At 46.7% G+C, this 72,089-nt stretch overlaps 1 protein-coding gene and 1 long non-coding RNA gene across 2 annotated transcripts; one reads left to right on the forward strand and one right to left on the reverse strand.

Annotated features, from left to right (window-relative positions):
- The first annotated feature begins 42,633 nt into the window (after positions 1-42,633).
- LOC139835166 (uncharacterized) lies at positions 42,634-43,437 on the forward strand. Its single transcript, XR_011750898.1, has 3 exons — positions 42,634-42,728; positions 42,808-42,942; positions 43,016-43,437. It is a non-coding gene; the product is annotated as an uncharacterized lncRNA (long non-coding RNA).
- A 2,766-nt stretch (positions 43,438-46,203) lies between these two features.
- On the reverse strand, positions 46,204-48,499 carry LOC127332887 (polyol transporter 5). Its single transcript, XM_051359217.1, has 2 exons — positions 48,277-48,499; positions 46,204-48,188 (listed from the first exon to the last, which is right to left on the reverse strand). Exons 1-2 carry the CDS (start codon positions 48,389-48,391, stop codon positions 46,756-46,758), a joined length of 1,548 nt encoding a protein of 515 aa, XP_051215177.1. The 5' UTR covers positions 48,392-48,499; the 3' UTR covers positions 46,204-46,755.
- Between the last annotated feature and the right edge of the window lie 23,590 nt (positions 48,500-72,089).

A 72,089-nucleotide genomic window follows, 5' to 3' on the forward strand; every position in this document is an offset into this window, starting at 1 on the left:
GGAGCGTCGGTTTGTTTTTTTTTGTTTTGTTTGAATAAAATGGATCCTAGCATTCACTTTATTGGAGAGAGACACGCTCCGCTGTAGCATATGGACAAGTATGTCCTTAGTTTCTACTCATAGTATTCATGGCGAAGTTTCTCCTTCGTTAAATTGTTATATGGTTGGAATTGGAAAATGATACATGTAGTAATTGCTATTAATGTCTTGGGTAATGTGATACTTGGCAATTGTTGTGCTCATAATTAAGCTCTTGCATCATATGCTTTGCACCCATTAATGAAGAAATACATAGAGCATGCTAAAATTTGGTTTGCATATTTTGTTTCTCTAAGGTCTAGATAATTTCTAGTATTGAGTTTGAACAACAAGGAAGACGGTGTAGAGTCTTATAATGTTTTCAATATGTCTTTTATGTGAGTTTTGCTGCACCGGTTCATCCTTGTGTTTGTTTCAAATAAGCCTTGCTAGCCTAAACCTTGCATCGAGAGGGAATACTTCTCATGCATCCAAAATACTTGAGCCAACCACTATGCCATTTGTGTCCACCATACCTACCTACTACATGGTATTTTCCGCCATTCCAAAGTAAATTGCTTGAGTGCTACCTTTAAAATTCCATCATTCACCTTTGCAATATATAGCTCATGGGACAAATTGCTTAAAAACTATTGTGGTATTGAATATGTAATTATGCACTTTATCTCTTATTAAGTTGCTTGTTGTGCGATAACCATGTTCACTGGGGACGCCATCAACTACTCTTTGTTGAATTTCATGTGAGTTGCTATGCATGTCCGTCTTGTCTGAAGTAAGAGAGATATACCACCTTATGGTTAAGCATGCATATTGTTAGAGAAGAGCATTGGGCCGCTAACTAAAGCCATGATCCATGGTGGAAGTTTCAGTTTTGGACATACATCCTCAATCTCATATGAGAAAATTATTAATTGTTGTTACATGCTTATGCATAAAAGAGGAGTCCATTATCTGTTGTCTATGTTGTCCCGGTATGGATGTCTAAGTTGAGAATAATCAATAGCGAGAAATCCAATGCGAGCTTTCTCCTTAGACCTTTGTACAGGCGGCATAGAGGTACCCCTTTGTGACACTTGGTTAAAACATGTGCATTGTGATGATCCGGTAGTCCAAGCTAATTAGGACAAGGTGCGGGCACTATTAGTACACTATGCATGAGGCTTGCAACTTATAAGATATAATTTACATGATACATATGCTTTATTACTACCGTTGACAAAATTGTTTCATGTTTTCAAAATCAAAGCTCTAGCACAAATATAGCAATCGATGCTTTTCCTCTATGGAGGACCATTCTTTTACTTTCAATGTTGAGTCAGTTCACCTATTTCTCTCCACCTCAAGAAGCAAACACTTGTGTGAACTGTGCATTGATTCCTACATATTTGCTTATTGCACTTATTATATTACTCTATGTTGACAATATCCATGAGATATACATGTTACAAGTTGAAAGCAACCGCTGAAACTTAATCTTCCTTTGTGTTGCTTCAATGCTTTTACTATGAATTATTGCATTATGAGTTAACTCTTATGCAAGACTTATTGATGCTTATCTTGAAGTGCTATTCATGAAAAGTCTTTGCTTTATGATTCACTTGTTTACTCATGTCATATACATTGTTTTGATCGCTGCATTCACTACATATGCTTTACAAATAGTATGATCAAGGTTATGATGGGATGTCACTCCGTAAATTATCCGTGTTATCGTTTTACTCGCTCGGGACGAGCAGAACTAAGCTTGGGGATGCTGATACGTCTCCGACGTATCGATAATTTCTTATGTTCCATGCCACATTATTGATGTTATCTACATGTTTTATGCACACTTTATGTCATATTCGTGCATTTTCTGGAACTAACCTATTAACAAGATGCCGAAGTGCCGATTCTTTGTTTTCTGCTGTTTTTGGTTTCAGAAATCCTAGTAACGAAATATTCTCGAATTGGACGAAATCAACGCCCAGGGTCCTATTTTGCCACGAAGCTTCCGTAAGTCCGAAGAAGAGACGAAGAGGGGCCACGAGGGGGCCACACCCTAGGGCGGCGCGGCCCCCCCCTTGGCCGCGCGGCCCTGTGGTGTGGGGCCCTCGTGCCGCCTCTTGACCTGCCCTTCCGCCTACTTAAAGCCTCCGTTGCGAAAACCCCAGTACCGAGAGCCACGATACGGAAAACCTTCCAGAGACGCCGCCGCCGCCGATCCCATCTCGGGGGATCCAGGAGATCGCCTCCGGCACCCTGCCGGAGAGGGGAATCATCTCCCGGAGGACTCTACGCCGCCATGGTCGCCTCTGGAGTGATGTGTGAGTAGTCTACCCCTGGACTATGGGTCCATAGCAGTAGCTAGATGGTTGTCTTCTCCCCATTGTGCTATCATTGTCGGATCTTGTGAGCTGCCTAACATGATCAAGATCATCTATCTGTAATTCTATATGTTGCGTTTGTTGGGATCCGATGAATAGAGAATACTTGTTATGTTGATTATCAAAGTTATATCTATGTGTTGTTTATGATCTTGCATGCTCTCCGTTACTAGTAGATGCTCTGGCCAAGTAGATGCTTGTAACTCCAAGAGGGAGTATTTATGCTCGATAGTGGGTTCATGCCTGCATTGACACCTGGGACAAAGGATGAAAAGTTCTAAGGTTGTGTTGTCTTTGTTGCCACTAGGGATAAAACATTGATGCTATGTCTAAGGATGTAGTTGTTGATTACATTACGCACCATACTTAATGCAATTGTCTGTTGCTTTGCAACTTAATACTGGAGGGGGTTCGGATGATAACCTGAAGGTGGACTTTTTAGGCATAGATGCAGTTGGATGGCGGTCTATGTACTTTGTCGTAATGCCCAATTAAATCTCACTATACTCATCATGATATGTATGTGCATGGTCATGCCCTCTTTATTTGTCAATTGCCCAACTGTAATTTGTTCACCCAACATGCTGTTTGTCTTATGGGAGAGACACCTCTAGTGAACTGTGGACCCCGGTCCAATTCTCTATACTGAAATACAATCTACTGCAATACTTGTTCTACTGTTTTCTGCAAACAATCATCTTCCACACAATACGGTTAATCCTTTGTTATAGCAAGCCGGTGAGATTGACAACCTCACTGTTTCGTTGGGGCAAAGTACTTTGGTTGTGTTGTGCAGGTTCCACGTTGGCGCCGGAATCTCTGGTGTTGCGCCGCACTACATCCCGCCGCCATCAACCTTCAACGTGCTTCTTGACTCCTACTGGTTCGATTAAACCTTGGTTTCTTACTGAGGGAAACTTGCCGCTGTGCGCATCACAGCTTCCTCTTGGGGTTCCCAACGGACGTATCAACCACACGCATCAGCCTCAAATACATATTCACCCAGAAAGAGCTGAACATGAGACAACGCCGATGGATCGAATTGATCAAGGATTACGACATGGAGATTCACTACCACCCCGGCAAGGCCAATGTGGTAGCGGATGCTTTGAGTCGACTGCCGTGCCAGTTGAATTCCATGCTCGCAACCGAACAGCCCAGCTTGCATCAAGAGTTTGAACAGTTCAGACTCGAACTTGTTAGTGAAGGTTTCCTAGCCAGCATAGAACTGCAACCCACCTTGGTTGGTCAGATCAAGGAAGCCCAGAAGGACAACGCTAGCATTGACGGAATCAAGAAACAGATAGCCGCAGGAAAAGCCCCCGGATTCACCGTAGACGAAGCCGAAGTGCTTTGGTACAAAGAACGTCTCTGCGTACCATCGGACTCTGACTTGAAACAAGTCATCCTGCAAGAAGCCCATGACACCCTTTACTCAATCCACCCCGGAGGTACCAAGATGTACCAAGACCTGAAAGAACAATTTTGGTGGCATGGAATGAAGAGAGAGAGATCGGTAGCTATATCGCCAAGTGTGACATCTGTCAAAGAGTCAAGGCAGAACATCAACGACCCGCCGGACTGTTACAACCCCTCCAGATTCCGGAATGGAAATGGGACTCCGTAGGAATGGACTTTATCACCGGACTGCCCAAATCCAGCAAAGGCAATGATTCAATATGGGTAGTGGTCGATAGATTGACCAAAGTCGCCCATTTCATTGCAGTCAAAACCACCTATCAAGGCCCCAAGTTAGCTGAACTTTACATCTCCAGAATAGTCGCGCTGCACGGAACCCCCAAATCGATAGTGTCCGATAGAGGATCACAGTTCACCTCAAGGTTCTGGCAGAAAGTGCATGAAGGACTAGGCACTCGCCTAAATTTCAGCACCGCCTATCACCCTCAGACCGACGGACAGACTGAGAGAGTAAACCAGATACTGGAAGACATGCTTAGAGCATGCGTACTGGAATACGGATCCAAGTGGGAAGACTGCCTACCTTACGCAGAATTCTCTTACAACAATAGTTATCAAGCTAGCCTACAGATGGCCCCCTTTGAAGCCTTGTACGGAAGGAAGTGCCGTACCCCCCTGAACTGGTCAGAAGTCGGAGAGAGCCAAGTTTTCGGCCTAGACGTTCTTCGTGAAGCAGAAGAGAAAGTCCACAAAATCCGAGAGTATCTCAAAACGGCGCAATCCAGATAGAAGAGCTACGCCGACAAGAGACGTCGGGAGATGACCTTTGAGATCGGAGACTTCGTCTATCTCAAGGTATCCCCCTTGAAAGGAATGCAAAGGTTCCAACTGAAAGGAAAGCTTGCACCCCGCTATGTAGGACCTTTCCAAGTCCTTAGCCGCCGAGGTGAAGTATCTTATCAACTGGAGTTGCCTGAAGAAATGTCGGCTGTGCACGACGTGTTTCACATCTCACTTCTCCGGAAATGCCTGGAAGTCCCGGAGAAGACCGAAGTGTTCAAGAACATCGATCACCGGGATCTGACTTACCGCGAAGTGCCGATTCGCATCCTGGAGGAAGCTTACCGAACCACCCGCACCCGAAGCATCAAGTTTTTAAAGATCCAATGGAGCAATCATACCGAGGATGAAGCCACATGGGAACGCGAAGACTTCATGAAGAAGGAGTACCCAGATCTCTTTAGTACCTAACTTTCTTTTCGATCTCGGGACGAGATCTTTTGTAAGGGGGAAGGGTTTGTAACACCCCAAATTTCAATAAAAAGAAAGTTAGAGAATTCCAGAAAGCAAATTTTCAAACCAACAAAAACTTTTCTATTTGCATATAGTACCATGCATAGGACTTGTGCATTTGAGTGATATGCCATGATGATTGTTATTACTTGTATTTGATATGCTCTAAAACCCTAGTGTGATCATATGAAGATCACCAACCCAAATAAATCAAAGAGGAAGAAATTCCATAAAATGCAAAACCCTAAAAACCCTCACATATGCCCTATGGCATTTTTATAAATTTTGACCCTAGACCTATTTGGTCTTCACCATTAGTTGAGTAATGTTATTCAACACTTACTACAACTTTTGGAATCAAAGATTCATAATTCAAATGGATTTCAAACACAAATCCCACTCACATATGATAATGGTCAATTTTGACAATTCTAGTCTGATCACCACTTTGAGCCCTTGCCATTCATTTTTCCCAAACCAACTCTTGCTAACTCTTTGCACCATTTCAAACTCAACATCAAGGTGAACAACTTTGATGAAGATCACCATGCCAAAATCATCTTGGATCAAGAGCCATGCTCATCCAAAGTCCCAACTTTTTAACATATGGAACAATCTACACTTAGCCATTTTGGCCAACTTTTGAATTCTAATTTTTCCACCACCACCTCAAAACTTCTCTGGTCATTTACAACTAATATCAACACTCACTTTTCAAACACATTCACCATTTGAATTATTTCAAATTTGGACAATTTGGCAAATTCCAAATTCGGGCACTATTTGCAACTATTGCAAATAGTGATCTACCTCACCTAATCTAACCCAAAGCTATTCTACATTGTCCCCTGGTCCCCTTAAACCATCAAGGCAACATAGCAAACCTAGGGAGAGGAGGAGCAAGGCTAGGACATGGCCATGCCGGCCATGTCACCAACCCGACCACCTCAACCTCTCTCCCTTCCTTCCCCAACCTGGCCACCATGCCGTTGCTCGCCACCTCACTCTACTGGAGCACCTCGAGCAAGCCACGGTCGAGGAGGAGCTCGACAGCCACCGGAATGCGTGCGCCCAGTGGTGGCCACGCCATGCCGACGACGTCGCGCGTGGACACCCGCAGACGCCGCTGGACACGCGACGCCTCGCCACCCTGTGCCTTGCCTGGACCCCCTGCGAGCACGTTGAGTATCACCGTGACACCGCGACGCCGTTGGACACGCCCTCGACCACGACCCGCACCCGCCGTCGCCGGAGAAGCCAACCCTGGTCCGCCGCGGGCGCGACAGACGCGGAAGCGAGGCGACCAAACCAGCCACCCCCTACCCTAGCTGTCGCCGCCAAACGACTCGCCAGGAACCGCAGAACAGCGCCACGCCCTCGCCTAGCTCGATAGACCACCGGAGCAGCCGCGCCATGGTCGACCTTGCCACTGCCCCGCAGCACCCTTGCTCGCCTATAAAAGGAGACCTCTCCTTGTCGATCTGAGCACACCATCACCTTCCCCTCTTCTCACTCGGCCGCCAGAACCACTCCACCGTCGACATTAGCCACTGACGCCGCCCAATTTCTACCTCACTGCCGCCAGACACCGCGGAAGCTCGCCGTCGATTGGAGCCGTTCCAGGAGCCGCCGCTGGTACAAGAAGCTTCGCCGTCGACTACACCTTCCCCGAGCATACTGCCATCCCTCGCTGGAGCCCTGGTTAGCCCGCCGACCCCCTACTGCCGCCGCCGCATCATCGGGTTCTCGTCGGAGACGACGATGAACCACGGCCGTTCGATTGGATTCTAATCCGACGCTCCCCTTTAAAACATACCGATTCGGGTTATAATAGTCGCTGACAGGTGGACCCCACCCTGTCAGGCAGCCCGCGCATCTGTGGACCGTGGCTGGGCTGGACTGGGTTGGTTTGGGCCATTTTTAAATCTGGCAGCCCGTTTAGTTTTCCCGCCGGCCTGTTAATTCAAATCCCGTTTAAATAATATCAAATGAATTTCAATACTGCCCCTACTTTGAAATTCAATAGATTCAAATTGGCTAAACCAAATTTAGTGAACTTTATATGGTTGGAAAGCTATTGAAATTATCTAGCCAATGCCACTAGCCTCATGGCCAGATTCTTTGTAGAATAAATGTGATAAAAATAACAAGACAGGGACTTTTCCCTATTCAAATAATTCTTAAAAATCAACCAAAATAGATATTAAGTTAATTCCAACTCTAATAGCTCACATTTGACTTAAACTAATTGTTTATGCAATAAAATGGTGTGGTCACTTTGTATGATCATGCCATAGTTTAATGAATGGATATTATGGCTAATTTAACTAGTTGATATTGTCCAAAACTATTAAAGTAAATTATGTGGAGTCTTACACTTCATTTAAACTTGTCTCACATGAATTCATGGGATGTTTGGACCCCTGGTCCCAAACTCTCTTATATGAATTACTTGAGATTTAAATCAAATGTAGTGTTATTTAAATTGTATGAGGTGATATACCTCATTTAAATCCTTTTCACAAATGATGATGATGAACATTTGACTTAGGTCAATATGAGTTCATACATGATGGTTTGAGAAATTAAATCTTAAGAAGATTTCAATGAGAGGAAATTATTTCTCAAGAACCCTATGGAAACTATCATTTACATATGAAATACAAAGAAGTGAATTCTATTTAAACCCCACAACCCATGCACCCTAGTTAATTTATTTGTGTGCATAGACTAGTTTGTGTGTTATATGTGATATATGGAATAGCCATTGAATTAGTGAGTAATTATACTCGTATTCAAATTTAGACGGTAGCACCGGAGAGTACGCCGAAGAAGAAGGTTGCTACCAGGAGGAGGAGGAGGAACAGTTTGAGAACTACCAAGGCAAGCTATTATTCTTGCAAAGTGCAAAGCCCCTTGGGGAAAGGCACCATGATTCTTATCTATACCTAATAATAAAGAAAATAAGGTTTCTTGTCGGTCCGTCTATTTTTACCCCTGTTTTTTGATCTAAATTACATCAAATGCCACCACTTTAATTGAAAAAACGATTCGCTTCCGTCGCACAAACAAACTCGCGCAACCCGGTCAGCCCCCGTCGCCTGGTTGGTTGGCCTGGTCCAGCAACGCTGGTTCCTGCGTCGGTTCTTTTGTGAGTTTCCTACTATTATACGTCTATTTCCATACCGTATTAGGCATGATCACCGGGGCTTGCTCCAAAAAAGAATCCCACACAGGGTCAATGTAAACTCGCATATCTACAGCGCTGAATCGGGTATCCATCGACCAACACGATCAATGAAAGGGGGACTCATCGATCAACACGGTCAGCAAAATTTTGCCTGGATCAGGTATCCATCGACCTGCACGAGCCGGGGACGACGGTGGAGCGCGCGGCGAACAGCCTCGGCACGAACTTTCGGCTAGATGGCCGCGGCTGCCGACGCCGGTGTGAAGCAGGAAACGAAGACCGGGCTCTAACACGTGAGCATACACGAAGGCATCACTAGGCGGCGGAGGCCTCCACGCGCGCTGGTTGCCGGAGGGGTGCACGACGAACTCCCTCGGCGTGGAGAGCGGCGGGCTGCCGGCTAGATGACCGTGTGGAGACGCTCGGCTACGAGGAACACACATCGGCGGCCGCGACTTCCTCACCAAAATCCACGTTCCGCCACTACATCTATGCCGTCACTCGACTCCAGACTCAAGCAGCACCTTGCCCGCAGGTCAGCCTCACGCCTCTTGGCCATGTCCGGAAGGAATCTACATGGATCATAGATGCTACACGCTCCTGGCCGCATCTCCTCTGAACCTATTCTCTGAAATCTGGATTTTTAAGGAGAGAAAGAGGTGGGTGGATAAAAGCACAGCGCGAGCTCCGTGGTCGTCTGCTAGCACCCATCCAGCCGAGATCCGTCTTTCCTCCATTGGCACCCACAGGGTCTAAGTGTATTGAAAATTAACTGGACTTCCTGAAGTTCCGCTAATCAAAGTGCTGGCTTGGCAGGTCAAACATGAGCAGGGAAAAGCAGATTTCCGCCCAGTGGTGATCTCTAGCCCTCTAGGTATTTGGATTTCCCAAAAGTTCTGCTAAGCATTGTGCTGGCCTGGTATGTTAGAGCACGAGCATGCAAGTTCTACAGGTTTTACTCTGAATCTTACTTCAGTATGATGGATTTCCTGGCGCCTTTTCTTGATATGCCGAGAGAGTTTCAGTAAATTCAGTCTTATATATCACCTACTGTGCCAATTCAATTTTAGATCCTTCAGCGAGCAGGAAAAATAAGGAAACTACCAAGCTGCCAAGGTATATTCGTTAGCCGCTCATAAATGCTGATCAAGTTCATGGTTTAAGTTTGAGCTAGAGAGATTACTTGATAGTTTCAGCAAGGATCATCCTGTATGAGCTCACTTTTGAGAAGATGTTGTCTCCATCGATTACCAACATCTTGGCTTTGCTACTGAAGTGCACAATCCCCAAGCTCATCTCAGCGTTGAAGGTCTTGAGATTGCACATGCAGGAGGCCAGTGCGTGTGCGCATTTTTTTGCTTAGCTGGAACCTACTGTTTGCAAGCAAAAATGCTGAATTCCTTGAGATGGATGTATGCTAGGTGCTACTGTGCGGTGCATGCTGTATCAATTCATAAAAATTCAGAAGCTACCGCCATTTGTTGGTATGCTAATTCATTCCGACCTGCATCATATCTTTATGGTAATCTCTAAATCAAATAGAGGTACCGCACAAAGTCTTATATGCACGAGTGGTATAAGAGCTTTAGTTGCACAATATTATCATTTCCTGATGGGAGTCACGTCGAACATGTCGATCCTTTGGATCCTGTATGATCGAAAATTGTATCTACAAATATACCTCAATCCAGTCCAGGACAAGAAAAGAATTTCGGAGTGGCTGAATTGGTGAAGTGAAGCTGGCCACAAAAAGCTGGCAGATCGGTTACATCTAGCTATGTTATTTTTACTGAATAGTTCCACCTCGCTATGTTACTAGCTTGTTTATATATATCCGTGAGTTGCCTGAAAAGTATCCTCAGCAACCTCCAAAATCAAGAAGCAATAGCATCATTGTTTGGTCCAAAACCTAATGACCAGGAAGGAAGCAACTTTTGATGTGGCTTCATGGACAACCTTGGACTTCAACTTGAACCGACTTTCGAACAAATATATGTTGATGTGTTAAATTAGTCCATCTATTGGCACTTAGTTCAGAGTGGATCTCGAGCAGCGGACTTCAATTGGCATTCACTTTTTTAATTTGTTTTATGCAAATTTTAAAAATAATTTATTATTCGTGTATCTAGGTCTATTTTTATCGGCCGTAGCAACGCACGGGAAATTTTCCTAGTCTTATCTTACATAAGCCTATCCCAAGTTTACTTTACAAGCTTTACTTGTTTCTAAATGAGTTACTTTTATAGTTAACTTTGGTCAAAGTACAAGTTGGATACTAGAGTAGTGAGTTAGTCTCTTCCAAGCAAAGCAAGGTAGCACCCCCTCATGAATTAGAGCTAGTGCTAATGAATTAAAACTTGACTACTCTAGATGGGAACAATGTGAATTTGAAATGATTTTTGAAACCTTGGAATGATGATGCATTCCATTGAATGATTTTTGAAGGTGAATATGAACAAGAGAAGATGGTGATTTTTGATAAACAATGATGTTGGTTTGAATGCGATACCTTTCCAATTATTAAGTACCCCCACAATACCTGATTATGGGTAGGGCTTAACTGGAAGTTTATGCGTCTTAGTATGGGTTCCCTCTAAACAAGCGTCATCGGGGTTACGCCGAAAGCTGCCTCTACAACAAAAGAAATGATATGATATGATGCGAAATGAGGTGAATGTCCGGCCCAAGCCCTGTGCAGTTCCCAGGTTGACAGTTGGTCTTCACTGGGAGGCCAAGCTCATGGGGAGAGGTGCTCATACTAGGATTTGTAAGTGAAAGGTTATGGTTGATGATCCGCGTACTGTGTTACGATGATTCGGGGTAATCCCGACGGATGAAATCAAATGTTGTGGCACAAGTGTGCAACCTCTGCAGAGTGTAAACCTATTCGAATAGCCGCGTCCACGGTCACGGACGGTTGGAAAGGCCATACAGTTTCCAATGTCATATCTTTGAAAATGATGTTGAATGATGATGGTGAAATGACTTGTGGTGAATTGAATTGAAATCACCACTTGAATGGTGGGAATGACACTAATGTTCCCACTTGAGTTAGTTAGCTCTTGGATAAGCTTTTTCTCAAAACTTTGCGAACTAAAACTAGCTTTATGCAAATAAACTAGAGCTTAGCAAACCATACTAGAATGTCTAGCACTTACATTAGTATTAGTTTGCGAGTACTCAACGTACTCACGGCTTTGTCCCTGGCTATTCAAATGGCCAGAGTATGAAGATGATCAAGGAGACGACCAGCAGGACGCCTACGACAACTAAGCGCCTTCCGACGTCAAGCGTTGGCCTGTGGACTAGAGAGTCCTTGTATCTTACGCTTCCGCTATGTTGAACTATGAACTTGTGTTTGTTCGTTGATCAATAGATCAACTATTCGTGTAATATGGATCATGTGATTCCAATTTGTAAGACTTATGGTTTGTAATGAATGATGACTGTGATACTTAAACTATTATGCCTCGCAACAACAATATTCCTGGGATTGCGATGTATGACATAATAGGCATTCGGACTTAAAAATCCGGGTGTTTACAAGTTGGTATCAGAGCCATTGTTTTACCTTAGAAGACCTTAGTTAGAATGGGCGTTCTGAAAAACTTAACTTTGAAATCAAATGAAAGAAACTATTTGTGAAAATTTACTACACTCTTGTCTTTGAGACTTTGCCAAAATTTGATGAATCATGTCTATCTTATTTGGATCAACTTAAAACTTCGCCACACTTTGCACTCTCTAACTTACTCATCCAATTCTCTTTCAGATGGCGCTGAATGAACCCATCAACACCAAGTTTTACCAGCTTGGGAACGGAGGAAGCTTGATCTTCGAGCACGACCTCAACGCCCTCTCTGACTTCCTTGGGCGCCCACACCCCGAGTTTCACGGGGTTCAGCTGGACGACACGCCGGAGGAGAGTTGCGGTGGGTGATCACCGCCGACTTGAGGGGCAAGATGGAGCCTCCCACTTCGGAGAGGATCCTCTTCTCCTTCCGCGAGAGCAACTGGCTCGACGGACTCGCACGTGGCCTTCAGGAGGCACTTGCGCGCCTCTGTGGACAGAACGTGGTGAGCATCCTCGCCTCTCGCTATGCCCACCTTGTGAGGCGTGATGCCGCGGGAGTGCCCATGGAGCTGCAGCCGCACCCGGAGTTGAGGCACCATGCTGAGCACCTGGACTTCATGCTCTACCAGACTCAGAGGGACCTCGACGCCTATCGCGCTTACGCGAACCAGACCCATGCTCACATCACAGAGCAGGTTGAGGCGATCAAGCTACTCAACAATGATCGCAAGAGCCTTCGCCAGCAGCGTGCCAAGAAGGATGCTACGATTCGTCGCCTTCGCGCCCGGATCGCGTCACTTGAGGCCACTGTCAAGGCCCAGGAGGATCAGATTCGTCAGCTGGAGGATGACGATGGAGGCATCGACATTCAGGGAGGAGACGCCTTCCTGAGCGACGACAACGACTTTGAGGAGGACGAGAACACCGAGGAGGAGGACTACGAGTTCCTGGAGGCAGGACCCGATGACTACGTCCCGATCGATGTTGATGATGAGGAGTAGTTGCACTAGTTCACTTATAGTAGGTGTGAGTTGTATCCCGTCCTTTGTATCGTAGCATGAGAATGGTTCTTAAAACCATTAGAGAATGTGTGTAGTTTGTACTATGTGTTGCATGAATGAATGTTATGTTTGTCATGAAAAGATTACAAGAAGACTCAAGCGTCTAAGCTTGGGGATGCCCAAGGCATCCCCTTCTTCATCGACAACATTATCATGTTCCTCCCCTGAAACTATATTTTTATTCCGTCACATCTTATGTGCTTTGCTTGGAGCGTCGGTTTGTTTTTGTTTTTGTTTTGTCTGAATAAAATGGATCCTAGCATTTACTTTGTGGGAGAGAGACACGCTCCGCTGTAGCATATGGACAAGTATGTCCTTAGGCTTTACTCATAGTATTCATGGCGAAGTTTCTTCTTCGTTAAATTGTTATATGGTTGGAATTGGAAAATGATACATGTAGTAAATTGCTATAATGTCTTGGATAATGTGATACTTGGCAATTGTTGTGCTCATGTTTAAGCTCTTGCAACATATACTTTGCACCCATTAATGAAGAAATACATAGAGCATGCTAAAATTTGGTTTGCATATTTGGTCTCTCTAAAGTCTAGATAATTTCTAGTATTGAGTTTGAACAACAAGGAAGACGGTGTAGAGTCTTATAATGTTTACAATATGTCTTTTATGTGAGTTTTTCTGCGCCGTTCATCCTTGTGTTTGTTTCAAATAACCTTGCTAGCCTAAACCTTGTATCGAGAGGGAATACTTCTCATGCATCCAAAATACTTGAGCCAACCACTATGCCATTTGTGTCCACCATACCTACCTACTACATGGTATTTCTCCGCCATTCCAAAGTAAATTGCTTGAGTGCTACCTTTAAAATTCCATCATTCACCTTTGCAATATATAGCTCATGGGACAAATAGCTTAAAAACTATTGTGGTATTGAATATGTACTTATGCACTTTATCTCTTATTAAGTTGCTTGTTGTGCGATAACCATGATTCTGGGGACGCCATCAACTATTCTTTGTTGAATATCATGTGAGTTGCTATGCATGTTCGTCTTGTCTGAAGTAAGAGCGATCTACCACCTTATGGTTGGAGCATACATATTGTTAGAGAAGAACATTGGGCCGCTAACTAAAGCCATGATTCATGGTGGAAGTTTCAGTTTTGGACATATATCCTCAATCTCATATGAGAATAATAATTGTTGCCACATGCTTATGCATTAAAGAGGAGTCCATTATCTGTTGTCCATGTTGTCCCGGTATGGATGTCTAAGTTGAGAATAATCAAAAGCGAGAAATCCAAAATGCGAGCTTTCTCCTTAGACCTTTGTACAGGCGGCATGGAGGTACCCCATTGTGACACTTGGTTAAAACATGTGTATTGCGATGATCCGGTAGTCCAAGCTAATTAGGACAAGGTGCGGGCACTATTAGTATACTATGCATGAGGCTTGCAACTTGTAAGATATAATTTACATAACTCATATGCTTTATTACTACCGTTGACAAAATTGTTTCATGTTTTCAAAATCAAAGCTCTAGCACAAATATAGCAATCGATGCTTTCCTCTTTGAAGGACCATTCTTTTTACTTTTATGTTGAGTCAGTTCACCTATTTCTCTCCACCTCAAGAAGCAAACAATTGTGTGAACTGTCCATTGATTACTACATACTTGCATATTGCACTTATTATATTACTCTATGTTGACGATTATCCATGAGATATACATGTTATAAGTTGAAAGCAACCGCTGAAACTTAATCTTCCTTTGTGTTGCTTCAATACCTTTACTTTGATTTATTGCTTTATGAGTTAACTCTTATGCAAGACTTATTGATGCTTGTCTTGAAGTACTATTCATGAAAAGTCTTTGCTTTATGATTCACTTGTTTACTCATGTCATTACATTGTTTTGATCGCTGCATTCACTACATATGCTTTACAAATAGTATGATCAAGGTTATGATGGCATGTCACTCCAGAAATTATCTTTGTTATCGTTTTACCTGCTCGGGACGAGCAGAACTAAGCTTGGGGATGCTGATACGTCTCCGACGTATCGATAATTTCTTATGTCCCATGCCACATTATTGATGATATCTACATGTTTTATGCACACTTTATGTCATATTCGTGCATTTTCTGGAACTAACCTATTAACAAGATGTCGAAGAGCCAGTTGCTGTTTTCTGCTGTTTTTGGTTTCAGAAATCCTAGTAACGAAATATTCTCGGAATTGGACGAAATCAACGCCCAGGGTCCTATTTTGCCACGAAGCTTCCAGAAGACCGAAGAGGAGACGAAGTGGGGCCACGAGGTGGCCACACCCTAGGGCGGCGCGGCCCAAGCCCTGGCCGCGCCGACCTGTAGTGTGGGCCCCTCGTGCCGCCTCTTGACCTGCCCTTCCGCCTACTTAAAGCCTCCGTCGCGAAACCCCCAGTACCGAGAGCCACGATACGGAAAACCTTCCAGAGACGCCGCCGCCAATCCCATCTCGGGGGATTCAGGAGATCGCCTCCGGCACCGCCGGGAGAGGGGATTCATCTCCCGGAGGACTCTACGCCGCCATGGTCGCCTCCGGAGTGATGAGTGAGTAGTCTACCCCTGGACTATGGGTCCATAGCAGTAGCTAGATGGTTGTCTTCTCCCCATTGTGCTTAATTGTCGGGTCTTGTGAGCTGCCTAACATGATCAAGATCATCTATCTGTAATTCTATATGTTGCGTTTGTTGGGATCCGATGAATAGAGAATACTTGTTATGTTGATTATCAAAGTTATGTCTATGTGTTGTTTATGATCTTGCATGCTCTCCGTTATTAGTAGATGCTCTGGCCAAGTTGATGCTAGTAACTCCAAGAGGGAGTATTTATGCTCGATAGTGGGTTCATGTCTCCGTGAATCTGGAGGAGTGACAAGAACCTCTAAGGTTATGGATGTGATGTTGCCACTAGGGATAAAACATTGATGCTATGTCTAAGGATGTAGTTGTTGATTACATTACGCACCATACTTAATGCAATTGTCTGTTGCTTTGCAACTTAATACTGGAGGGGGTTCGGATGATAACCTGAAGGTGGACTTTTTAGGCATAGATGCAGTTGGATGGCGGTCTATGTACTTTGTCGTAATGCCCAATTAAATCTCACTATACTCATCATGATATGTATGTGCATGGTCATGCCCTCTTTATTTGTCAATTGCCCAACTGTAATTTGTTCACCCAACATGCTGTTTGTCTTATGGGAGAGACACCTCTAGTGAACTGTGGACCCCGGTCCAATTCTCTATACTGAAATACAATCTACTGCAATACTTGTTCTACTGTTTTCTGCAAACAATCATCTTCCACACAATACGGTTAATCCTTTGTTACAGCAAGCCGGTGAGATTGACAACCTCACTGTTTCGTTGGGGCAAAGTACTTTGGTTGTGTTGTGCAGGTTCCACGTTGGCGCCGGAATCTCTGGTGTTGCGCCGCACTACATCCCGCCGCCATCAACCTTCAACGTGCTTCTTGACTCCTACTGGTTCGATTAAACCTTGGTTTCTTACTGAGGGAAACTTGCCGCTGTGCGCATCACACCTTCCTCTTGGGGTTCCCAACGGACGTGTCAACCACACGCATCAAAGGGAACCTCCAGTCGTCGTGCGTGTCGGTGACCCAGGTTCTTCAAGGTGATGACAGACATAGAGGGTGATTAGCCGACGTCGTGTGGCATGGCATGGAGACTTCTTGCGGTGCTGCCGGCGACGCTCTACAATGACTTGTCCAGTGCCCGGTGCCGTGTAGGCAACAACGTCACATCCTATTCTTGCAAGATCTAGCCGGTCTTGGCCTTATAGTGTGGCTCGTACTTGGCCATTCTCGTGGTCTATGCGTGGCGGGGTTAACACAGTGTGGCTGAGTTTTCCTGCTGCCTGCAAGTCTGTTTCGATTAAAGGAGGTAGGTACGATGACCTAGCACACCATTGTGTGCTGTAGTGCATAAGTCGTTGGCATAACACTTGTGGAACTCCGTCCCTTAAATATTACACCCCTCAGAGTGGTACAACATAAACATCGAGGTTCCAAATTTTGCATGTATTCATGGTCACAATCAAGAAGTGTACCAAAGCTTCGAGATCCTCCTCGGTTCAATGATGATTCATAGGCAAATTCAAACTCAAATCAACTAAAATAAAGAAAAATGGCATAGCTAAGCCAGGTACCATTGGAGCTCAACAACTTATTACTAAGATTTTATGCTTTTCGTCTCATCTAAATTATTCGAACCTATTTAAGCTTCAATTTTTTGCCTCATTGCTTTCAATTCCATCAACTATATCTTAGTCTACTCCTTAGATGTCCCCAAAAAGATCTGGTTCTGTGTAGTATACTTCCTCTCCTTCAAGTTCTCTGGTAGTTTCCTGCTCGATCTTCTCATACTCTAAGCAAGGGTTTAAGATAGCATCATTTGAGTACGAGCGTACTTAATAAGTCCTAGTCGGTGGTTGCAAAAAGTCATGGATCTGAGATCTTGGACTTATGCAAGTTCTCGAAGATGGTTTCTTAGAAAAGGTAAGTTTTAATGAGAAGAACTATGTGCATCAGTCTTCACTGGTTATTAGAATTTCATGGAGTTCCTTTCCACGCTGAGATCGTAGTTCTTTTCCCAAGAAAAGGGGTAACATGCCACGTTTGATACACTCGAGGTGTGCTACTTTTCCCACAAACGCCCTAAGCCTTGCTGCACATCCAGGAGTCTATCCCAATGCACACTTTCATATGGTATGAGACCCGCCTAAAACCAATCACCGACCTTCTCCGCAACAACACATTCCACCTTTTGCAACGAGGTTTGGTCACAAGACCTACAAACAATTATTATCCCTTCAAAGAAACTGAAGTTTTTCATTCTCGACATGTGATTGGACATTATGAGTCCTACCCGCTAATTCCACCACGGAATACATCGAGACAATTATTCGAGGAGATACAAAAGGAAGAATATCCAGCTCATTTTCCCGCCCATAACAATATTTATGGCCACCGTGGTGTATACGGCGCTTAGAATCACAGACTGTAGTTGTTGTTTAATCCTAGGTATATTTTTCACTACAATTGAACCTCCACTACAGAGTTTTCACTCTATATTCAACCATGGTTCCACTAGCCACCAAAATACACTACTTGACCACCCTGGGCCGGTAACATGAATCTCATATTCATTATGAAATCAATTTATTTATTTTGAATTCAATAGTATTGTAGTATTTCGGAAATACTTTGTATACAATAGACAAACGGACATGCGCAAGGGTAAACTTTTTTTTGAACTCGCCTGGCAATTGTGAGTTACTATAGTCCGCAGAATCTATTTGACACATGACCTTAGAATTCTGAAAATAGCGACATTGTTTGGTAAGGATAATATTTAAAAATTTAATTTCATGCTACTTTGCATAATATGAGATGCATTATCATTAGTTTATTGAAACCTCCCCTTAGAGATGTCTTTAAAAATCTCTTGTTGTTATTTATTAACTTTGCCATTTTTGGTTTAGTGATTTTTTTTTGTGGGAAGAAAATATTGTTATTATTATTATTATTATGCACTCAATGATAGAAATCACCTTCTTGAGAAGTAACACTCAATGCATTTTAGTGGTATGGTCATTATGGTCACACTTCAAATGGTTGTTCGGAATTATACTTTTGGATTTACATATTAATCTCACGTTAGAATTTTCATATATGCACTATATACTAAGTTGCGCATCATCCGAATTTTTGAACCCCTCCGCGATTTTTGTGCGTGCCCCGGCAGGTAAGATTTCAATGATCCGGATCCTTTGTGCCTTGATTTATGTTCCTGTCGCGTTGTGGTCCGCTCGACTGTCGGGTTGCTTTTGGTGTGTGGGGCCGCGACGATGGTATGACACATGCCTCTCAAGCGGTAGACAGAGCTGTGGGCCAAGCCGGGCAACGCGGGCCTCTTCCCGCCCGAACCATGACCTTGGGCGATGGCTAGTTTCCCCTTAGCAGGTTGCGACAATCGCCTAGTGGCTAATTGGGTCACTTGTCGCTTGCGATGGGGCCATTGCATGTCGTTGGTTCCGCCACTCATTATGGTCTAAGAGCGCACATGTGTACGTGTTGTTCTGCATGTCTCCTATGGTGACGCTTCGGTTGTTTCTTTGCTTGAATGTCCTATTATTCCTTCTGTGTCTTTGCTTCGGCCAAACGGGCCACGACTTCTCTTGGGTTCTGAATGCATCGTCGGTAGGCACATTGTATTCCGCGTGCTATGTGCTACCAGCAGTCTACTAAGTTGTGCTACATGCCATTTTTTTCTATCCGCCTTTTATCTTTGCCTGTCTTGGCGATTATAAAAGGCTTCTGCTCTTCTTTCGTTTTGTCCGCTTTCGTTTGGTCTATTTTGTACTCTTCCTCTTCCGTCCCGTTGTTTGTCATTGCCACATAGCTACGGCCGTGCAGCCGGCAGGACGTTCTCTATTTTGCGGATGTACAGTGATCAATTACTTGCGGTGAGTGGGTTGGACCCAAGTGGCTAGGGGTAGGGTTTTGGTAGGGTCTACCTGCTGCAAGTAATTGGTTACTGTAGTATGATCTTTTTCTTTCTTTCATTCTTTTTTTTTCTTTTTTTGGCTTTATGCATCCTTGATGTGTTGACTAGTTCTTGATGTTATGAGCCTGACTATAATTAGTGTCTTCTTGATATTAATATATATTTTATCAAAATATATAAGACTGTCATGCAGATGTTTTTCTTTACTACTTTTATAAAGTCAGGGAATGCCTTTTCTAGAAAAATGTCATATATCTGAGTCTGACGGGACACCCTTTTTGAAACCGCTATATTGAACTCGTTTGGGCCTGCTGAGAGTAGTCTCGGCCCAAAATGAATCCCAAATTTAACTCTCCGAGCAAACAATCTAACATCCAAAATCCAAAATCCATCACTATCTATAATCTATATATATACCTAATAATAAAGGAGCTAAGGTTTCTGCCAAAAAGTTTCGTCAACGCTTTTTTTTGGACCGTTTTGCCCTCCCACCGATTCACATAATACTGCACTAATGACACCATACCGGTTCGTTCAATTTTGTTCTCCCAGCCAAGCTGTCCGTCGGTATGTTTCTTGCTCTGTATGTCGTTTCATTGGGCCTGGCCCAGTTTCGTCTAGCCACGCGAACCCACGCGAGTGTGGCCACCCCAGTTTTAACGGTTTGATCCTCTAATAAAACATCAGCCGCCGAGTCAACACAGCCGAAACAAACCTAGATTCGTTCTAAGCTTCCATCCACTCGATCCCCGGCGCCGCAGCACTCCTCCGGTGTGAGGAACGGGAGGGCTCACCCCCGAAATTCTCGCTGAACCTCGACTTCTCCCAATGTCTAGAAAAAATAAAGAGCAAAGGAGAGTAGATTCAACCGCACTGGTCGGGGCAGGAGACTTCGTCGGCAGGGATGCAACTCGGGCTTTATCGGGGCGGCATTGACTCTTCAATTCCGTCGGGTTGTTCGTCACCAGTCGATGCAGCAGGAGAATCGGGGGATCATCGAGTTGAGCGGTCGTCGGCAGCAGCTGAGCTCAGATCGATGCATAGTGCTCGGGGATTCCGCGCCCCGAGTCGTCTCAGAACCCATCCGTCATGCCTTGATCCTGGTCAAGGCATAACCGCTTCGGCAAGTTCCTGGTCGAGGACGAATTCTGGGAGAACATGGTCGACAGTTCGACATGATTGACTTTCTGGCCTTAGAGACGAGCCTAGCCGTGCAGTCTTCAGCTGGGAGCCTAACAATGGTACTGCAACTCTGATAGACATAAACATCACGTATTACAACACAGGCAAAAGATTGCAGTATGCGCTCCTGTCCACGGGGTAAATTGTCCCGATCGGCGAGAGGTGCGAGGTCCACACGAAGAAACTGAGAGTTTCCGGCCGTGGAACATGCCCCTCCATGTCTAGATGGCTGCAGTTCATACTGTTTCTCCGGTCTCCACACAGCCGTGGGTCTGGGACCAAGGGACGAAGATGGTGCTTGCCCTTTGAGTCTCTGACGATGAGAACGACAAGCAGCTTTAACTGTAAAAGATATAGGGGTTGTGTGGGTTTGCCTGCTGTGTTGCTCTGCTTGAGGATGGCGGCAGCGCGCTTTTGCTCCTGTGTGGAGGTGCTAAGCGAAGTTTCCCTCTGCAAGGTCGCCACCGACTTCTCAGTCGCGATCCTAAGCCGTCGAGCAAGGCAGGCGGGGCGTCGGTTCTGTGTTTGTGCTCGAAATTCAGAGGTTAGTGTTTGCATTCATTGTTGTGGGGATTTCAGACTGACACATGTCAAAGTCATCCATGATTGAAGAGGCCATTCAGTATCTAAGCCAGCTCCAAATTTTATTATTTCCCGATAAACTCCAGTTCTAAATGCAGGCCAGCTGATGGAAGCCTTGATGGTGAGACACGAGTAGCGCATGTCAGCAGAGGCAGGTCACGTTATTTGTTCTTAATCCAATCGTTAGCTAATGGTTTGTTTGTTAAACCTTGAGGAGTGCTGCTCTCGGTTATGAAGAAACTGAATACAAGAGGAGTTGCCAGGCTTGCCGTACTGGATTAAAGCAGGATCACAAAAAAAATATGACAGCACTTTTGGACATACTTAGTGTCTTGATGTAACGTAAGAAGGGCATCCACTAGGATATTTTGAGGAGGTAACAAAACACATCATTTTTTTGCTTATTTTTTGTTCCCCCGTTTTTTATCATGCAACTATTTTAATAATGTATATATTTCATTGCAACGGCATGAGAAATTTACCTACCTATATCTATATCTATACCTTAATTTATACGAATTATTATCATGTGCATGTTGATAATTGTGCTGTTTTATTTTGGTACGGCCGTCAGTCGATAGAATTTAGGGGCGAACTTTAGGTTTTTTTGATTTTTCTCGTTAAAAAGCTTAATTTGTGAGTGGTAAAAAGGTTCAAAAAAATTGTGAAAATAGAGTATGCAACAAGTTTAAATTGTACAGGATGTCGATGACAAACAGTATAAGCCCGTGGTGCTACGAGTCGGTGCAACGTGAGGCTCACAAGTTCATCTTTGTAGTGTTAATCATATTTGTCATAAAAATGAGAACATGTGACCACCTTTATCGATCATGCCACGTAGGAGAAATGTCAGCATGGATAATTTATTGGAGTGTTTCAATTTTATTTTCTCCCGGTGCAACGCACGTGCACTTTTGCTACGAGTCGGTGCAACGTGAGGCTCACAAGTTCATCTTTTTAGTGTGAATCATATTTGTCATAAAAATGAGAACATGTGACCACCTTTATCGATGATGCCACGTAGGAGAAATGACAGCATGGATAATTTATTGGAGTTTTTCAATTTTATTTTCTCCCGGTGTAACGCACGGGCACTTTTGCTAGTATCTATAAAGTTGATCCCCACTATGTGCATTTAATATTTGCAAGCTTCCTCCACAATGAGCCACATCACCTGAAATAATCAGAGCCATCTGATCAAATTTAGACACTAGATTTGATACATGAGAAGACTTAGTTGCACGTACAGCCCAACTTTCATACTAGCCTGACATGCGCAGCTGACCTTTGAGAGAAACCAAACGGCAGCATGCCCTTTTATCTCCCCACTATCATCGCATCATCACAAGCCCACTACTTTTTATTGTTCTGGAAACATCTCTCCTTGAGATTTTAATTGATTAGAAGTTACAGGGTTGCCTGAGGCATTATATACTCTACCTTCCGTGCAAAATTTTCATCTCCACTAGCACCTCTGCAGGGCTCCATGCTCTCAAGCAACGATGCCATTGAACTATGCATGGTCCGCCATCAGGGAATACTACAGATCATCGCTGCAAGTGGGAGCAGTTCTGCATGTCGCAACACTACATATTATCGCCACCAGCACCTGGTGCCGGCAACCTGGTGCACCGTGTTCTCTTCGCACCATGGAGTCGTGCAGTGTGACAAGTAACAAGGAAAGCAAAAGAGGATTATCGACGATGCCTGATCTGGCGATCGAGTAGCGAGGTGAGGCAATGATCAAGTTGCCGCCTGGCTTCCTTTTTTCCTCTGAACTTGCTCAATTCAGATCAGTGCTCTATTCAGCTCATATTTTGTCGTCAATCGTCATCCTTAATCATGTTTATGATCTCATGCAGTCACAGGCTCACGGATAATATGAAAGGAACACTCACGGATGTTCCGACATAACATGTATGCTTAATCGAACTGCCCGGATTGTTATACTTTTTGTATATGTAAGCCAATCACTTGGGGCAGTTACAGCTTCATCAGCGAGTACACATGTACCCTTACAGGATACATCTTCTGAATAATCGTGGCTGCAAATGGTAACAAGAAGTAAGGTACGGAATGGTTAGTATATTGCCGAGCAAGTGTAATTTACTTACCATCCCATAGCATGCTTCCGTTCTACTACCATTTGAAATAAGGAAATATGATTAGGCTTGATTGAATCATGATTTTATGTATGGTACAAAATTGTGTTGCAATTTATACCTTTGAGGGAGAGCGTGAACGATTAACATTGTTTTTTTTTTGTGGCTTGGATGCAGTTATCATAGCTCTTAGGTTGATTTTCTCCATATCCCCTGATTAAATTGGGCATTACTCACATATTTTGCATCTATTAATATGTTACACTAATGTCCCGCAATGACACTATACAAATGAGTATTAATTTTATAGACGATTCATGCTTTTGCATTAGAAAAATCATCACAAATGGCCGCAGCAACGCGCGGGGAATCAACATGGCACAGTCCAAACATGACAATTAAGTGGTAGGAGTGTGTAAGATATCAATGCGCATGCATCGCCACTTAAACCCATGTAAATTACTGTTGCACATGCATCGCCGAAGACACACAAAAACAATAGGTTGTCCCAACCCAACCTCACTTATAAAGGATCACTACGGGAGAACCGACGTGTGCCGACGGCCAGACTATGTGCCGACGGCCAAATGTCGGGGCCGTCGGCACAGAGGCCTCCAGCTACCGGCGACGGAGCTCACCGTCGGCACAGCATGGCCGTCGGCACAACGCACGGTACACCGATGGCCACCCTCGGCGCAACCGCGGCCGTCGGCACAGCTAGGTGGAGCCCGAAGGTCACCGTCGACACATCTGCAACCGTCGGTACACGCTCTGACAGGAGGGCCCAGCCGTTAAACTGTCACGGCACCGTCTGCACTGTGCCGACGGTAGCCCACGACGCAACGGCGGCCGTCGCACATAGCTGATCGATCATTGGGTCCCCCTTCTGCTGTGCCGACGGTGACCCACGGCACAACGGCGGCCGTCGGCACAGCCAATTATGCACATTTTTTGGTTTTTTCTATTTTTTTTTGCATCAAAGAGATAATTATTACCCATATAATTATTAATCCATATCATTTTTTTTGTTTATTTATTTCTCACTGCTATTTTGGCGAACCCCTTTGCGAGAAACCTATATATATGTATAAGGGCGGTATAGAACCCCTTCGCCAGAAATCGAACCTCGGAGGGGGTGAATGGCCCACACACGATACAAAATACTTAAGACCCACACACGATACAAAATACTTAAATAACTAGACTCACACACATACCAAAGCGCTTACAGAACTAGACCCACACACGAACCGAAACAGTTAAAGAACTACACCCACACAGAGGAAGCAAAACACTTAAAGAAACTACACCCACACACATGAACCAAAACACTTAAAGAACTAGACCCACACACAAACCAAAGCTTTTAAAGAACTACACCCACACACGAACAAAGCACTTAACACTGGGTCGACACACACATATTAATCAGAGAAGTCGAAATCTTCATCCTCGCTGGGGGTGTCCTCTGAAGCGGTGGTTGTGAGGTTCCACAACCACCGTTCATCATTCTCCCCCCATGTCGACGCCTCTCCTTTGGCGTACTCTGCTTCAACCTCGGCCTTCCTCTGCCGCTTTCCCGCCCTCCTCTCTCTCCTGTACGTCTGCTTCTCCTTCCAGAATGCGTGCGTTGCCTCGACGTCTCCGGGATGGTCTCTGCGCCACTGTGCCATGAACTGCTCGTCCGCCTCGGTGGTATCAATCCGCCGCTGGCCAGCCCTGTACCACCGCGCTTCACCCTGTGAGCGAAGTAGTGGCTCAGTAGAGAGACTCTGAGCTTCCGTCAGAGACCTGACCTCCGGGAAGTTCATTTCGTGGCGCGGCCGGCCAAACCTCCAAGCCGCAACGTCGTATGCGCGGGCAGCAGCCTCCTTCGTGTAGAAGGTGCCGAGCCACACAAGCGTACCACCGGCGGTGATTTCAGCCGCGAAATGTCCCGCAGGCCGCAGGCGAACGCCGATGAAGCCCGTGTTGCTACGGCGACGAGGAGCCATCTCAGCGGCAGCTCAGCTCAGAGGATTTTGTGGTTCTATTGGATGAGAGAAGTGATGAAGGGAGAAATGTTGCTGGTGCTGTTAGTGGAGAAGCCATGGCTATATATAGGCCGACGAGGGGCTGAAACGGCGGGAAAACATGGCGGGGGAGAATGGGCGGGAAAGGGTGGGCGGGAAAAAAGGGCGGGAGAGAAGCAGCGGGAAAGGGTGGGCGGGAAAAAAGGGCGGGAGAGAAGGAGCGGGAAAGGGTGGGCGGGGAAAAAAGGGCGGGAGAGAAGCAGCGGGAAAAGGGTGGGCGGGAAAAAAAGGGCAGGAGAGATTCTGCATGTATAGGGGGGAACTCCCTCGGAGGTGAACCGGAGAGAACCTTGGGATCATAGGGTATGATCCTTGTTTCCACATGTACCTATGACCTAACCAAGCTCAAACGTAGGCATACGCCCACCGGGGGACCCCCGATGGGATGCAGTCAAAGGGGTAGACGACGCGGTCAACAGAACTAGGGTTTCGTCAGAAATCGAGCATCGGACCTAGGGAATGGCCCCAAAAGTTGTGTGTGTCCACATGGCATGCACAAAAGTGATTTAAGATGGTTCTATATCCAATGCTACCCCCTCCGGGTGTGCCCGGCTTCTCGGACATGGGGTTCCTACACTTAGGCAGATTCTGCATGTATAGGGGGAACTCCCTCGGAGGTGAACCGGAGAGAACCTTGGGATCATAGGGTATGATCCTTGTTTCCACATGTACCTATGACCTAACCAAGCTCAAACGTAGGCATACGCCCACCGGGGGACCCCCGATGGGATGCAGTCAAAGGGGTAGACGGCGCGGTCAACAGAACTAGGGTTTCGTCAGAAATCGAGCATCGGACCTAGGGAATGGCCCCAAAAGTTGTGTGTGTCCACATGGCATGCACAAAAGTGATTTGAGATGGTTCTATATCCAATGCTACCCCTCCGGGTGTGCCCGGCTTCTCGGACATGGGGTTCCTACACTTAGGCAGATTCTGCATGTATAGGGGGGAACTCCCTCGGAGGTGAACCGGAGAGAACCTTGGGATCATATGGGATGGTCCTTGTTTCCACATGTACCTATGACCTAAGCAAGCTCAAACGTAGGCATACGCCCACCGGGGGACCCCCGATGGGATGCAGTCAAAGGGGTAGACGGCGCGGTCAACAGAACTAGGGTTTCGTCAGAAATCGAGCATCGGACCTAGGGAATGGCCCCAAAAGTTGTGTGTGTCCACATGGCATGCACAAAAGTGATTTGAGATGGTTCTATATCCAATGCTACCCCCTCCGGGTGTGCCCGGCTTCTCGGACATGGGGTTCCTACACTTAGGCAGATTCTCCGCCACCCGCTGCCGCCACCCGCCGCCACCCGCCGCCGTCCCTCCTGGCCCCCTCGCCTCCGCCGCCCCTTCCTCGCCCCGGCCCCCTCAGATCGACCACCACCCGCCGCCGCCACCCCGCTACCGGCCGCCACCCGCCGCCGCCACCCGCCGCCACCACCCGCCGCCACCACCCGCCGCCGTCCCTCCCGGCCCCCTCGCCCCGGCCCCCTCTCCTCCGCCGCCCCTGCCTCGCCCCGGCCACCTCTCCTCACCGGCCCCTCGCCCGCAGCAGCCGCTGCCCCCTCAAAGGCCGGCCATGGTAAGGCTCAATCTTGTTCTATTTTGTTTCTTTTTTTAGCTTTTTAGTAGTAGGAATGGCAACGATGAAGTCGAAGTTGCAGGTAGATGTTAGTGGTGAAGTCGAAGTTAGTAGTAGGAATGGCAACGATGGTAGTAGGTGGATGTTAGTGGTGAAGTCGAAATTGGTTGCTCGGGGAGAAATGGCAACGATGATGTTTGCGTGCGGTGTTTCTTTCTTCTCGATGGTCTGTTTTGGCGTATCTGTTGTGAGACAATCGACTAGAATGACCTTGCATGGACATTGTATCGGTTTTATCCCAATTTGTGTTAACTACCTCGAATAATTTGAAAGAAACATGAATAATGTAAATAGAAATTGAAATGATATTTAAAATGGAAATTGAAGTGAAATAAATAAGAATTTTGTAGAAATGCATTTGTTTTATCAATTGATGAATTTGCATTGACAAATTTTTATTATTTTAACTAGGTCCAGTAGTGAGCATCCCGCGTGACGATCCCGGATCTTGCGGCGCATCTCTTGTAGGATAACGTTGCATAGAAAACAAAAATTTTCCTACCGCGAACACGCAATCCAAGCCAAGATGCAATCTAGAAGACGGTAGCAACGAGGGGGTATCGAGTCTCACCCTTGAAGAGATTCCAAAGCCTACAAGATGAGGCTCTTGTTGCTGCGGTAGACGATCACTTGCCGCTTGCAAAAGCGCGTAGAAGATCTTGATCACGATCGGTTCCGGCGCCACGAACGGGCAGCACCTCCGTACTCGGTCACACGTTCGGTTGTTGATGAAGACGACGTCCACCTCCCCGTTCCAGCGGGCAGCGGAAGTAGTAGCTCCTCTTGAATCCGACAGCACGACGGCGTGGTGTCGGTGGCGGTGTAGAAGTCCGGCGGAGCTTCGCTAAGCTACGCGGGCAATATGGAGTGGAGGAGCAAAGCTAGGGTTTGGGAGGGGGTGGCCGGCCACTCAAGGGGGGCGGCCAGCTTATGGTCTTGGGGTGGCCGGCCCCCTCCCTTGGCCCCTCATTATATAGGTGGATCCCAAGTGTTGGTGTCCAAGTCTTCGAATAAGACCCGAAACCAAAACCTTCCATAGGAGGGGGCAAACCTAGCCCAACTAGGACTCCCACCCAAAGGTGGGATTCCCACCTCCCATGTGGGGGGGTGGCCGGCCCCCTATGGTGGAGTCCACTTGGGACTCCACCCCCACTAGGGCTGGCCGGCCATGGAGGTGGAGTCCCTTGTGGACTCCACCTTCCTTGGTGGTTTCTTCCGGACTTTTCTAGAACCTTCTAGAACCTTCCATAGAACCTTCCGCGACATTTTATTTCACATAAAATGACATCCTATATATGAATCTTATTCTCCGGACCATTCCGGAACTCCTCGTGATGTCCGGGATCTCATCCGGGACTCCGAACAAATATTCGAACTTCATTCCATAATTCAAGAACTACCATTTCAACATCCAACTTTAAGTGTGTCACCCTACGGTTCGAGAACTATGCGGACATGGTTGAGTACTCACTCCGACCAATAACCAATAGCGGGATCTGGAGATCCATAATGGCTCCCACATATTCAACGATGACTTTAGTGATCGAATGAACCATACACATATATTACCAATTCCCTTTGTCTCGCGATATTTTACTTGTCCGAGGTTTGATCTTCGGTATCACTCTATACCTTGTTCAACCTCGTCTCCTGACAAGTACTCTTTACTCGTACCGTGGTATGTGGTCTCTTATGAACTCATTCATATGCTTGCAAGACATTAGACGACATTCCACCGAGAGGGCCCAGAGTATATCTATCCGTCATCGGGATGGACAAATCCCACTGTTGATCCATATGCCTCAACTCATACTTTAGGATACTTAATCCCACCTTTATAGCCACCCATTTACGCAGTGTGGTGTTTGGTGTAATCAAAGTACCTTTCCGGTATAAGTGATTTACATGATCTCATGGTCATAAGGACTAGGTAACTATGTATCGAAAGCTTATAGCAAATAACTTAATGACGAGATCTTATGCTACGCTTAATTGGGTGTGTCCATTACATCATTCACACAATGACATAACCTTGTTATTAATAACATCCAATGTTCATGATTATGAAACTAATCATCCATTAATCAACAAGCTAGTTTAAGAGGCATACTAGGGACTTCTTGTTTGTCTACATATCACACATGTACTAATGTTTCGGTTAATACAATTCTAGCATGATATATAAACATTTATCATAAACATAAAGATATAAATAATAACCACTTTATTATTGCCTCTAGGGCATATCTCCTTCAGTCTCCCACTTGCACTAGAGTCAATAATCTAGATTACATTGTAATATACCTAACACCCATGGCATTTTGGTGTTGGTCATGCTTTGCCCTAGGGAGAGCTTTAGTCAACGGATCTGCTATATTCAGATCAGTGTACTTTGCAAATCTTTACTTCTCCATCTTCGATGTACTCGCGAATCGAGTGGTAACGCAGCTTGATATGCTTCAGCCTCTTGTGTGACCTTGGCTCTTGTGCATTGGCGATGGCACCCATGTTATCACAGTAAATGATTAATGGGTCCAATGCACTAGGAACCACACCGAGCTCTACAATGAACCTCTTCATCCATACCGCTTCTGATGAAGCCTCTGAAGCCGCTATGTACTCTGATTCTGTTGAAGACTTCGCCACCGTGCACTGCTTCGAGCTTGCCCAGCTTACTGCAGCACCATTCAATATAAACACGTACCTGCATTGTGACTTAGAGTCATCAGGATCGGTGTTCCAACTTGCATCGGTGTAACCGTTTACAACGAGCTCTTGGTCACCTCCATAACAAAGAAACATATCCTTAGTTCTTTTCAAGTACTTCAGGATATTCTTGACCGCTGTCCGAGTTGTTCCATTCCTGGATCACTTTGATATCTGCTAGTCAAACTAACAAAGCATGTGCTATATCCGGTCTAGTACATAGCATGGCATACATGATAGATCCTACTGCCGAGGCATAGGGGATGTTACACATCCTTTCTCTTTCTTCTGCCGTAGCCGGTCCTTGAGTTTTACTCAATACCTTGCCTGGTAACATAGGTAAGAACCCTTTCTTACTTTCGTCCATTCTAAACTTCTTTAGAATCTTGTCCAGATATGTACTCTGTGATAGCCCTATTAGACGTCTTGATCTATCTCTATAAATCTTGATGCCTAATATATACGATGCTTCACCAAGGTCTTTCATTGAAAAACTATTATTCAAATAACCCTTAACACTGCTTAATAGTTCTATATCATTCCCGATCAATAATATGTCATCTACATATAATATCAGGAATGCTACAGAGCTCCCACTCACTTTCTTGTAAATACAGGCCTCTCCATGACACTGTATAAACCCGAAGTCTTTGATCACCTTATCAAAGCGTCGGTTCCAACTTCTCGATGCTTGCTTCAGTCCATAGATTGAACGCATTTGAAGTTTGCATACTTTGTCAGCATTTTTAGGATCGACAAAACCTTTGGGTTGTACCATATACAACTCTTCCTCAATGTCTCCATTAAGGAACGCCGTTTTGACATCCATCTCGCCAAATCTCATAATCGAAAAATGCAGCTATTGCTAACAAAATCCTCACAGATTTCAGCTTCGCTACAGGTGAGAAAGTCTCATCGTAGTCAACTCCTTGAATTTGTCGGAAACCCTTTGCGACAAGTCGAGCTTTATAGACAGTAATATTACCATCAGCATCTGTTTTTCTCTTGAAGATCCATTTATTTTCGACAGCCTTTCGGCTATCAGGTAAGTCTACCAAAGTCCATACTTTGTTATCATACATGGATCCCATTTCGGATTTCATGGCTTCTTGCCATTTGTTGGAATCTGGGCTCATCATCGCTTCTTCATACGTCGTAGGTCCTCATCATTGTTATCCACAATCATGACATTTAGACAAGGATCATACCAATCAGGAGTGGCACGTTCCCTTGTCGATCTGCGAGGTTCAGTAGTTTCCTCGTTCGAAGTTTCATGATCATTATCATTAGCTTCCTCTGTTGCCGGTGTAGGTGGTACAGGTACAACTTCCGGCATCGCGCTACTACGATCAACGAGTATAGATTCATCAATCTCATCGAGTTCTACTTTTCTTCCAGTCACTTCTTTAGTGAGAAATTCTTTCTCAAGAAAAGTTCCGTTCTTAGCAACAAAGATTTTGCCTTCGGATCTGTGATAGAAAGTATATCCTATAGTTTCCTTAGGATAACCTATGAAGACGCATTTCTCCGCTTTGGGTTCTAGCTTGTCCGGTTGTAACTTCTTTACATAGGCTTCGCAACCCCAAACTTTCAGGAACGACAGCTTAGGTTTCTTATTAAACCATAATTCATACGGTGTCGTTTCTACGGATTTTGATGGTGCTCTATTTAAAGTGAATGCGGCTGTCTCTAATGCATAACTCCAAAATGATAACGGCAAATCAGTAAGAGACATCATACTACGAACCATATCTAAGAGAGTTCGATTACGACGTTCGGACACACCGTTTCGTTGAGGTGTTCCCGGCGGTGTCAATTGTGAAAGTATTCCGCATTTCTTTAAATGCATGCCAAACTCATAACTCAGATATTCACCTCCACGATCAGATCGTAGAAATTTGATCTTTTTGTTACGTTGATTTTCTACTTCACTTTGAAATTCCTTAAACTTCTCGAAAGTTTCGGATTTATGTTTCATGAAATAGATATACCCATATCTACTCAGATCATCTGTGAAGGTTAGAACATAACGATAACCACCGCGCGATGCTACGCTCATTGGTCCACATACATCGGTATGTATGATTTCCAATAAGTCAGTAGCTCGTTCCATCATACCAGAAAATGGAGTCTTTGTCATTTTTCCCATTAGACATGCTTCGCATCTATCAAGTGACTCAAAGTCAAGTGATTCAAGTAATCCATCAGTATGGAGTTTCTTCATGCGTTTCACTCCAATATGACCAAGACGACAGTGCCACATATAAGTAGAATTATCATTAAGTTTAATTCGCTTGGCATCAATGTTATGTATATGCGTATCACTACTATCGAGATCTAACAGAAATAAGCCATTCTTTTGTGGTGCTCGACCATAAAAGATATTATTCATAAAAATAGAACAACCATTATTCTCAGACTTGAATGAATAACCGTCTTGCATTAAACAAGATCCAGATATAATGTTCATGCTCAACGCAGGTACATAATAACAATTATTTAGGCTTAAAACTAATCCCGAAGGTAGATGTAGAGGAAGTGTCCCGACTGCGATCACATTGACCTTGGATCCGTTTCCAACGCGCATCGTCACTTCATCTTTCAGCAGTTGTCGTTTATTCTTTAGTTCCTGTTTCGAGTTACAAATATGAGCAACCGAACCAGTATCAAATACCAGTGTACTAGAACGAGAACTAGTGAGATAAACATCTATAACATGTATATCGATATACCTTCTTTCTTCTTCTTGACAAGGCCGCTCTTCAGATCAGCCGAGATACTTGGAGCAATTACGCTTCCAAAGTTGTCCCTTCTCCTTGCGTAATAGCACTCAGCATCGAGGCTTAGGGCCGTTCTTAGGTTTCATAGGAGGCGTGGCAGCTTTCTTGCCACCCTTCTTGAATTTTCCCTTAGACTTGCCCCTGTTTCTTGAAACTGGTGGTCTTGTTGACCATCAACACTTGGTGCTCTTTCTTGATCTCAATCTCAGCAGCTTTTAGCATGCCAAAGAGTTCAGTAACTCCTTGTTCATGTTCTGCATATTGTAGTTCATCACAAAGTTCTTGTAACTTGGTGGCGGTGATTGAAGGACACGATTAATCCCGATCTGTTAGGAATCACTATTCCCAAGTCATCGAGTTTCTTCGCATGCCCGGTCATGGCGAGCATGTGCTCACTACCGGAGATCCCATCTTCCATCATCCTCCAGAAGAAATGTTTCGATGCTACAAAGCATTCCACGGCCGCATGAGACTCGAATATAGCTTTCAGCTCATTCATCAACTCATGAGGATCATGGAGCTCAAAACGATGTTGAAGATCGGATTCCAGATCGCACGGGATGGCACACCGAACTTGAGAGTACCGAGTTTTCCGAGTCGCGTAAACAGCTTTTACTTCATCGGATTCATCTTCTGCAGGGAGGGTCACCTAGCGGTGCATCAAGCACAAATTGCAGATTTCCGCGAGAGAGGAAGATCCTCACATGACGGAACCGATCGGTGAAGTTGCTACCGTTGCTCTTAAGTTTCTCTTTCTCTAGGAACCGATTAAAATTGATTGGGGACGCCATCTCTACAACATATATTTGCAATAGTTTAGACTAAGTTTATGACAAATTGAGTTCAAATTTTAATTCAACATAATTAAAAACCTAAGTGAACTCCCACTCAAAACAATATCCCTCGCATTGTCTTAGTGATCACACGAACCAAATCCACCGCACCTAAACCCGATCATCACGAGAAAAGGTGTGATTTCAATGGCGAACACTCAAAGTGTTCATCATATCAACCATATGATTCATGCTCTACCTTTCGGTATCACGTGTTCCGAGACCATGTCCGTACATGCTAGGCTCGTCAAGGCCACCTTAGTATCCGCATGTGCAAAGCTGTCTTGCACCCGTTGTATGTACTTATCGAATCTATCACATCCGATCATCACGAGATGCTTCAAACGATAAGACTTGATAACGGTGCTACTAAGGATGAACACTTTATTATCTTGAGATTTTAGTGAGGGATCATCTTATAATGCTACCGTCGCGATCTAAGCAAAATAAGATGCATAAAAGGATTAACATCACATGCGGTTCATATGTGATATGATATGGCCCTTTTGTCTTTGCGCCTTTGATCTTCATCTCCAAAGCACGGACATGATCTCCATCATCTTCGGGCATGATCTCCATCATCGTCGGCGAAGCACCAAGGTCAATGGCACCGTCTTCATGATTGTCCTCCATGTAGCAACTATTACAACTACTTTGAAAAACTACTCAACATGAAATTTAAAGACAACCATAAGGCTCCTGCCGGTTGCCACAATACAATAATGATCATCTCATACATATTCATCATCACATTATGGCCATATCACATCACCAAACCCTGCAAAAACAAGTTAGACGCTCTCTAATTTGGTTTGCATATTTTACGTGGTTTAGGGTTTTCGATATAGATCTAATCTACCTACGAACATGAACCACAACGTTGATACTAATGTTGTCAATAGAAGAGTAAATTGAATCTTTACTATAGTAGGAGAGACAGACACCCGCAAAGCCTCTTATGCAATACAAGTTGCATGTCGAACGAGGAACAAGTCTCATGAACGCGGTCATGTAAAGTTAGTCCGAGCCGCTTCATCCCACTATGCCATAAAGATGCAAAGTACTCAAACTAAAGATAACAAGAGCATCAACGCCCACAAACCATTGTGTTCTACTCGTGCAACCATCTATGCATAGACACGGCTCGATACCACTGTAGGATAACGTTGCATAGAAAACAAAAATTTTCCTACCGCGAACACGCAATCCAAGCCAAGATGCAATCTAGAAGACGGTAGCAACGAGGGGGTATCGAGTCTCACCCTTGAAGAGATTCCAAAGCCTACAAGATGAGGCTCTTGTTGCTGCGGTAGACGATCACTTGCCGCTTGCAAAAGCGCGTAGAAGATCTTGATCACGATCGGTTCCGGCGCCACGAACGGGCAGCACCTCCGTACTCGGTCACACGTTCGGTTGTTGATGAAGACGACGTCCACCTCCCCGTTCCAGCGGGCAGCGGAAGTAGTAGCTCCTCTTGAATCCGACAGCACGACGGCGTGGTGTCGGTGGCGGTGTAGAAGTCCGGCGGAGCTTCGCTAAGCTACGCGGGCAATATGGAGTGGAGGAGCAAAGCTAGGGTTTGGGAGGGGTGGCCGGCCACTCAAGGGGGCGGCCAGCTTATGGTCTTGGGGTGGCCGGCCCCCTCCCTTGGCCCCTCATTATATAGGTGGATCCCAAGTGTTGGTGTCCAAGTCTTCGAATAAGACCCGAAACCAAAACCTTCCATAGGAGGGGGCAAACCTAGCCCAACTAGGACTCCCACCCAAAGGTGGGATTCCCACCTCCCATGTGGGGGTGGCCGGCCCCCTATGGTGGAGTCCACTTGGGACTCCACCCCCACTAGGGCTGGCCGGCCATGGAGGTGGAGTCCCTTGTGGACTCCACCTTCCTTGGTGGTTTCTTCCGGACTTTTCTAGAACCTTCTAGAACCTTCCATAGAACCTTCCGCGACATTTTATTTCACATAAAATGACATCCTATATATGAATCTTATTCTCCGGACCATTCCGGAACTCCTCGTGATGTCCGGGATCTCATCCGGGACTCCGAACAAATATTCGAACTTCATTCCATAATTCAAGAACTACCATTTCAACATCCAACTTTAAGTGTGTCACCCTACGGTTCGAGAACTATGCGGACATGGTTGAGTACTCACTCCGACCAATAACCAATAGCGGGATCTGGAGATCCATAATGGCTCCCACATATTCAACGATGACTTTAGTGATCGAATGAACCATACACATATATTACCAATTCCCTTTGTCTCGCGATATTTTACTTGTCCGAGGTTTGATCTTCGGTATCACTCTATACCTTGTTCAACCTCGTCTCCTGACAAGTACTCTTTACTCGTACCGTGGTATGTGGTCTCTTATGAACTCATTCATATGCTTGCAAGACATTAGACGACATTCCACCGAGAGGGCCCAGAGTATATCTATCCGTCATCGGGATGGACAAATCCCACTGTTGATCCATATGCCTCAACTCATACTTTCCGGATACTTAATCCCACCTTTATAGCCACCCATTTACGCAGTGGTGTTTGGTGTAATCAAAGTACCTTTCCGGTATAAGTGATTTACATGATCTCATGGTCATAAGGACTAGGTAACTATGTATCGAAAGCTTATAGCAAATAACTTAATGACGAGATCTTATGCTACGCTTAATTGGGTGTGTCCATTACATCATTCACACAATGACATAACCTTGTTATTAATAACATCCAATGTTCATGATTATGAAACTAATCATCCATTAATCAACAAGCTAGTTTAAGAGGCATACTAGGGACTTCTTGTTTGTCTACATATCACACATGTACTAATGTTTCGGTTAATACAATTCTAGCATGATATATAAACATTTATCATAAACATAAAGATATAAATAATAACCACTTTATTATTGCCTCTAGGGCATATCTCCTTCATCTCTATGGCCGTCGACATCGCCGGTTGTTCGACTACTTCCTCTACAGCCGAGGGTGAGCTGAATTGCCGACTCCCCCTCCGCATTTTTTATGTCATTAGATTTAATTTCTCTGTCAAGTCGCGTAACCTAGGTGTCAATTCCCGTCCGCAAGCGTTACGCGGATAAATATGCATTAGTGGTCAGCATATTTTGAACCGTAACGCTTGTGGCATTTACGGGACAGTCGCCGGACCCGTAGTTGGGTACGTTTTCCATGCTGCTCGGGTGCGAGACAGATTTCGTCGCCGCCTCCCTGTTGTTCTCCGGATGCACATCCTCTCGGCTTTTTGCCGAGACGTGTATCGGGAGAGCAGCGGGAGGTGCTGCCTAAATTCTGTCTCGCACCCGAGCAGAACGTGGAGAACGTACCCAACTACGGGTCCGGGGGCTGCTAGGAGCCCACCTAGTAGAGATGTAGGTTGATGCACGCGTTTTCGCCGGTAGAAAAATAAAAATATGATGCATTCAATTTCATGCTACTATTTGTTGTTTGTCACGCAATAAAGCGGGATGGCTGATAATGAGTGGATGTACAATGGCCGTGTTAGTTCGACTCAAGTGACAGATGAATGGAAATGGAAGACCGATTTGTTAGTGAAGGAGTTAGCTCGTGGTTCGAAGGGGATTGTTCGTCCTCGTTGCCCTTGCAATGTCTGCAGGAGGCGTCATCCTAAGGATATTCTAGAGATGACTAAACACCTTTGGTGGAATGGGTATATGCGTGACTACGACCCGCCGGTCGACTTTTCTCGGCACGAACGTGATAGAGGTGAGGTGATGCGGCAGCGGATCGATGGCAATGAGAACGATGGCATCTTAAACTTGCTAGATGATCTTCGGGATGCCGACATGCCAGAGTTACCATGGGACGAACAGCTCGAACCGGAGGAACCGCACGAACCGGAGGGACCGCCACAACCGGAGGAACTTCCGGAGGAGGAACCTGAGCCAACCGCGAGGGCCTTCATTGATATGATGGCCTCAGCCTAGGGAGGCCTCTATACCCGGTGCAAAAATGTCTCAACTTGATGGCATCACGCAGCTTGCTAGCCGACAAGTGCATGTTTGAGAGTACTCGAGCATCCTTTGAAAAGACTACGAGCACAGTAGGTAACATGTTGCACGAAGGTCATTGCTTGCCCAAGACCATGTACGAAACGAAGAAAATCTTGAAAGCATTGAAAATGGATTATGTAACATATGATGTCTGTCCAAAACTTTGCCTTTTGTTTTGGAAAGACTATGCGGATGACAAGTACTGTGCCAAGTGTGGTCACTCTAGGTATCATGAGGTAGATGTAGGCAATGGTCAGAAGAGGCAGACAAAAGTAGCCATAAAGATTCTTCGTTATCTCCCATTCATCAAAAGAATCCAGCGGCTTTACATGTTCGCGGAGCCTGCCGAGCAGATGACATGGCAGAAGACCGGGATACGATTGCAGGACGCGAAGAACCGGGTACCCATGGTACATCCATCTGATGGTCAATCATGGAAGCGCTTCGATGAAAAGCACCCAAATGAGGCAAGTGAGGCTCGGAATGTTAGAATTGCGATAGCAACCGATGGATTCAACCCATATGGTATGTCGACTGCCACGTACAGCTGCTGGCCCGTGTTTGTTATTCCGCTCAATCTCCCTCCCGGAGTCGTAATGCAAAGGAAGAACATATTCTTGTCGATGATCCTTCCAGGGCCTCGAATATCCAGGGAAGAAATTGAGTGTCTTAATGCAACCACTTGTGGATGATTTGCACCACTCGTGGCATCACGGTACATTGACATACAACCGAGCATCAAAGAGAAACTTCATCATGAAAGTTTGGTTCCACTATTCGATGCATGACCTACCCGGGTACGCCCTATTGGTGGGCATAGTACAGCTGGTAAGTTTCCATGCAGTGTGTGCACGAACTAGAATTCAGGCACCTAAAAGCTGGACACAAATATGTTGCCTTTGACAAACACCGCAAGTTCCTCGATCCAGGGCATCGGTTCAGATCCGACAAGAAAAACTTCACGAAAGGCGTAGTTGTGCTTGAACATAAAGAAATACCAAAGTTCAATGGTGCAACCGTTGATGCTGAGCTACGTGCTCTCCAGCCTAGTAAGGAACCCGGCCACCAATTTGAGGGATATGGTAAAACGCACAACCGGACTCACATAGCAGGCATAACAGAGCTCGAGTATTACAAGGACCTTGAACTTCCCCATAATATCGATATGATGCACACCGAAAAGAATTGTGGGGAGGCATTCCTTAACACCTGCTGCAACATACCAGGCAAGTCAAGGGATAATGTTTCAGCTAGAGTCGATATTGAGGAGATATGTGACAGGGTGGCTCTACACATGCAGCCTCCTGAGGGCAATCGAAAAGGTTGGTTAAAGCCGCATGCCAAGTACTGTCTTGATAGCGCCGACAAGAAGGAGGCATTTACGTGGCTCAAATATGACGTGATGTTCCCCGATGGTTATTGTTCGAATATGAGTAAGGGAGTCAATCTTGCTACGGGAAAAATAAACGGGCTCAAGAGTCACGACTATCATATATGGATTGAGCGGCTGATGCCGGTGATGCTTCGAGGGTATCTCCCCGATCATGTCTGGCGAGTGCTTGCGGAGGTGAGCCATTTTTTCCGCACGGTCTGTGCTAAGCAGATATGTACCGAGGTGATTGAGAAGCTGCAGCAGCAAGTGCCGGACATGCTATGCAAGTTAGAGATGATATTCCCCCAGGCTTCTTCACTCCGATGTTACATCTCATCGTGCATCTCGCCAACGAGGCACTCTTGGGGGACCGGTGCGATATCGTTGGCAGTTTTGTATTGAGAGGGAGTTCAAATATATTCGGTACAAATGTGGAAACAAAAATAAGATTGAAGCATGCATAGCTGAGGCAACTCTCCTCCATGAGATGGCAGACGCCACGACAATGTACTATGCCAATGATGTGCCCACTAAGCATAACCCGGTCGCTCGGTACAATTCCGATGAGCCCAACCGTGACCCAAAGCTCTTGCTCTTCAAATATCCCGGTGGCAAGGCCGGTGCCTCAAAAGTGGAGAACATTTCGCCAGAAGAGAAGGATTGCATAATGCTTTACGTGCTTATGAACATGGAGGAAGTGGTCGATTTCATGAGGTAAAATGATGAACCAATTACTTTGCAACCAGTAACTTGGTTTTGGTCTAATACGTATTTTCTCCTTTCAGCCAATTCCATGATGAAATGTGGTCGTGAAGAAATGGTCCCACTCCCACTGTGGTACATTCTTCTCGAAAGAGGGTGCCCCGCCCTTAAATAAAAGCTTCGTGAACTGGTTCCATGAAAAAGTAATTTCTCAAATGTTCCTCTTACTTTGCAATCCGTGACTTGTCTTATTACACGTAACTAATGCACAAAATAATCTGAACTGAACTTGTAGGGAGTTGATCCCAACGTTGAGATGACAGATGAGTTGAGATGCGTTTCCCAGGGTTTTAACCGTAGAGTCCATACGCATGAGAAGTATGATGTAAATGGGTATCGCTTCCATACGGAGTTTCACCAGAAGAACCGGCCTAATGCAAAAACAATAAATACTAGGGTCTACACCCGCGGAGCCGATGATCTTGATTACTATGGAAGGTTACAAAAGGTATACGAGTTGACGTTCAACAACGCAAACATAGAACTCAAGCTCTTTGTGTTCAAATGCCACTGGTCTGACCCACACGGTGGAATGAGAAGCACCCCTTCCATTGGTTTAGTTGAAGTTAGGCCTACAACCACCTACAGCGGATCCGACGTCTATGTTGTGGCTCACCAAACCAAGCAAGTTTATTATTTGTCCTACCCATGTCAGAATGAGGAACTCATGGGCTGGGAAGTCGTGTTCAGTGTATCGCCACATGGTAAGCTACCCATCCCCTCCGAGGACGATTACAACAACATTGACCCGGTAACATATGAGGGAATTTTCTATCAAGAGGAAGAGCAGTTCGGGGCTCTTCAAATAGACATAGGTCTTCAGGATCTCCACAACGATGTACAAATGCGTGGTGAGACCGTGGTGGACCTGAAGGACATAGCTATGCTCACCAAGCGCCATGCGAACAAAGACAACATTGTCGAGACTCAACCGGAACCCAATGCCGACCATGAATACTCATATGATACTGATTTTGATAGTGAGGCTGAGAACCCAATGCCTAGAGATGAGAGTGGTGATGAATGGTGAGGGTCTTTTATGCTTAGTACCTACATTATCATTATGCTTAATACATACATTTGTCATTATGCTTAGTACCTACATTATCATTATGCTTAATACATACATTTGTCATTATGCTTAATACCTACATTTTTCATTATGCTTAGTACCTATATTTGTCATTATGCTTATTAATTTTCAACATGCTTATTAATTATTTTCTCTTTTCTTATGCAGGTAATTGCCCAATATGAGCGGACGGAAGGCATCATCGAGCTCCTTGCTTGATCAGATGCATCAGCGGAAGCCAGGGCCGGGTGCTTCCAGACGGAGTGGAAGACCCATTGTTCCCACCCGGCGTTACGAAGACGCAGACGGAGGACGGGGAGGACGAGGGGGAGGACGAGCTGGAGGACGAGGGGGAGGACGAGCTGGAGGACGAGGGGGGGGACGAGCTGGAGGACGAGGGGGGAATGCACAGCTCCTTCTAGCTGACATTCCCTCTGCTTCTGGCTCAGTGGCTTCACAGTCTATGGACGAGGAGGAGGACACTAGGGAGGAGGAGGAGGACACTAGGGAGGAGGAGGAGGAGTCTAGGGACGAGGAGGCTTCGACGGAGATGGCTCCGAAGAAGTTGCGGATTCGTGGGGAAGCGCAGGTTCCCGATGAGAGTAAGGAACCTGCTACGGAGGATGAGAAGTGGCTCCTTGTCCCAGGAAAGATAGAGTAAGTAGTAAGGTGATTTCATTTTCGTTATGACACTTAGCATTTTCTAATGTTTGATAATTGTGCAGGAATTTCACATACACGGGGAAGAATGTCCGCGTGCCAGGGAGTCTGATTGGAGCTGCTATTAGGAAGTACTGGCCGGGGATGTACACTCCGGTCCTTGGGGGCGAGTTCAAGCTAGCCTACACTTGGGAAGACTATGAGATAGCGCCTTACCCTGGCTTTACTTCCGCCGCCGACGCCGTGATCAAGAAGTTTTGGGTACGTAATGCATATTCTTTGGGTTTCATTCATATGTAGTTGATAACCCCACCGTGATAACTCATGCCTCTCACACTTTCTGTTATGCTTGATTGCAGCGCAATTATAGGGTGGCGACTGAGCATAAGGAGAGGGCGGACGTGGTGCTCCGTAACATGTGTCGGAAGTTGACACGGCAGCAGTGGTACAACCAGAGGATCACGTGCATCGGCCACTTCTATGCTGAGCAGGGCGTAAGGTACACAAAGCCTGAGATTGTGCAGGGACTCGCCCCGGCTATGACGATAGATGACTTCATGTCGGTAAGTAATTGTCAATGCGATTCTATGTACCGCGGCTAACTTGCAACTATATTGTTTGTTCTTCAAATGAGTTTTGATTTTGCAGGTTGTACCACATTGGGCTGATAATAATAAGAGGGCCGCCTTCATGGAGTTGGTCAAGAATTGGGTCGGCGAAAACCCCGATTTCAAGGCCGTGAGCGACCGGAACAAGGCCAACCGTGGTTCTCAGGGAACACACACTGCGGGGAGCAGCAGCACCGATCGCTATCGGGAGCGTCTGGTACATATAAAAATGGAACAAGCTGCATTTTTTTGATTTTCGATGATATGCATAACATTTGTTTTGTGATGCAGGGGAAGAAGCTCGGGAGGGAACTTGGTGAGATGGAAGCGTGGACGCACATGAAGCTGGTGACGCCCCGTCCGAACGAGCCTCGGCCCGCGCCTGATATGTACTACGGCAAGGCCAAAGAGAACAAGGAAAGATACTGCGAGGAGTACGCCAAGCTCCATCCAGAGGTGGAGGACCCTATGACCGAGCCGGTCGACGAGGTGGCGATGATGCTGGCGGGGTCCGGCCAGCCGCATGGACGTCCTGCCTGCCTTGCTGGGGGTTTCAAGCCTCAGAGGAACTTCACGCAGATCAAGGCTACCCTCCCCTCCGGCAGCTACGCTACCTCCTCGTGGACTACATGCCGTTCTCGGGTAGAGGTTGATGTAAGTCATCCACACTTTCATCCTCTTTGACTCTTGTTCCTGAATGGCTATGTTGATGAGACACATTATTTCTGAAATTGTAGACTCAGCTCGAGGAGGCCTATGCAGTAGCTTACGAGGAGTATCTCGAGAAGATTAAGGAGCATGACCTTGTGAAAGATGCCTATGTCCAGTGGACGAGCAACCAGATGGCGGTAAGTTTCAATCTCTATGGTTGCAAAACATCATAAGTCCCCATGTTTGAATCTGAGCTATCTCTCCCGTTTCTTGCAGAGTTTCACTCGGTTCATGATGACTGGAGTGCGAGAGGAACCACTCCCAGAGCCACCTCATCCGGGGCCGACGCCAGTGTTCCCGTCCAAGGAGGAGTTCTATATCATGTACAAGCGTCAGCGTCAGTTGACCCCGGTAAGTTGCTAACTTGGCTAAGTTGCTAACTTGGTGTGACATGGCTAAGTTGCTAACTCCCTCCAACATGTAGGGATTGGGAGAATCCGGGAACGACACTCCTTGTGGTACGCCGATGCACCCCGGTCGCCATTCTCCTGGTGCTTCTGCCGAACCTCGGCATTTTTCTGGTTCCGGTGGCTCTCGTCGTGGTTCTACCTCCCCGAGCACCGTCGAGATACAGCGGCCTCACTTCACCCACTCGGAGCTAGATCGTCTGTAGCTAGATCGTCACTCGGGTGGTGCACCACCATACATTGTACTAGCTACATGACACATGCTATATGTGTAGAATGATCTATGTAGGATGACTATATGTACCGTATTGCTTGTGTGCTATATTTGTACTAAATTTGGGATTTGGTGCCATATTTGTGCTATATCTGTGATGTGAGCTATATGTGTGCAATTCGTATATGATACTGCTATTTTATATGCAATTGCTGTGCAAATGGAGCAAAATCGGGAAATTAAAAAAGCTGGGCAAGAGCTGTGCCGACGGTGTCACCGTCGGCACAGGCCCATAGCTGTGCCAAATGGCAGGGTCTGTGCCGACGGTGACACCGTCGGCACAGCTGCTGCCCAGCGCGCGTTTTTTTCCAGTTCAAATCAGAACGATTTCCCGCCGGTTCTGGGAAAAAAAAAATGAAACTGTGCCGACGGTGAAACCGTCGGCACAAGTGGGCACGTTGACGGCAGCCGGCGTGACGGCGAGATGAGTGTGCCGACGATGGGCAGGCCGACGGCCACCGTCCAGCCGTCGGCGTACGCCTGTGCCGACGGTGTCGTGCTACGCCGACGGTGCCCGCGCGAACCCCGACGCCATCTGTGCCGACGCCGGTACGCCGACGGTCACCGTCGGCAGAGACGGTGCCGACGGTGGACTCACCTGTGCCGACGGTGCGGGGCCGTCGGCCCACGGCGTCTTCCCCGTAGTGGATCAGATAATCTACTCTAATCAGCGTGGTACACTATACTAAGCCCGTTTTGACTAGCTGGTCGGAGACGTTCGAGCGCTACTAATAAACTTCGTATGAGGCACCAGCTGGCGGCTTACGCGTTTCTTTCAAGATTCCGTTTCCCGTGATAAGGTCGATCGACTTAAATATCTGCTGCAGTAGCCAACCGTTACAATTTTTTGTAACGAGGACGTATAATGCAAGGAAATTTATATAAAGCGAACGTGATAACTTTAATCTCACGGAAAGAACATATCACTAACCGTTGATGTCCAAGTGCTCCCAGGTCTTTAATAGCTCGTTTGACACCCATAATTTTATTTTGCTTGACAGAAATAAAATGATATCGATGATATCATTTTCACTCGACAAATTTACAGAATAATGGGGTAAAAGAAGAAATTAAGGTTTGGACTTTGGCATGGGATGAAATTCATGCAATTCCCAATTGAATTCTAATGCCAATTATGTGACAGCGTAACAAGATTATTCTCGAAATAGCATATTAATTTCTTAATTCCTGTCACAAATGATGAGAGACAAACAAGCTCTAATATAGTCTTTCCTTGCACATTTTCCGCGCCTTGCTTGACTCACTACATTGATCCAGTCACGATAAATTCCTTGAGTTGATAGGATTTAGCACCATCTTGACCTTCCTTTTATACCTCTATATATACCACTAAAGGGTTATAGTAATACAATAACAAAAATTAGGGATCAATATTTTCTACATGCTATCAAAGCGATTAGTCTCCGACACCGATCCTAGACCTTCCACGACTTCCGCATCACGCGCCATCCCGGGGAGATATTTTCCTAGGGGGGGGGGGGGGGGGGGGCACACCCGGTCTTGAGCAAAGATCTGATCGGTCCTTGCCGCCGCCGCACAATGACCCAAGATCTTTGTTGCCACAGCAGATTCCTGCCGGTGCCACAGAAAACCTAAACCCCTACCACCCGCGTAATTTTTTGCGCCTCTAGCGAATACCGCTACACACAACGTACGATGACTATGAGATCGACCACACCCATGTCGACCATGGAGACATCATGATCACGTACTTCAACATCATTAAATCGTCTACGACAACTCGAGAACTCCAGTCAACAACGTCCGCGTCGTCACTTGTGTCCACGACACTCCCGCTGTGACTGTGGGAGGGAAGAGAAGACACTAGAAGGATACACCACTCACCACAACTAAGAGAAGAGGACGGAAGCGCGAGACTTCGAATCCAATCGCAATTGTCCACTTCACTCCTGGTACGAATGAGGGAGGATGTTAGAATATACCTATACATTAGGATTTCGAGATAGACTAGGATTCGGCATCATCTTGTACTCCAAGTCTACCACCTCTTTATACCTCTATATATACCCTGGAGTGTCATGGCAATACGACAATATAAATTAGGGATCAATATTTTGTGCATGAACCACCGCCAATTTTCTTACTAACCGACATCGTGTGCTAAAATTACTCCCAAGTCTTTACATAGATGGGCTCTCCTTTCCTAACAAAACCGCAGCCGCCTCCTCCATAGATCGGTTCCCCCTCCTTCGGCTGGCCTCGCCAGCGTTAGGAGGAGTGGGAAACCCAATCTATGTGTGGAATTTTTAATAAAAGTAGTATTTTCTAGGGATTTCATAGGCATCTTCTTTTTGGCACCCACCTTAATGGAGATGGCATGGTCTACAATAGGTGATACTCAGCTCTTCGTTCGACAACAAGATCTCCTTTTCGACATCAATGGTATTGTTGAAAGATTGTAGTTTTCTAGTTATGGGTCTTCACATTCTGCTTGGCCAGATATATTTTGGATATTTTCTTATGGTTGCCGCGAGGATGATTGTCCTCGCAATATTTGTCCCGTTTTCTACGTCTTTGATAATGGTGATTCATACTCTCAGATCACCAACAACATTGGCAAGGTTGTCAGGTTACTTTTCCCTAGTATACTAGTGTTGGTACTCTTGCTGATGTTGATTGACTACTTCAATAGTTGCGCGCTTGCACGTAACTTTTGCGTTGCGGCTCAATTTAAAATTATAGAAGAACCTTCATTGATATTTACAAGTTTGTGGCTTGGGTATTTACTTTTGGCTGCCGTCAGAAAAGAACAAGATTACATCGAAGAAAAAAATTGAAGACCTCAAAGATTTAATTTTTAGATTTTATTTTGTAATTGCTAGAGAGAGCTCACGTGTCTCTACGTCTCTACCACGTACTATTTTGTACTTTAAATATATGCGGTATTAATTGTCAAAAACAAAGTCTTCACATAGATACATATAGTTTTCCCTTACACTCTTTCCATGACTTGCTTGGCTGATGGCTCACTACAACGATCGGCAGGCAGATTCCTCGAACCACCATCCGTTTTCTTCGAAATCACACATCTCGCATGGTAGTGGGCCAGTTTTCTTCCTAACCATGCAAAGCGAGCACGAGACAAACGCCGAAGAAGCACACCTCTCTGCAGTCTACTACAGTTATACACACTAGCCCGGCGACAATTGGGCTTAATTACCTTGGCATTGTCGGATTGTTCGCAAATCACAACCAGCCCGGACAAACCAAAGCGCGAACTTAAACTCACGTACTTGAACATTTAAGAACTAGTCTACTAGCCATTAACGTCTCGATCGAGCTGGAGCTTGCCATCGCCCTCCAGCAGCACCGGCCGGATCAGCGAATCTTCCCACGTTACTTCGTCGTCTATGTGGCGTAGTGGCAGCTAGCTAGCCGATCAAGACGGATACAGCAGCACAAAGTCTTCGCATCGCAATCTGGCAGTCTTCGGTCGATCGATCAGTTGGTGGCAGCCATTTCCACCTTCTTGTCCTTGGCGGCGGCTTCCGCGGTGGCGCCGGCCTGCTTGTGCGTGGCCGTGGAGCCGAAGATCTGGCTCATGTCCTCCAGCGTGCGCCCGCGGGTCTCCGGCAGGTAGGTGAAGAAGAAGACCCAGGCCAAGGAGGCGATGCCGGCGAAGAGGAAGAAGGCGCCGCCGATGGTGATGGCCTTGGAGAGCGAGAGGAAGGTCATGGAGATGACGCCGCTGGTGAGGCGGTTGAGCGCCACGCCGAGCGAGCATCCGAGCGCGCGCACGTGGAGCGGGAAGATCTCGGAGCTGTAGACCCACGTGATGGGGCCGAGGCCGATGGAGAAGAAGGCGACGTAGGCCATGATGCAGAAGATGCAGAGCACGATGGCCCAGGTGATCTTCTCGTCCGGGTGCTTGCTGACGACGGTGAGCCCCGCGGCGAGGCCGGCGAGGGAGACGATCATGCCGCCCGTGCTGGTGAGCAGCAGCGGGCGCCGGCCGATGCGGTCGAGGAGGAAGGTGGCGACGAGGATGAAGACCGTCTTGGTGGCCCCGACGGCGACGGTGGTGCCCAGGAGGCGTTTGTCTCCCGTGATGCCCGCGCTCTTGAACACGCGCGGGCTGTAGAGCACGACGGCGTCGATGCCCGACGCCTGCTGGAAGAAGTGGATGCCGATTCCGGAGATGAGGATGTGGCGCATGGCCGGGGTCGGCGAGAAGATGAGCTCCTTCCACACGCGCTTCTCCTGGGAGCTCCCCTTGGTCTTGGGCACGGCGACCACGTCGCCATCGAGGTCCAGAGGGATGCCGGCCGCGGTCTTGATGTCGTCGAGGCGCTCGGCGGCTTCCTCCGGCGTGTCGGAGGTCCTGGCAAGAACGACCTTGGCGTCCGCGAGACGTCCCTTCATGACGAGCCAACGGGGAGACTCCGGCATGCCGAGGACCATGAAACCGAGCAGGACGGAGGGCCCCGCGCCGATGCCGAGCATGACGCGCCAGCCGAGGTGGAGCGTGAGGCGGGAGAAGGCGTAATTGGAGACGTATCCGAGGAGGATGCCGAAGTTGATGAACACCTCCGGGAAGGAGGTGAGGAAGCCGCGGGAAGAGGCGGGGGACACCTCGGCCGTGTAGACGGGCGCGATCATGAGCGCGTAGCCAACGCCGATGCCGGCGACGAAGCGGCCGAACATGAGCATGGCGAAGTTGACGGAGAAGCCCATGATGAGGGCGCCGGCGAAGAAGATGACGGCGGCGAAGACGATGGTGAAGCGCCGGCCGATCCAGTCGGACGTCCTCCCGGCCGCGAAGGAGCCGATGAGGGAGTAGACGTTGAGGATGCCCAAGAGGACCTCCACCTGCGTGTCGGTGATCTTTAGGTCTTCCTGGATGTACAGCGACGCCCCGCTCATCACCCCGATGTCTGCAAAATGGTTTCACATGATCAGCCCATGCGACGTACTGTAGTAAGTGCAACAGTGGTAATGAATGGGTGGATGCACGTCACGTACCATAGCCGAGGAGGATGGAGGTCATGGAGGCGAGGATAGCGCAGGCGAAGGCGAACTTGACGTTTCCCGTCTTCTTGGGCTCGACGGCCGGTGGGAGCGCGGCGGCGGAGTCCATTGTTGAAGCCTCTCTGCTCTCCTTGCTCGAGGTGAGATCCTTCTTGTCCGTATAGTTTGTTTAGTGGTGCTGGAGAGCTGGTCTCTATGTGGCACTGAAGTGTTGCATTACAGGGGACGCATTTATAGACACAGGATGGGCACGAGAGTGGGCTTTGAGAGTTGAGACACAGGAGCAGAAGCTGGAATAGTATATGTACAAGCGGGCCCACTTAGCAGCGACCCGTGCCGTTGAATAGTCAGCAGCCAGCCACCCGGCCACCCCGTCTGCGTTGCTGCCAGTGTCCCATAGGCGATGTCAAATCTACTACACGACCGGCGTTCCTGGAGTAGTTTGGACGTGATTATCGCCTCCTACCGCCGCCGATATGGCTGAAATGCTAGTACATCATCTCTTTTTGACAAGCTGAATTTGGCAAAAGTAAAGTGACAATATGTCAATAAACAATACGATTAGGATGCATGTGTGTGGATCATTTGTTGATTCTCGTGTTTTGTCTCCTGAGTATTATAAGAGAAAAGTAATATTTCTCCCATGTGGTTGGATCATCGGTCGATTTGGATGCATTGTAAGGGTCTGTTTGGATAGGAGCCCCACGCTGGCCCTCCTCCCCGTAACCTCCTCCCCTCTCGCGGCGCTCCCCAGGGAGCCGCCGGGGGGCCCGATCTCGCCGCCAGTCGTTCCTTCCCGATCTGCCCTCCTCTTCGCCGCTGCCACCGGCGCCGGCCGCGGTGGCGGCGCCCCCCCAGTTCCGAAGGTGCTGGGGGAGGTGGTCGCGGCGGTTCTTCTTCGACGGAGCAGCTGGGGCTGGGACGATGGAGTTGGCCGTGGGCGGTGGACGGGGCGGCGTTTCCCCGGCCAGGCGGCGGCGGCCGCCGGAATATGTTCCTTTGCGGTGGTGGATGATGGAGGCTAGCCGCGGGTCTAGGGTTCCGCCTAGGCCCGCTGTCTTCGTGGCGGCGCGGTGGACCTCGGGGCGGCATGCCGGTCGCCGGTCAGGCTGCCCCCCGTGCGAGCACGAGGAGGGGGGAGGGGATTGGGACGATTTTGCGTCCAGCCGTGGGGCAGTAGACACTTCAGCCTTTGACCTCAGATCGACCAGTCAAGCCGTTGCGGACGATCTGATGTTGGCTTGTCCACGCCGGTGATGTTCTGCGATGATGTTCTGTTCTGTCCGCTCCTCGGTTTGAATAAAAGGAGGTGGTCTTGGGTTTCTCTTCAATGCCAAGGTGAAGGTCTGTCGGATGCCATGCGTCATTGATCTGGCTGAAGCGTCGTGTTCCGGAAGACTCCGCCGGCGAGCTCTACTGGGCGTATCATGCCTAGAGTTTGCTGGTTCGGAAGTGATTCGGTCGTGCGCACCCATGTTTTACCCTGGCCGTTTGGTTTCAGAGGGAGCGCTTCGAAGCTCTGTTGGCTGTTAATATCGTGGGGCATGTTCTCGTTCCATGGTGCTGACGGAGAAGGTCATGGTCGCCGAGATCTGAGGTATGCAATGATGGTTTGAGTCTTGGCAGCGATGAGGAGTTGGCTTGGTGTTTCGTGACTTGGAGCAGCCGCATCTTAGGCAGCTGTTTCAAGGAATTGATCACTGTAGCGGGACCTTTTCTCTTTTTTTTTTGTGTGTAATTCTTCCCTTTTTTTGGATATGTGCATCCGTAATACCGCTAGGGTAATACGTTGTTGCAGAGGCTGGGTGTATTGGGTATCTACGCGATATTAATATATGCTCCTTATCGAAAAAAAGGAGCCCCACGCTGCCAAGCCAAATAATTGGCGTTGACCAAGTTGATGGCTATCGTTTGGATTGAAGCCCACTATTTAGCGTGCCCAGGCTGCCTTCAGCTTTCTAATACAATTTTGCGCCGACAAGATGGGGGCGGTGAAAAGCTACGCCCATAAATTGGCAGGACAAACGTAGGCAAAAACTAAACACGCCCTAACTATGATGATCTGTCACATTTGGGAACTAGGATCCGGGATCCACGAGGGGAAAAGGCTTGCACGCTGGCACACATATATTGATGCATGCATTTTTTTAGGTGTGTGTTGAGCGTTCTCACAGGATCGGAAGCCTGGATCCCTGCCTCCACCGCTCGACACGTGTCCTAAGAGTACTCACGCATGCGGAAGAAAAGGTTAGCCATGCGTCGCTTCTTCTCTGACCGTGTCTTGGGTCACATATTACCCTCCATCTTCCCGCACACCTCCCTACACAATATCTGGCGCACAGCTCCCACGCTCGCCGGTAGCACTGTCGACCTAGCGCGGCTAACCGCTGCCTCCAGCACCAGCGACATCCGCACGCAACAACGGTGGCCATGGCGAGCAGAAACGTGCCAGGTGCCTGCACCATGCAGCGTCGTCCAAGGTTGAAAACAACTCCGACTGCCCAAGACAACACCACCAGACGTCCGTAGCACCGTCGTCGTGGCAGCGGCCGTCGCTGCAGATTGTAGCAACCAGAGACGCCCCTTGTAACAACCTCTGCTACCGCTTGTAACAGTCCCCACCGGCGCTTGCAGCCAGTTGCGGAGCCAGGATCTGACAACGCCCCGGGCCATCTTCTTGCTACAGTGCGCTACAGTACGCTACAGTGTAATTTTTGCTATAATTAAGCCTGTGTTTTTTGCTCACGCCCCGGGCCAACGCCCGTGCAGCCTGGGGCCTGTCTCCGCCACTGCTTGCAGCAACCACCACAACCGGTTGTAGCACCCACCACTTTTGCTTGCAGCAACCGCCGCTACCGCCGGTTGTAGTAAATTAATCCTTCTATCTAACATGATGTATCTAAATTTAGATAAAGTGAAGACATCCTTTGTTAGATCAAGTGAGTTGTAACGTCCCAGGGTAGCACCCCTATTAGATATGTTTGTGTTTTTCTTTTATGCATCGTCATGACATCATGCATCATATCATCCATGGTTTTTACAAAATAAAAATTATTTTGAAACCCTAATTATTTTGTTTCCCCTCTCATATGGTTTAATAAACCCCCTCTCCTCTTTCATTTAACAAACCCTAAAATCAAAACAAATACAAATATTATTGTAATTACTTTGTTCTCTATCTCTCCATCTCTTTTTCAAATTAAAACTTTGTTTGAATTGTATTCAAACTCAGTTTGCAAAATAGTTTTGAAAGGAAAGGAGAAAGATATTTTTAAAAGGAAACAACAAAAGCTTCCCCTCTCCTTGGGCTCTCTCTCTCCCCTCTCTCTCTCCCCTGGCCCTCTTCCTTTCTCCCGTGGCAGCCCATTTCTTTCTTTGCCTCATCCTTTGCTCCAGCCCACCACCGAAGCCATCTTACCTGCCTAGCTGGACCCTTCTTTGTGCTCATCCTCAACACCAGCAGGAGCTATGCGTGAGCCCCTCCACAAGCGCCCTCCCCACCTGCTCGCTTTCCCCTCCTCAAAGTCAAGCCCCAACCAACCCTAGCCTTGCTCCTTCCTCTAGCCGCCGCCGTTCCTTTCATGTCCTTGCCGAGCTAGCAGCAGCGTTGCATCTCCAATCAATCGACCCAGCAATTGCATCGTCGTTTTGCAGTTGATCCAGTTGCAGAGCAACAACATCACCACGCCACCCCCAATCGAAACAACCACCTGTGGCGGAGCTGCCCATCGCTGCACCTTCTTCTTTGCTATCGTGCGTTCCACGCCGAACCATCGTCTGCCTCCTCCTGTCCAATCCTAGCAGCGCCTCATGACCGCATCGCTCCTAGGCTGCCTGCCCCGCACCTCCAGCCAAATGTGTTTTCTTCTGTGCGTGTGCATGCCCGCAAGCTGTTCGACAGCAGTTGCAGTCTAACCCAAGGCCATGCGCGCCTGGCCGCCTTTTTCCTCTCGCGTTCCATGCAATCAGCAGCAGCTAACATCGACAGCTAGCTAGCTTAGACATGCTCCTGTTCATCCATCCATCCACCTGCCTGCTTGCTTGCTTAGCTCCACACGCATGCATCCATCCAGCTCTCTGCCGGCACCAGCAAGTTTATAAGCGCATCCTCGTCGCTGTGTGCTTCTTCGTCAGTTACCAAGGCAAGGGCTGTTTCTTTCTTTTTCCTCGCTGGCCAAGCCTCAGTTTTGAGGTCAGATAAAAAATACGAGTTTTCCTTTATCCATCACGATCTGGAAGCAGGCTCAGGTGGTTGACTTCCTTTTGTGCATCTATCAGGCTACGTGTTCACTGATCAACAGCAGCGTTGTCCATTCATCATCTAGACAGCATTCCTGGCCCATCAGGTTAGCCAACCAACATGGGTTGCTTCTTCGCTGTAACAAAATTCTATCAGTTTATTTGTTCTGCTGAAAATGGTTGAAACTTTGCAAACTCTATATTTTTCAAACGGTAATACGAAATAAAATGTTTTCTATATGAAAGTTTATCAGAAAATAGTGAGTAATTTTAATATTCCATTCATATAATTGTTTGCATCCCGCATCATGTGGTTCCGTTATAGTTTGCATCACACCTAATAATTAAACGCGGAGTATTTGGGAATTACCTACACGATTTCTCGCTCCGATTTATATTGAAGTAGCTCACTTTCGCCATGTTATGCCATGCTAACCAACACTTAAATTTGCCGGTAGAAATGCAACTCCAACCTTATTTTGTTTGTCCGGACTCCGGTTCCGCTTAAATTGGATAAATTGCATTGCACCATGTTTGCCATGTCATGCATATTATCTTGATCATGCCGATTCTTTTGCCGTAGTAGTAAGGTGTGCATCCGTTGGTTGTTGTAGAGTTTTGCTTCTTCCCGGATAGGATCGCGAAGTGTTGCTGTGAGATACGACGAGTTCTCCGACAAGTTCTTCTGCAGCTTTTCTCAGGCGAGCCCACCCCTTCACCTATTTTACTTTTACATGCTCTTTTGATCTATTGCTATCCTTATGTTGCGATTCTGTTGTGTCACGTGTCCTATCCACCTGTTACCTATATGTCCGAGATACACCTCCTCGCCCTACCTATTGTTTGTTGTTTGCCAGCTTTGCGAGTCGTAGGCGAGTTTAGGGTCTTGTTGATATCTCGAGATGTTCGGGATATCTTGTTGGGAGGTTACCACATGCTATATCAATTGTTGGAGATACACATGCTTTACTTAATTGTTAACAACTAAAATTGTAAGCAGAGGCATATGTGAGCCCCTTTGCGAAAGCATCGGAACTTTGACTTGCTAATGTCCCCTAGGACCCGAGTTCTTGTTATCTGTTTCGAGTTTGAGCGCTCTACCCGTACGTGGGGGAGTGGGACCCCCATCACCCACTACCTTTCCTCGAGTCTGTTTATTGGGAGCCACAACTTTGGTTTTATTTGCCCATATGCACGATGCACGATTTACTTCTTGTTGCCTTCGGGTGTTTATATTCTGTACTGTACTCATAACGCGGGACTCCTTATCCTTGGCCGGTCGTTAGTGCCCGCCTTGGAAGCCGTCGCAAACCTCTGGGTCCGTATCGGAGTACGGCCGAACTTCGTCACGGGTAGCTTAGTTGGGTGGCTCCCATTAAACTTTCTCTTGCATTGGGAACGGTCTTGTTGTGAGACTCCACCTGTAGTAAGTGGGTTCGAGCATGCGTATGGTTACATTTGGGCAACCCCTGCAGGGTGTACATCTTATCGATAAGCCGCGTCCGTGGTTATGGACGACTTGGAATTGTATAGCTTGATCATAGAACAACTTACACCTTATTTCCTGTTGTTAATAAATTGCTAATAAAACCCTTTCAAAAGTGTGTGTGCCTTTGCAATACCTCTTGGCGAAGGGGGATCGCATCGGCTGTGTTATGTTTGCAGAGTATAGAACTGTTACCTTGTGCGCTCTCTTATCTTCTCTGAGTAGACGGATGTTGTAGCGTGTCTCTATTGGATAGTAGCTTTGCTGCCGCTAACTCCACATATAGCCGGGTGAAGTTTATACCGCCCACCAGCGAGCATAGCTGGTCTTGTCTCGCAAGTACGTGCCAATGGTACTTACCCTCGCCTTCCTTTCTTTTTGTCTCCTCCCCCTTCTGTCGGCAACCGATGGCCCGACTTTGACAGTACGAGATGACGACGTTAGCAAGGTTACTCTTAGGCTTGGCACAGGCAGGGTTATGGACGCCACTGGTTATCTTCAGGACTCTTAGTCCAATTTGTATCTTGTCCGTACTCGGACGTATTTGATCTTCTGTATGATTTGGATCTTTGTATGTATCTATTTGTATCTTGACTCGTTGGAGTCGTTGATGTAATATATGTTTCTTGTGGGCTCTATTGTAATCCTGTTGCAATGTTACCGCTCGTGTTAATTCCTCTGGCATCACGTGTGTGATTCTTCGCGCACGTCATGTCGGAGGGCGTCTCTGAATCGATATCGTGCGGATTTCGGCGGGATCGCTGGAATCCTCATGGTACCGGTTCCGGGGCGTCACAAGTTGGTATCAGAGCCCAGGTTGACGGTACCCCACTAGTCCAGCCTGTAGGATAACCTTGCCAACGGACGTTGTTGTGTCTAGTGTCAAAACTATTTTCTAAAATTCGTTGGATAGATCTGATTAGCTCTGAATTTTCTCCTTACCTAAATTCTTTCTCCTCTTACCTTTGCGATTTTGAGTCTTCTCTCTTATCTGAGTTTCTCCGAGTCTTAGGTTCCGACGTGGGTTGGACGATCTTTGCCCCATCCTAATAGGCTCGATCTTCGGAGGATCCGACAAGAGCGCATCATCAACAGCGGAAGAACGACTTCTTGTTAGTGGTGTCGACCGATCTACATGGAGCAACAACTCTTGTTAGTGGTGTCGCGGAGATCGACACGTCGCCTGAAGATCCGCTAGTTCACCTCTCTTCCCCGTACCTGGACGTGGGATCTCGGGGCGCGATCCCTTGTTAGTGGTGTCGATTGTAACGTCCCAGGGTAGCACCCCTATTAGATATGTTTGTGTTTTTCTTTTATGCATCGTCATGACATCATGCATCATATCATCCATGGTTTTTACAAAATAAAAATTATTTTGAAACCCTAATTATTTTGTTTCCCCTCTCATATGGTTTAATAAACCCCCTCTCCTCTTTCATTTAACAAACCCTAAAATCAAAACAAATACAAATATTATTGTAATTACTTTGTTCTCTATCTCTCCATCTCTTTTTCAAATTAAAACTTTGTTTGAATTGTATTCAAACTCAGTTTGCAAAATAGTTTTGAAAGGAAAGGAGAAAGATATTTTTAAAAGGAAACAACAAAAGCTTCCCCTCTCCTTGGGCTCTCTCTCTCCCCTCTCTCTCTCCCCTGGCCCTCTTCCTTTCTCCCGTGGCAGCCCATTTCTTTCTTTGCCTCATCCTTTGCTCCAGCCCACCACCGAAGCCATCTTACCTGCCTAGCTGGACCCTTCTTTGTGCTCATCCTCAACACCAGCAGGAGCTATGCGTGAGCCCCTCCACAAGCGCCCTCCCCACCTGCTCGCTTTCCCCTCCTCAAAGTCAAGCCCCAACCAACCCTAGCCTTGCTCCTTCCTCTAGCCGCCGCCGTTCCTTTCATGTCCTTGCCGAGCTAGCAGCAGCGTTGCATCTCCAATCAATCGACCCAGCAATTGCATCGTCGTTTTGCAGTTGATCCAGTTGCAGAGCAACAACATCACCACGCCACCCCCAATCGAAACAACCACCTGTGGCGGAGCTGCCCATCGCTGCACCTTCTTCTTTGCTATCGTGCGTTCCACGCCGAACCATCGTCTGCCTCCTCCTGTCCAATCCTAGCAGCGCCTCATGACCGCATCGCTCCTAGGCTGCCTGCCCCGCACCTCCAGCCAAATGTGTTTTCTTCTGTGCGTGTGCATGCCCGCAAGCTGTTCGACAGCAGTTGCAGTCTAACCCAAGGCCATGCGCGCCTGGCCGCCTTTTTCCTCTCGCGTTCCATGCAATCAGCAGCAGCTAACATCGACAGCTAGCTAGCTTAGACATGCTCCTGTTCATCCATCCATCCACCTGCCTGCTTGCTTGCTTAGCTCCACACGCATGCATCCATCCAGCTCTCTGCCGGCACCAGCAAGTTTATAAGCGCATCCTCGTCGCTGTGTGCTTCTTCGTCAGTTACCAAGGCAAGGGCTGTTTCTTTCTTTTTCCTCGCTGGCCAAGCCTCAGTTTTGAGGTCAGATAAAAAATACGAGTTTTCCTTTATCCATCACGATCTGGAAGCAGGCTCAGGTGGTTGACTTCCTTTTGTGCATCTATCAGGCTACGTGTTCACTGATCAACAGCAGCGTTGTCCATTCATCATCTAGACAGCATTCCTGGCCCATCAGGTTAGCCAACCAACATGGGTTGCTTCTTCGCTGTAACAAAATTCTATCAGTTTATTTGTTCTGCTGAAAATGGTTGAAACTTTGCAAACTCTATATTTTTCAAACGGTAATACGAAATAAAATGTTTTCTATATGAAAGTTTATCAGAAAATAGTGAGTAATTTTAATATTCCATTCATATAATTGTTTGCATCCCGCATCATGTGGTTCCGTTATAGTTTGCATCACACCTAATAATTAAACGCGGAGTATTTGGGAATTACCGGCTACGATTTCTCGCTCCGATTTATATTGAAGTAGCTCACCCCTGCCATGTTATGCCATGCTAACCAACACTTAAATTTGCCGGTAGAAATGCAACTCCAACCTTATTTTGTTTGTCCGGACTCCGGTTCCGCTTAAATTGGATAAATTGCATTGCACCATGTTTGCCATGTCATGCATATTATCTTGATCATGCCGATTCTTTTGCCGTAGTAGTAAGGTGTGCATCCGTTGGTTGTTGTAGAGTTTTGCTTCTTCCCGGATAGGATCGCGAAGTGTTGCTGTGAGATACGACGAGTTCTCCGACAAGTTCTTCTGCAGCTTTTCTCAGGCGAGCCCACCCCTTCACCTATTTTACTTTTACATGCTCTTTTGATCTATTGCTATCCTTATGTTGCGATTCTGTTGTGTCACGTGTCCTATCCACCTGTTACCTATATGTCCGAGATACACCTCCTCGCCCTACCTATTGTTTGTTGTTTGCCAGCTTTGCGAGTCGTAGGCGAGTTTAGGGTCTTGTTGATATCTCGAGATGTTCGGGATATCTTGTTGGGAGGTTACCACATGCTATATCAATTGTTGGAGATACACATGCTTTACTTAATTGTTAACAACTAAAATTGTAAGCAGAGGCATATGTGAGCCCCTTTGCGAAAGCATCGGAACTTTGACTTGCTAATGTCCCCTAGGACCCGAGTTCTTGTTATCTGTTTCGAGTTTGAGCGCTCTACCCGTACGTGGGGGAGTGGGACCCCCATCACCCACTACCTTTCCTCGAGTCTGTTTATTGGGAGCCACAACTTTGGTTTTATTTGCCCATATGCACGATGCACGATTTACTTCTTGTTGCCTTCGGGTGTTTATATTCTGTACTGTACTCATAACGCGGGACTCCTTATCCTTGGCCGGTCGTTAGTGCCCGCCTTGGAAGCCGTCGCAAACCTCTGGGTCCGTATCGGAGTACGGCCGAACTTCGTCACGGGTAGCTTAGTTGGGTGGCTCCCATTAAACTTTCTCTTGCATTGGGAACGGTCTTGTTGTGAGACTCCACCTGTAGTAAGTGGGTTCGAGCATGCGTATGGTTACATTTGGGCAACCCCTGCAGGGTGTACATCTTATCGATAAGCCGCGTCCGTGGTTATGGACGACTTGGAATTGTATAGCTTGATCATAGAACAACTTACACCTTATTTCCTGTTGTTAATAAATTGCTAATAAAACCCTTTCAAAAGTGTGTGTGCCTTTGCAATACCTCTTGGCGAAGGGGGATCGCATCGGCTGTGTTATGTTTGCAGAGTATAGAACTGTTACCTTGTGCGCTCTCTTATCTTCTCTGAGTAGACGGATGTTGTAGCGTGTCTCTATTGGATAGTAGCTTTGCTGCCGCTCACTCCACATATAGCAGGGTGAAGTTTATACCGCCCACCGCGAGCATAGCCGGTCTTGTCTCGCAAGTACGTGCCAATGGTACTTACCCTCGCCTTCCTTTCTTTTTGTCTCCTCCCCCTTCGTCTGGCAACCGATGGCCCGACTTTGACAGTACGAGATGACGACGTTAGCAAGGTTACTCTTAGGCTTGGCACAGGCGGGGTTATGGACGCCACTGGTTATCTTCAGGACTCTTAGTCCAATTTGTATCTTGTCCGTACTCGGACGTATTTGATCTTCTGTATGATTTGGATCTTTGTATGTATCTATTTGTATCTTGACTCGTTGGAGTCGTTGATGTAATATATGTTTCTTGTGGGCTCTATTGTAATCCTGTTGCAATGTTACCGCTCGTGTTAATTCCTCTGGCATCACGTGTGTGATTCTTCGCGCACGTCATGTCGGAGGGCGTCTCTGAATCGATATCGTGCGGATTTCGGCGGGATCGCTGGAATCCTCATGGTACCGGTTCCGGGGCGTCACATGAGTACCAATAAATAAGAGGATTATAATGCATGTGGGTGGATCATTGGTCGATTTGGATGTTTTGTCACTAGAGTATTATTCGTTCCATCGGCAAAAGAAATGTACTATTATTTGTCCCGTGTGGGTGGATCATCGGCTCGATTTGCGTGTGTAAGGGTATATTGCCCCTATGTGTGGTTTTGGTAATTAATGACAACCCCTATGGACTAATGTTTTCATTGAGTTTATATGAAGGAATATTCCATATGTACTACTTGTAGTTCATGTGTTGGATTCAACTATGGATGTCATGAAGATAAAGATATACCTTGTGTATTGGCATAAAGATCATCGATTTAAAGATATATATGTGATATGATCAAGAAGAAGAAATGAAGATGGAGTTCTTATGTGGAACTCAATATTAGTCATGCTCTAGCTTATGTGATAAGCAATGAATGATCAAGATCTTGAGTTCTTGATTCCAAGTGAAGAATTCAAGTTATGGATCTAAATCAGTGTCATGATAGTCTCATAAGTTGAGCTATGGTTGACTAAGATTTAGAGCATGCAAGCAAATGAAGAATTCTATATACACCTCAAGATAGTATGATAGAGCATGAGAAGATACAAGTTTGACCAATATAAAGAGTGAAGAATAGATTCAAGTTTAGTCAACACATGAAGCATGAAGAATGTGCCACGAGAAGTCATGTGGTAGGGTAAGCCGTGTCAATTATGCTTTATGAACTAACCCATCATATATGTTCCCTTGTGTTGTCTATGTGGGTTAGGTATCTTCCCATGGGCATGCATCAAAAGTGAGATCTCATATAGCCCATGAGAGAATGACATCACGCGTAGACCCGTTTTGACACGACAGTGTCTTTTGGTCGTGAATAACAACCAGATTGGTTTCGTTTAATGTATTCCCTGGTCCGATAGTTTCCATATTTTGATGTTTTAATTATTGGACCGTGTCAAACCCACTACATGGTGTTTACGTGCCGAAAGTTTACTTTTGTACACATGTATTGTTGTACGTAACATGTTTTATTTTTAATCTCACGCGTTTAATTATTTATCAGCGGTTATCAGTTTTTTAGTATACGTGGATTAACCAGGTGCCTCGAAAAACATCCTTATTTTGCTTTTAGTATATAATAGATACATTAAGGACGCGTCTAGCGGGCGGCCGCGTGCCCAATAGTCAAACCGAGCGGCCGGCCCAAAAAGGAAAGTACCTGTCGGCTTTTCGTCCAAAAAGGTAAGCCACCTGGTCCACCACCTGGGTGCCGGTTGGCTGTTTCTAGCACGCACCAGATCCCGAAAAAACAGGCGGGAGATCCTCTCTCCAATCCCGCCCAAACCTAGTAGCTCCCCCATATCCCAGATCCCAAATAACGCCCAGATTTATCATACCTGGACCAAAACCCTACCAGCTCGAGCTCCAGGCTCTTCGTCAACCTGGAGCTCCGTTCGTCTGCCTCCAGCTCCCCATCTCCCTTCGTCACCTTCCCAGCTACCTTCGTCAACCTCCCAGCTCCCTTCGTCAACCTCCCAGCACTCCATGTCTACGAACCATGAACCAAGCATCTCCAGAACATGAAGATTTCCAGTGGAATCTTCAGATCAGGTAACAATAACTGAACAGAAAACCTTCAAAAATTGCCTATAGATCCTCCTATTCCTCTCCTGATAGCCTTCTTTTTTCCTCAAAGAGAAGCTATGGGACATACCTGCTAGTTGTCTGTGAAGTTTCTTGCCTATACAGGAGTAGGATTTGCTCCTGCATCTAGATTGAAGTTTCCCATCTACATTGGAAACTAGCAGGCAACTTTTGTTCTTGTTAGCCCTGCATACTATGTGCCCATGTAGTAACAGGCAAAAAACCTGGGCAGAATATGCAACTGGTAGCCAATTTGAAGCAAGTACTATGAGGAACTGCAAAGCTGGTAATAATTCTAGGATGAACAAGCAAAAGGAAGCAACTTTGTTACCCATGCATGCAAATTCCTTGGCTAGTACAAGCAACAAGTAATGTTTCCCGGGCAACTTGTAAAAAATAGGGTGAAAATAGTAGAGTAAGCTACTTTTTACCCCTATGCATGCAACTTTCATGCATAAGAGAAGCAACAAATAATGTTTCCCAGGCAACAAGTAATGTAGGATGACACAAAGTAGAAGCAGGTAACTTTGTAAACCATGCAGGAAAATTCAATGCTTAATAGAAGCAACAAGTAAAAATTTCCAGGCAACAAGTAATTTGCATGACTGCACTATGGCATATAGTAGAAAATAGAAGTAAGTATCCATCAACAAAAGGGAACACATATTCAACAGTGGTCTTGTCATCTAGTAGAACTCCATGCTATGTACAAATCCACATATCTGCAAACTATATCGTGCAACTAGCAATAAAAGTGTACTTTGTTCTAGGTAAAGTAGCAATCGATGTTGAGGAAGTCATGATGTTGTCCTTAGCAATTTCTGTTGCACTTTATATCTTCTTTTGTCAACGATGCCTATGCGTATATACAACAAGGTGTTAGCTCCAAGTCAAAAATGTAGTTATAAGAAGCAATATTGCAGATGCAATACATAAGTAGTAAGGCATGAACATAAAAATTGGTATTATGTGGAAGCAACAAAAAAGAATTCACTATCATCATCATCATCTTCCCTAAAAAACCCACCTGGTTTTTGCTACATGTTTGTGCATGTTAGTTGCTTTGTTTGTGCATGTTAGTTGCTTTGGTTGTGCATGTTAGTTGCTTCCATGCCCATGTTAGTTGCTTGTTTTCACTAACTATTTGCCTGAGTTACAATTTGTGTTGTTGTAATTGCTAATGGATCATTTGTTCTAGGTCCCTGGTACTCATGGAGTGGATTTCCTTGATCTAAATGAGGTTCCTTTTGATATTAATGAGGAACCTGGTATCTTACCTCCCAATTATTTTACACAACTGTTGGATGAGGCAATTGACGAGTCTCCACAGCCACCTGTGAACACTCACGCCCCGGTTGTTAATGTAGAACCTGCTGCAACAAATACATACACAGGTCCTTTTGTTGCTCCTACAGAAACTACTTCAATTGCACAAGATGGAAATGAGGATGAGGCTTCGTCCCAGCCAAATGACCCCCATGTTGGCATGCGCTATGATACGTTGGAGGGTGCTAAGGAGCACTACAATGCACATGCTGCAAGGAAAGGTTTCTCTGTGAAAGTAAATAGTAACAGGAGGTCTACAATCACCGGAGAGAAACAGAAACAGCAGTTCACTTGCAACAAACTCAGGAGACCAAGGAAAGATGATGGTGGGGCTGAGTTGCAAGTTGATGTGGGGCCAATTCCTGATTCTGTGTCTGAAGATGAGGCTGATATTGAAAATGCAGAGCTTGCTTCCGTTGTGGCTGATCTTGCTGCTCAAGGGCGAAAAGAAAAGGCGCCCAAGAAGCGTAAAAGAGAAAATATTGTGCACACGTTTTGCAAGGCCCAGATGGTTGTGAAGTTAATTGATGGAAGATGGGAGGTTATCCACTTTGTGCCTGAGCATAACCATCCACTTATCCACAAACCATCGCTCACAAAGTATCTGAGGTCACACCAAGGCATGCCAAAGGAGGAAAAGGAATTTGTGAAGAATCTTCACAATACAAATTTGACAGCTGGTAAGTTTTTCAGTTTTGATACTGCAAAAATTTGTATGTTGCATGTGAAAAAAAATTCAGCTGGTAAGAATCATTTGGAAAAGTAAAAAAGAATGTGAAAGTAGTATTTGTAAAGTTGCATGAAAAGAATAACTAGTTGCATGTAATGGCTAATAATTTGCTGCAAATGGTCATGAAGTTGCCTGTTCTATTAATTTACTTGCAGACACTTGAATTGGTTCTAGCCTGGAATGGTTCTATGATTTCATGGATTGTTTAGGTAGTTGCCTGGTTTATTTGTCAAAATCCAGGATATGTTGTGAAAGTTGTCATTGAAAAAATGCGTGTAAAAATAGTTTGGAAAGTAATGCTCGAAAATGTGAGGCAATAGTTGTGGACTATAATGCAACTAACTACCCATTCCTACTTTGTTTTTAATAACAGGGAAAATGATGGAAATCATGTTAGAATTTTATGGTTCAGAGTTGCTTGTGCCATACACAACCAAAATAATCACCAACTATTGTGCAACTCTGACTAGAGAAGAAACAAAGGATGGGGATCTGGCTAAAGTTGTGAGCTACTTTGTAGAGCTTAAAGAAGAAAAGGATCCAGACTTTTATTTCCGGTTAAAATTGGACGACGAAGACAGGGTAGAAAACATTTTCTGGGTTGATGGTGCTGCCCGGAAGGCATATGCAGAGGCTTACCACGACTGTGTCTCCTTTGATGCAACTTACTTGACAAATAAGTACAGTATGCCTTTTGTGCCATTCATTGGGATAAATAAACATGGGCAGTCCATCATGCTGGGTTGTGGACTTGTTAAGCAAGAATTGGCAACAAGCTATGATTGGTTATTTGAGAGTTTCCTTATTGCCATGAATGGTCTTTCCCCAGACAATATTATCACAGACCAAGATGGTGCTATGGCGGTCTCGATTGGCAGATTGTTCCCATCCTCTGTTCACCGTAATTGTCGCAGGCACATAATGCAGAACGCACAGTTGAAATGTGGCCCTACACTGGGCAGGAACCCTGGTTTAGCTGAAGATTTCAATGATTGCATCGATTTCAGCTTTTCAGCAGAGGAGTTTGAGGCAAAATGGGCTCTGTTTGTAGGCAAGTGGCCAGTTGTTGGTGGTGCAAATTCTTACTTTACGACTCTCTATGCTAATCGTGCTAAGTGGGTACCATGCTACTTCAAGCACAGATTCTTCCCATTCCTGCAGTCCACGCAACGAAGTGAGGGCTTTAATGCCATTCTCAAACGCTATACGAACCCAAACAAGTCTATACTACACTTTGTAAAACAGTATGAGAAGTTGCAAACTCATGTACTTGTGAAAGAAGGGGGTAATGATTACAGGACGGATTGTTTGGAACTTCGTCCATGGTCACCATTCCCTGTTGAGGAACATGCTTTCAAAGTTTACTGCAGAGACATATATTTGAGGTTCCAGAACGAGTTTGAGCTGATTGGGAGGTACAATGTGTTACCATTTGGTTGCAACTTTTACAAGCTTGAGCCAAACAGGGGATGGTGCGCAAAATATGGTACTAGGACCTACCTGGTAACAGCTAATAAGGAAGAAGGGACGTACTACTGTGAGTGCTCCAAGATGGACAGGGATGGTATACTTTGTTGCCACATCTTAAAGATCTTCACCCACCTTGGTGTTGATGAGATACCAGAGAGGTATATCCTAAAAAGGTGGACTCAAGGTGCATTGAGTGGTTATGTGCCAGCAGCAGTTGCTGAACAGCCAGATGTTATGCCTCCAGAATCACAAGTGCAATTGCGACATGCGAACCTTAATATGGGATTCACAAAACTTGCCCGTATTGCTAGTAGAACAGATGCAGCTACTGCCACTGTGAACAAACACTTGAGAGCTGCAGCAACAGAGATATCTCACTTGAACAAGTCGCTCAAGAAGAAGAACCCTGTCTCAGCAGTCCCGTCCACTAGTGCACCTGATCAGCCTACGAAACCTAGGGACCCGGCAAAAACAACGACTAAAGGGAGGACTAAGGTGCACCGTACAGTTTCAGCTCTTGAGTTGCATCCAAAGAAAAAAGTTCAGTGCCAGACTTGTGGTTCATTCGAGCACAATTCTGCAACTTGCAAGCTTAGGTTCTTGTAGTACTGCAGAACACAAGTCCTTTGTAGTTCTGTGTGATTTCATGTTTTTTTTCTTTTTTAGTTGTCTATAGTAGAAAGCACTTGTTGAAATTTGCAAAAGTATTGTCTCCCTTATTGTAGTCTAGTATGCAACTCTGAAATATGGCATTTTTTTGTTGTTATGTGTTGTGGCAACTTTTAGGTTAAAACGTAGCAAAATGCAGTACTAGTGCAAGCAAATTTGTGCTTCGACTACCAAGGCGGCGTGTCCTGGTTTTGGTATGGTCATCGGGTGATCCGCTCGACTGAACGTAATGTTCTGAGAAGACCACTCGACATACTCGGGAATGTTTGCCATGATGCTTTCTGCCAGGTTGATCTCTCGGGTGAGCTTTTTCATCTCCCTTTTCGAAACACCTGTCCTGTGGATCATGCTCATCTGCCCACGTGGTGGTGGGAATGCCTCGTTGGGTTGATGAGGTTGAGCCTGTTGGACTTGATGCTGCGGTGGAGGTGGGGGTGGCGGTGGTAGTCGTTGCTGGCATGAGCCGGATGAGTTTGTGCATGTCTAGGAATCGCCGAGTCCCCCGAGCGAGATGGCTCGACTTCATTTTGCCGTCCTTGGAATCGACATACGAATGCAGGTAACAGGGGGCGTTGATCTGCTCAGCGTAGGGTAATTCAGGAGTCCTCTGCTGTCGTGGTTTATAGCTGCCACGGTTCCCAGAGTTGTTTCGATTGCCGTCGTGTCGATCATCTCGATCGTCCTGTCGATCGGAATATCCTGCAGCTACCAGGTTGTTATCATCATAGTTGCGGTTCTTCCTTCTTTTGTGACGGTCCCTTCGGCCGCCCGAGTCGTGCTTCGGCTGGTCATCGTCTTCGTCGTCACTGCGCTGTCGTGGCCTCCGTACATTGTCCTCGCCATCAGCCCAACTGTTGGCGATTTCCATTAACTTGGTTATAGTTTTTGGCTTTTTGCGCCCAAGTTCTTCTATGTAGCTCTCCCGCTGAACGCCATCGCTGAAAGCGTCGATTGCTTTGTCGACAGATACGTCTTCGGCAGCGTTCATGAGTTTTGTGAATCTCCCGATGTATGAACGCATCGACTCCTTCTGCTTCTGTCGGCAATTCCGTAACTCTTCGATCCCGACGGGCCTCTTGTATGTTGCCTGGAAATTGGCAACGAAGGCATCTACTAGGTCGTCCCATGATTTAACTGAACCTTTCGGCAACCCCCTTAGCCAGGCTCGCGCTGAATCCTTCAAGTAGACCTGTAAGCATTGCATTGCTGCTATCTGGTTTCCTTTGTGCAGGATCACAGTCTGCAGGTAGTCGTCTATCCAGGATCTTGGTTCTTACTGCCCATCGTACTTGGCAGCGTCGGTAGGGGTAGGCTTAAACTTCTTGGGCGGCATCGTTTCGCGGATCTTGTAACTTAGACAGTCGGCTCCCCTGAGCTCGCCGTCGTACTCCTGATCTTCATCCGAAGAATCGCTGTCGTTGTCCTTCCTAGCGGCGCGTCGTCGCCTTGCTTTGTCGATCTTGCTCTGGGTAATTTCGTCCCGAGCATCTCTCGCATGATGTTTCGACCCACTGCCTTGTACAGTTGTCTTTTCCTTTGGCGGGACCAGGTTGTTCCCCAATATCGCGAGACTCTCCAGGGCACCTCGATGAGCTTGAGCTATGGATCCTTCGGGGCGCTGGTTGATGAGGTATGCGGCGAGGTTGGCCGTTGCTCCTGCAATGGTTTTCGGCCGTGGCATGCCGGCGGTATCCATAGTCATAAAGGATTTGGTCAGATTCGACGTTATTTCTCTGGCGTCATCTTCCGAAAGCCTGGATAGTCTCGACCTGTGCTTCCCTGTTCCCTGAGTGTTTCGGGAGGCACTCCCTTGCGAGCCCCTTCACCGTTCGCTGGATCGATCTGCCGCAGATAGGCATCTCTCGAGGGTGGCTTGCTCTTTCGACAGGTGCTCCCGGGTTTTCTCTAGTATAGAGCGATAAGCATTGAGGGTTCCAACCGAAGTTCCTGCGGGGAGCGGTGTGTTGTTGAGTACTGCTGCCCTTGCTGCTGCCCACTCCTCATCCGCGATGGTGTAATCGCTATCGCGGTTGCTGGCACTGTTTTCAAAACTTGCCCTTCTACTGGAACGGGGAGTATGGTCCTCGTCTCCTCTGCGCCTTGTGTTTCCCGTGTTATTGGCGACATAAACCTGATGGTGTGCCGCTCTTCGGGTGGTTACCTGGATGATGCTGTCGATACTGTCCTCTCCCGATGAATAATGGGCGTTGCAGATGAACGGCGTGTCGCTCGATCCCAGCCCGTGCACAGTGTCGCGATTCAGGCGAAGAGTACGAAGTTAATTCCGAAGATGTGGGATCATCAGACCCTACCGACATGGAGGACACCGAGCGGGGAGTCGAGGGCATGGGTGAGCACGTCGATCCCGTCAGACCAGCCGATAGGTCGAGTGACAATGGCGCGCTTGAACTCGTCGATCCGGAAGTGGGGGATTCCAGCAATCGAAGGATTCCTTCTGCGTTGACGTTGTAATGGACGCTGCCGAAGGTTATCTCCATGTTTCCTTGTAGATCTGAGAAGTTCGAGCGGGAGGAATCGCTGTGTGGAGTAAACTCGTAGGAGCCGAATCGAATCGGGCTTCCCAGGATTGGTGATGATGGTGTCGATGAAGTCGCTGATGAAGCTGCTGGCGAAGCCGCTGGTGTCATGATTGGATCTGCCGATGACCGATCTTGTGCCGACAGGGTCCCCACAGGCGACGCCAATTGTCGAGGGTGCACCTCGGCAATGCCCTCCGATAGGGGCTTAGGGTTGATGGAATCCTGCAAGCTGACTCGAGACATCGGTACACAGACAAGCGGGGAGAGCGATTTACCCAGGTTCGGGGCCCTCGATGAGGTAAAACCCTTACGTCCTGCCTGTCTGTTCTTGATTATGATGAAAACAGGTTACAATGGGGTGCCGAATAGTTCGGCTGTGATCTCGTCGAGATGCTAGTTGCTAGGGTAACCTAGTTCTAAGCTTCTGCTGGCTAATATTGCTAAGGTTGATTGTCCCCCTCGATAGCCCCTCTCCTGGCCTTTATATAGGTGGCCAGGTCTCAAGAGGTCTAATCGAGTACGAGTAGGTTTACAGTAGATCTATCTCTAATCTTTCCTTGTTCGGCTTCTTCCGTGTCTTGTACTTCAAGTAATCTTCCGCCGCACCGTCCTAGTGGCCCATCTTGTCATCGGGTACCTTCATGGGCCTCCAGCTGGACCGTATAGGGTAGAGCAACATTGGTTACCCGAAGGGTAATGCCCACGTCAGTAGCCCCCGAGTGTCTAGCCGAACATAGTTCGGGTAGAGACTGAAGCATGTCTTCTTCCGAAGTCCTTCTCCTTGATCATTTTTTCTTTCCTTCTGTCTTCTATCGGGTGCGCGTCAGCGCTCCCGATGGGAGTAGCCCCCGAGTCTAGGTACGGATGCTTGCAATCCGTGCGTAGACTCAAGTTGTACCACTCGGACATCTTTTTCTGCCGAAGTCTTTCCTGCAAGCCTTTGTAGGTCATCCGATATTTTTTCTTTATGCAAGGGATAGCGAATAACGTGCCCAACTTTTGTTGGTTAACTGCCGATGGCAAAACAACGTTACCCTACACAGAATCAAGTCCCCGGGCATGATCCTGGAGTGCGAAAAAAGTTCTATCGGGTGTACGTCCAACACTCCCGATGGGAGTAGCCCCCGAGTCTGGGCACGGGCGATGGATTAAGTTTTTCCTTCGAGTCCTCATTCTATCGGGTGCGTGTCCAGCGCTCCCGATGGGAGTAGCCCCCGAGACTAGGTGCGGATGCTCGCAATCCGTGCGTAGACTCAAGTTGATCACCCGATACTTTCTGATCTCTTCGTATGCAATCATTCCTCATGACGTCATTGATGATGTTTTTCTGATACCTCGATTCTGATTGATAAGACGCGATCTGCCGGCCCTTTTTTCGAGCAATTCCTGCTCCTCTTCCACGATTAACGAGGCACCTCCTCGATTTCCGCAACCATTAACTGGAGAAAAGACCCACTAGCAGTACGAGGCTTTCCTTAAGTTTCCCAAGAGATAGAAATCCCTAATCTCTTCCTTCATTCATCCCTTCATTGTTCTTCCTCTTCTCCCGTTCACAACCGCTTGCGCCGCCACCACTGCTTTCCAGCTTTTTCCCAGAGCTTGCGATGGTGAAGAAGAAGAACCTTAGCGCCGCCGCCAGCTCTACGAGCGGAGGCACCGCCGCCAGATCTTCCTTGATTCCTCCGAAGGAGAGCGCCCCAAGCGCTCCTCCCCCAGCTCCGGCGCCGCCAGCGCCACCAGGCTCAGTACCCAGGCCCGGAGATTGGATAGCCTCGACCGTCACCAGGCGTGACGAGAAGAGATCCCGAAGCCTGGGATTGATCTCCTCCGATGAGGGGAATGTGATCTTTCCAGGTGCGATTTCCCGACCTAATCCCCCTGCTGGTTTTACCGTGATGTTCTTATCGTTCTTATATCGAGGTCTTTCGCTTCCCGTCCACGAATTCCTCCTTCATCTCTTGCGAACTTACGAAATCCAACTATGGCAACTCACTCCCAACTCAATCCTCCATGTTGCTGTGTTTATCACCCTCTGCGAAGCATATCTGGGCATTGAACCTCATTTTGGGTTGTGAAAAAAGATCTTCTATGTGAAGAGATACAGCAGTAGTAACGGATCTTTTGTCACCGGAGGAGTGGGATTTGTAGCTCGTTCGGATGTCAACTATTTCAATTTCCCAATGAGAGAGTCCGTGCAAGGGTGGAGATTGAAGTGGTTTTACGCCAAGGATTCCTTGTCACCCGAATCTCAGCTTCCTCGCTTTGTCGATGTCCTTGAAGCCAAGCCTAAGAATTCCTGGAAAAATATTCTCTCTCCCGACGAAAAAGTAGCAGCCGATGAGTTATTCGCCAGATTTCTTCGGATCAAAGAAGCTGATGGCCAAACCATGGTCGGCACTCAAGTAGCGGCAGTGTTTCTGAAACGTCGAGTCCAACCAGTTATGGCTAGAATTCGCCCAATGTGGTTGTATTCGGGTCCAAAAGATGAGGCCAGAATTAACGCTGCCGAACTGTCGGAAAAAGAACTGCTCGATGAAGTCCGTCGCCTCACTTTCTTCAGCCAAGAAGACTTGATCCCACTGATGTCTCCGTATACTCCCTTCGATGCCGATCATCCACCACCAGAGGTAATTTCCCTTTTCAAATTCTTATTGTGCTATTATTTTCCTAGTCGACATAATTACTGATGTTCTCATCTGTCTTTTCTTCGACAGACCCTCGTAGCCTCCGGGGACTTGCATAACTCGCCAAATGATATTTCCGAGGGAAGAGGCTCTTCAGAACCTGTTGACTTTCATACTGTTGATCATACAAGCCCAACAAGTGATCATGATGACCCGATAGATTCTGAAACCGCTCATACCAACCTCCCTCCATCAGCCGATGACACTTGCGACACAGAGGGATCAGTGCGCGATGATGACGCTGATCATGATGCCTTTGTTAATGCAGCTGCGGAGGAGACTAGGGCCCCGCCAACGAAGAGATCAATCGGCGGTTTTGCCGATGAAGACGATCTTCTTGACATGTAAGTGTTTTCCTCCTTTTTACTATATTCAGCTCCTTGGTCTTCTCGCATTTTTCTCATACTTTGGACGATCAAATCCTTCTTGTAGTGACGAAACTTTCGCTGAGCCTCCGCCTAAGAGGGTCAGGTCTGATGCTGTTTCGCCGGCCGCCGCAGCTTCCGAAGCTTCGGCTCCTTAAGCGGCTCCCGCGGCGCAAGCATCGACTGCCTCCTCCCTTTCCAAAGGGAAAGATGCTCCTGCTGCCACCACAGCTCCTCCTTCTGTAAGTTCTTCTCAAGTATAACAGGAATCTTTTGGAATGTGTCTTGCCTAATGATCTTTGTGAAACATTCCCTTTCTTCAAGGATCTACGAGGTGTGATATCCTCTTTAGAAGCCTTTGCCTCTCAGTTTACCTCTCTGGAGGAGGATAAAGTTCGGCTACAGGAGGAAGCTAAGTCATCCTCTTCAAAGTTAGACGGCGCCATCAAAAAGGCCGCCAAAGCTTGCCAGGAAGTCGACTCCTTAAAAGAAGAGCTGAGCAAGCTGAAAGAGAGGCTGAAGGAGGAGGAAGCTCGGGCAGCAGAAAAGGATGAACTCCTTCGTCAATCTGCCTTGGCCCTACTTGGTAAGCTTTTTCATACATCTCTTATAGATTATTATTTTTCATGGATCCGTTCCTTCATCATTGATTTCCTCCAATTGAATTTCTTGCAGAAACCGCCAGTATCCCTGCTACTGCCTTGGACAAAGTTCCAAGAAATTCTCCGGCAAATGGTGTGTCGATGGTTCTCGCCACCCACCAGCTTACCCGGGAGCTTCTTGACAAGGGAAAGGGTGCTCTGGCGCGGATGCATTCGATGATATTCCCCAAGGTCAAGCAGGAGAAGACTCTGGGGCAGCTGATTGATGCCTTCGCAGTCGACACCAAGGAAGTTATTGAGGTATTCAAGCGTACCTCGCGTACCTATGGTGCCCTCCTTGCCTTCCAACTTATGATGGGTTACGGCTTTAAGGCTGATATCGAAGAAATGACTAAGGAGCTGCCGAAAGAGAAAGATGGGCGATTTGTCGACTTAAGCGCCTTTACAGTGTCTGCCCGTACTTGTGCTCGCCAGCTCCTTGAACTAGTATCGTCAGGAAAGGCATCGGCTGGCCCCAACCTGTCGACTGCACTGTGCTCCTTGACTGTTGTAACAATGTTACCCTTGGGCTAGTATAAAACATTATTCTGTTGCGAGATCTTAAGTTTGTAATGAACACTGTGCTGGCAATGTTGCCAGCACACTTTTGTCATAATATCTTCACTTATATTTCTCCTGATAGAAATTGCTGGTACTTCTCCCGATGGGAGTTACGTTGGATGCTTAATTTGACCATATCCATCATCCTTTTAACGCTGTTGCCTGCAGGTTTTCCCGGTGCCCTCGTTTGTTGATGACTCTTCGGGCGTTCTTCCCGAAGGTGATCGGGTCCAACGGATGAAGGATCGGATCACCCAGATGGAAAAGGACCTGCGCAGCACTTATGGCTTAGCTGCAATTGTCAACAAGAAGAGCGAGATTGCAGCCGACGTGGAGCGGTATGCTCTTACTGAGCTACATAAAGCTACCGAGAGCTTGAACTGTGAGTTCCTTGATCTCTGCGCCCTTTTGTCGATAGCGTCTTAGCTGATCCTTTGTTTGTTTCTGTGCCAGTCATAGCTCTGAACCGTGCAGAAGAAAACAAACAGATTCACGAGCGTGTGAATGCATTAACCCAGCTGTCCTCAGCCGAAGAGATTTTCTGGCGGGAGCACTCGAAGGCTTCGGCTGTCGCGCTGTTTCAGGATCGGGTTCAGCAGGTCCAC

Source organism: Lolium perenne, chromosome 2 (assembly GCF_019359855.2).
Source record: "Lolium perenne isolate Kyuss_39 chromosome 2, Kyuss_2.0, whole genome shotgun sequence".
Taxonomy (NCBI): Eukaryota; Viridiplantae; Streptophyta; class Magnoliopsida; order Poales; family Poaceae; genus Lolium; species Lolium perenne.

Coding starts and splice junctions, on each gene's coding strand:
- LOC127332887 (XM_051359217.1), bottom strand. CDS start 48,391: ATGGACTCCGCCGCCGCGCTCCCACCGGCCGTCGAGCCCAAGAAGACG. Junction 48,189..48,276: donor CTCCATCCTCCTCGGCTATG/GTACGTGACGTG, acceptor ACCATTTTGCAG/ACATCGGGGTGATGAGCGGG.